General features: G+C 36.7%; 1 protein-coding gene and 1 non-coding gene across 6 annotated transcripts; both read right to left on the bottom strand.

Annotated features, from left to right (window-relative positions):
* Positions 1-25,726: 25,726 nt before the first annotated feature.
* On the bottom strand, positions 25,727-41,451 carry LOC149828785 (putative beta-1,4-xylosyltransferase IRX9H). Of its 5 annotated transcripts, XM_090017724.1 has the most exons (6): positions 41,303-41,450; positions 40,995-41,142; positions 39,751-40,865; positions 27,158-27,407; positions 26,775-26,983; positions 25,727-26,185 (listed from the first exon to the last, which is right to left on the bottom strand). In XM_090017724.1, the coding sequence occupies exons 3-5, from the start codon at positions 40,635-40,637 to the stop codon at positions 26,816-26,818; spliced, it is 1,305 nt and encodes a 434-aa protein (XP_089873850.1). In that variant the 5' UTR covers positions 40,638-40,865; positions 40,995-41,142; positions 41,303-41,450; the 3' UTR covers positions 25,727-26,185; positions 26,775-26,815. The 5 variants fall into 5 exon arrangements, 3 of the variants coding, with proteins under 3 accessions (XP_089873850.1, XP_089873849.1, XP_089873851.1); XR_016434336.1 differs by having other exon boundaries at positions 26,775-27,041; positions 39,751-41,142; positions 41,303-41,451; XR_016434337.1 differs by having other exon boundaries at positions 26,775-27,012; positions 39,751-41,142; positions 41,303-41,451.
* A 21,208-nt stretch (positions 41,452-62,659) lies between these two features.
* On the bottom strand, positions 62,660-62,856 carry LOC149828784 (U2 spliceosomal RNA). Its single transcript, XR_016434485.1, has one exon. It is a non-coding gene; the product is annotated as a U2 spliceosomal RNA (small nuclear RNA).
* Positions 62,857-72,089: the final 9,233 nt, after the last annotated feature.

The following is a 72,089-nucleotide window of genomic DNA, read 5'->3' as shown; positions in this document are numbered from 1 at the left end:
AGGTAAATCTGAGATTTGAATATATATATATATATATATATATATATATATATATATATATATATATATATATATATATATATATATATATATATATATGGGATGAATTTTGGTAATTGGATTCGGATCACGAAATGATCCAAATTGGATATGGATCCTAAGAACTGAAATCTAAATTGATTTTGGTATGTGAATGGATCAATGTACATAGGACTGGATCCAATGTGGATCCAGACTTTAATGAGATAAATTAAAATGGAAGTAATACTAGATATAAGATTTAATATGGATCTTACAAAATATGAAATTATCACATACATAGGATAAATTTTATAAAGCATTGAAATAAATTACCTAAGTATAGGAACATGAATACATGTTAATAAAAGAGAGAGAAAGAATGCACGTTAAAGAGAGGAGGGGGCGTTCTCTCAAGTGGACCCCACTTGAATCAAAGAAAAGAAAAGAAAAGAAAAGGATAAGAAAATGTATTAATAAACCCAAAAACGTTTTGTTTAAAATGGTGGGATGTGATAAATAAAGGGGTTACAATAGCCAACAAAGGTGGGCGGAACAACATCCCCATTCGCTTGAATCGGGGGAAGTTATAAAGCATATAAAAAAACAATAGATAATCAAAGAAGGGGCTTTTGGAGTTTCTTGAAACTCCCACCCACTTCCTCTCTCATTAAGCCATGTGTGAATGGCAGCCTACGCTAACCCCTCCCCACTACCCTAAGGTGACCCTTGGGAATTGAAACCCCCAAGCCAGCACTAACTAACTTCAAAGCAGGTTATATGTTCCCCCTCCCCTCAAGACGGTCGTTAGCTACATCGTGTGTTTGGGGGTCCCAATGAGCGCCATGTATGTAAGCACGTGCAGCTCGTATCCCCATGTTTATCAGCATCAGTTAGTGTCAGAGTCCGGTGCGGTTGCAAAGACTTAAGTACCCTTTCCTCCATTGGTGCCATAAAATGATGATTCTAGAAAAGGAGCGGTTATAAAGACTTAAGTACCCCGAAGATGGTTATTTAAGACCCAGTCCCTGAACTGCATGATTATCTGAGAAAAGAATCCCCCTAAGAAGGCCATGAACATCTCTCTCTCTCTCTTTCTCTCTCTCTCTCTCTCTCTCTCTCTCTCTCTCTTTTTGCCTCTGTGCACATCCAGCAGACGATTCTACACTGCTCCATCAAGCACCGACTGACCTACACACTGACTGTAGCATAGTTTAACTTGATGAGTTGTGGAGCCTAATTCAAAAATTTTGCCCTTACAGGAGGGGGGGTCCGGGGGGTCCCCCCGGCGCGGGTCCTTGTATAAATTCTTTCTATTCTTTCCCTGTTGTAACTGTCAAAAAAGAGCAATAAAGTGTTTTGTTTGATCATGGTGCTTATATGTTTCCTTCGGTTGTTTCTTGCTCGAGGTTTTCGCAACACCCTTTCCCGCGAATTTTCTATTTTTTTTTTTTTTGCTACGCGATTTTCGTAAATCGCTACTTGATTTAGTGATTTTCCAAAAAAAAAATTGCTACGCAATTTTCGTAAATTGCTACTCGATATAGCGATTTACCATTTTTTTTTCGCCACACGGTTTTCGTAAATCGCTACTCGATATAGCGATTTACGAAAATTGCATAGCGATTCACCATTTATTTATTTTTTTCGCTACATGATTTTCGTAAATCGCTACTCAATTTTACGATTTGCCATTTTTTTTTGCGCTACGCAATTTTTGTAAATCGCTACTGTGTGTAAATCATAAATCGTGATGCCAAACATCGCCCCCTTGAGCACAATCTTCGTCGTGATCAGGTTGTAGTCGCCAGCCATCCCGATGGCAGCCTTCAGGTCCGTGAATGGGAAGTCGAAGAGGAAAGTGCCATTCCTGACATTGGCGGGGAGGTGGGTCCTGTCAAAGAGCACGGCGTCAGAGGTCAAGATGAGGACCTCGCAGTGCCAAAACCCGAGGAATGCCTGCCAAGACTTGAGTGTGTGAACGCTCGTGTTGAGCAGCGTCAGGGTGGCCTGGAAGGCATAGCTCTGATCAGAAGTATTGCCAATGTAGGGGTAGACAGATTGTACTTTGAAAGACTCTGTTGTAGGTGTACTAGAGGAAGATTCTATTGTAGGTGTCCCTCGAAGGCGGCAGAGGGGCCGCCGCAGTCGGTTGCCCGCTGGATGAGGGCAGCATTCCTGCCACTGCTAGCAGAAAGAGGACGACGATCACCATTGGATTGCTGACTCTTTGCCTCCCTTAATTTTTTCTCTAGAGATAGAGAGAGAGGGTTTTACAATGTTTCACGGAGAAGGAAGAAGAAGAAGATGACAACGGAAAGTTCAAACGAAAAAGAAAGAGATTGTTTCAGGTTTGTTTTGTTGTTTGGACTTTGAAGAGTTAACATCATCCTCGACTTTCTGAATGAAGGATATTTTTGTCCTTTTTTTAACCATTGTTTCCCTTTTTTTGAATGGAGGACATTTTTGTCATTTTCTCAAACCATCGTTTTATGGCAAGAATAGCAAGAAAGGGTACTTAAGTCTTTCCAACCGCACCAGACTCCGATGCTAATTGATGCCGACACACACATGAATACGAGCCCCATGTGCTTACATATGTGGTGCTCATTGAGACCCCCGAACATGCACTGTAGCAAAGAGTCCGTCTTTGGGGGAGAACACACACCACCCTCCCAACTAACTGTGTATCCTATGCTTTTCACTCTCTATAAAATGCTACTTGAGTCTACATGATTTTTCATACTCTACAATATACCTCTCTCTATATTGTTGTAGCGAGATCATGGTAGTAGTGACGACCGTTAGCCGGGTTCCCAGCCAATCACTAGTGTCTAGTCGGTGAAACATCGATTCGAGGTAGGTACTTTGACTTAAGTATGTGCTTATGAAAAATTGGCTCCATGAAATAGCGATTGTCTATATTGTGAATTTTTTAAAATATTCATTTTAGCCATATTGTGGTTTGATATAGAAAGTTTAGTGTGTTTGACTATGTTCTGTATTATGATGATTTTTTTTTTTAAAGTCTCATTTCACTACAAGAAAAATGTTATTTAGCGACAAAAATTTATGACAGAAATAATCCATCGCAAAGTTGCGATGGATTAGCGAGAGAAAACTATCAGTCCCTAAAATTGCAATTAGTTGCGGAATTTGGGACAAAACAATTCCGTCGCAAATTTGCGATGGATTAGCGACAGAAAAATTTTGTCTCACACTCTGTCACAACTTCGCGACGGATGAGCGACACCATTTTTCTGTCGCTTCTTTTATCGTAAATTTGTGATGGTGTTTGCGATGGAATTTTTTCGTCGCTAAATTTCTTCTAAAACTCTAATGCGAGCCTTTTGCTTTTCCCATTCTGTTTCATCCCGTCGCCCGCCGCCCTGCGTCCGCCGCCCGACACCCGTCACACATCGCTCGTCGCCCTCTCCTTCGCCTCCTCCTTCTTCCCTCACTCCATCTCTCTCGTCGCCGTGTGCCATCGCCGCCAACGACCCCCGAGCACTCTCCCTCTCATCGCCTTTCCCGACCCACCATCATCGGCGAGCACTGCGTTGACACGACAGAGCTCTCACCCTCACCGTCGTTGGCTGCATTCCCAAACAACCTGACTCGTTGACAGCACCTCATGGTGCGACATGGTCCGAACACGATGGGGCTCTCACCCTCTCTGGTGCCCCCTTCCAGGTGACTTGGGTCCAGTCCATCGCTGAAGACGCTTCTACAGACTACAATTCGGAAGGCAAAGCCTACCGATTCTCAAGATGGGCTATTCCTGGTTCGCTCGCCGTTACTAGGGGAATCCTTGTAAGTTTCGTTTCCTCCACTTATTGATATTCTTAAACTCAGCGGGTGGCCTCACCTGACCTGGGGTCGCTAAGCTGAGACAAGAAATCACCTTTAGAGTTCCACCAATATTCTGATGCTTCATGCAAGCTGAGGCAATCCAACGCACACAGAGTGCACGGCTATGGTAATCCACTGCTTGAATAGTTGAATCATGCTGTGAGCCAACATTTCAATCGATGGCACACCCATAAAAAAGGCACCGCAGGCCAATCCTCTGTTTCTACATTTGTACTTTACAGGTGCGTAGCTGAGTTAATTGCGCGATGCTTAATGCTAAACATCGCATGCTGCTAAAAATGTCATGCAAAAAGAAATAAAAAAAATGTAAATACAAAAGCATGCAAATCGGGTTAATACTCATGGTGAGTAAGTGATGCAGGCGCGTCACAGGTTATTTAATTTCTTGGATGCAACATTTTTTTGTTCACACACTCACTTAGTTGTGGATATCTAGGACTGTTTTGCTGGAGTTCGGAGATCATACTGAGCATGATTTGAATGTATGAAAATAGAAGTGCTCTTATTTTTGGAGTTTAAATTTCATGCTAGTCATGGTAGTAATTAGCGGGATATTGGAGTGTGTTTATTGCAGGTACATGTTTGACATTATTGTGGTATGAATGAGTGAATATATTGTTATGTTTGATGTGATTGTATTCATGCTTGTATGAAGTTATTTTCAATTTGATTATGCCTTCCATGTGAAATTGTATCATGAAAACATGCTTCAAATGCATGTATCGTGTTGATGAATGTGATTTCATTATTCTAAATATCCTTATGGTGAGTGTAAATATGATGTGACGGTTTTGCACATAAAAATATTCAGTTATCAATGCATGCATCATAGTTCTTGTGATTGAATGACATCATATATATATATATATATATATATATATATATATATATGTGTGTGTATGTGTGTGTGATATATATATAAAATCATTACATCCACCATCAATGCATAATAAATTAGATATTTTCTTCATCATAGCATTCTTATGATTCTCTTTTAACTGATTATGATAATGTCCGTAGGATAGTTGACAATAAGGTATCGCTTGAATATATGGATGGTGTTGACAGTTTTATTGAATTTGCAATGGCAAGTGTCAGTATAGTGGATTCCACTGGTCGGATCAGGTGCCCCTGCACGATGTGTAAGAACAATCGATTTGTATAACCTCATGGCGTTAAACATCACCTATACAGAAAGGGTTTTGTGAGTGATTATCAGAATTGGACGCTTCATGGTGAAGAATTTTGGAACAATTTTGATTCACGGGTGGATATGGTGTATGATAATCTATATGTGGATTTGATATTTGATGTCGCAGTACCAGAACTGGGTTCTGCTATGGGTCCTAGTGATGTACTAACTTGGGTAGAGGAAGAAGCAGCTAGTAGATTTTATGACTTACTTAGAGATGCTAATGAGCCACTTTAGAATGGTTGTGAGAGTCACACTATTTTGTCTACAGTTCTTCAACTAATGAATTTGAAGTCCGAGTATAATTTGAGTCAATCATGTTTTAACTGTCTGTGTTCTATTGTGAAGAATATGTTGCCCAAAGATGAGAAATTGTCACAAAATTTTTATCATGCGAAAGTTATGGTCAACGCTCTAGGTATGGAGTATCAAAAGATAGATGCGTGTCCAAATCATTGCATGTTGTATTTCAAAGATCAAGAAAATAGAAAATCATGTCCGTCATGTGGCATCCTCGGTTCAAGCCAAAGACAAGAGGCAATGGTAGCACAAGGTCAAAGGAAGTGTCATACAAGTCTCTCTGTTACTTCCCTCTCACCCCTAAATTGCAACAATAAATATCAAGATACATAAATAATAAATTTACTTACCTTGACTTATGAACTTAGACTTTGAGCTTCTCCTTCTTTTGGATCTTTCAAGTCACTAGGAGGGTAAAAAAGAGTTCTTACAAGGCACGCTTTACAACTCTTAAGTAAAGAAAGAAGAAAACACCAAAAATGTGAATGATGAGAAGAACAAGAGAGAGAGAGAGAGAGAGTAGATTAACTCTTAGATGCTTCTCCCTCACCAATTGATGGAGTATTTATAGGGGAGAAGGTAATGATTACATCCAAGATGAGTAGCTTGGATCAAATACAAGGAATAAAGGGTTGAGATTAATTCATCTCATTTCTCAACAATTTTCTCCCAAGCATAACCCTTGACCCTCATATCAGATTATGTTTGAATTTTTCTAATATGGAAACTTATTCAAGCTAAAGATTCTAGCACTTTTACTTTATTTGTTTCACCTATGATATCTTTGGAGATTCATATTGGGTTTTGTGCATCTTACTTGGATTCAAAAAATCCAATATCTAATCATTATGAAAAATTGCCCCCCTCTAGTGTACTTTCATTTAGTTAGATTCAAACTTGTCATTACTACTTAGTTGTCCTTTCTACTTATTTTAACTAATTATTATTTTATTATTTCTTAGATATTCCATTTAACAACCTCATTTTTTGATAATCCCACATTAGATCTTATTTTTCTCAAAATTCCATATTGAGTCTTTAACTTCCCAAAATTCTATTTCAAGGCTATATTTTCCAAAATTCTATTTCAAGGCTATATTTTTCTAAAATTCTATTTCAAGGCTATATTTTCTAAAATTCTATTTCAAGGCTATATTTTTTTAAAATTCTATTTCAAGGTTATACTTTTTCAAAATTCTATTTCAAGGTTATATTTTTTCAAAATTCTATTTTAAGGCTATGTTTTTCCAAAATTCTATTTCAAGGCTATATTTTTTCAAAATTTGATTTCAAGGCTATATTTTTTTAAATTCTATTTCAAGGCTATATTTTTTAAAAATTCTATTTTGAGTCTTTTAGCTTGGTCACAACTTTACATAAATATTGTAATTCACTAAATGAAATCATGGCTTAATGTATAATTCAGAAATAACTAATTATTCTAAATTTAATTAGCCCTACCAACTTAGCAACTTTTAAACTCTATATTTTAGAAATATAAGCAACAGGTAGAATTAGCTGTTATTAAGAATTATACTAAAGTACCTTAAAATTCATGGGTCTTACAATTGTACCTACCAGACTCGATGAGTCTGACTCCTTATATATCAAGCATTCATACGATGAGTAGTTGAGTTGCAAGTGATGACAGGATATAATGGCGGTGCCAAGAACCAAACTTTTCCTGGGGACTTGAGTTAGATTTTACTAAGTCATTTAAACTGGTCATTTTAATTGATATATTAGGACTATTACATTTTAAGTTGAAGTTAGATAATATGCTTGCTTAAATTAATGGTTTGAACTTTGTTTTGTGGAATGTTGGAATATGGATTGTATGATATGTTTCAGATTCAAATTTAATAATTGAAACTGGATTACGAAATTGGACGTAAACCCAACTTCAAGGGATTTGGATTCAGTCTCACGTAGTGCTCAATAACCTATAACCTACCCAAGATTTCTAACCAAAAACCAATTCAAATGTTTTCGCTGAATTTTGTTTTATGTGATGAAAGAAATTCTATCATTGATCGTTTCTTTCTCAAACTTACTTCTAGTGGGCTAATACATGCTTGCACTCAGGTAGGCCCCTAGTGCCTAGTCTGGTTAGGGTAATGCCATAGATAGGATTCTTGTCCTTGGTTGTCTCTTTTCTGGGACTTAGTTTTAGTGGGCTAATACACGCTCATGTTTGAGCTCAGTCGGCCCTCCTAGTGCTTAGTCTGGTTAGAGCAATGGCATCTAATGTAATATCCAAAAAAATTTAATGTGAAATTTGGGGTATTTACCCAAACCCATTGATTCTGGGTTAAATGCCAGTTGGAATGCCCCAGACCCAAAAATTCAGTCTATACCAGAGATAGAGTGGTACAGAATCTAGAGAATCGATCTGAACTAGATTCAGATCTATCAGGACTCTAAAAAATTTGTTTAATGAAAAATGGATCAGGTGTCCTGAAAGGTTCGAACTTTGATCCGAATAACCCGAACCCAAAAGGGTATTTATGAAAGAAAGAAGAGTGGGAGGAGAATTTTGGGAAGAAAGAAGGAAAAAAAGAGTGAAATTTGAAGAGGAGGGACAGATTGGGGTTTTCCCCATGAGGGGACCCCATGCTCAGTGGGGAGCTGCCATATGGCAGCCCCTCTCTCGCTCTTCTCCCTTGGGTCGACACCCGACCCCCCTTCCCTCTTTTTGTCCTCTCTCTTCTCCCTCCCCTCTCTCACCTTTCTTCCTCTTTAGCTGACACCCCACTCGAGCCCTCTTCCACCCATTTGCACGGCCACTCGCTAGACCTCCTCTGATCACTGCCATCTTCCTCCCATAGCTCATCTCTCTCTCTCTCTCTCTCTCTCTCTCTCTCTCTCTCTCTCTCTCTCTCTCTCTCAGGTTGTTTCTCGCACACAATCATCGTCGAACCACCTTTTTCGGCCATCATCACCACCTCCTCTAGCCACCATCACCCCCTCTCTTCTGTAGGTTTGCACCAGGCAGCATGAGGCCACCTCCTTTCATGGCTCACCCCTGTCGGTTCTCCATCTACCCTGTTCCTGCCCAGCAGATGAAAGGAAAAGAAGGGTGGAGAGGAATAAGAGGAAGGCAAAAGAAAAATGTAAGAGGAAGAAGAAGGTGGGAGGGAGTCAGCATCACTACCACCTCTCTCTCTCTCTCTCTCTCTCTCTCTCTCTCTCTCTCTCTCTCTCTCTCTCTCTCTCTCTCTCTCTCGATTTCCACTCTTCCTATGATGTGGTAGCACCGTCATTGCTAGAATAACTGCATTGCCGCCGATGCTGGGCAGCAGCTACTGCCCATGTCATGTCATGCTGTGTGGTCCCCTCTTACGGTGAAGTTGCAGCGTCGCCACTACAGCCCTTGTTGTCGCACGATAGCACCTGCAGGGTGTTATCCACCGTTGTGGAGTTGTCGAGTGGGCCCCATTAATGCTATTGCCGAGGTTTTTTGGCCGCTGCACTCAGCTGGGGTCGTTATGCTTTCTTTTGTATTTATTTTATTTAATATTAATTATTCTTCACGCCTCTCTCTTGTGATGCACCAAGTTGCGGTCATTGTAGCCCTTGAGTTGTCTCCATTGTCACCTTGCTAGCCATGTCAAACGAGGAACGCATTCTCTAGAGGTATAATTTTGGAGCCCCTTATTTAGTTCTTACTTACGCACAAATGCGTAAGTAGACACACATGCACGAAAATGGGGCTAGCCTTGCCTCAATTTTCAATAGTGTTTTAGAACTCAAATTGGGTCCTAACAATGCACAAGTGCATATGGTTAGTTATTGATGTAAAATTTGAGATTTTTTCTTGATAATTAAAATAAATAAATGATGGATTATGGATGCAATTATGGCTATCAATGTGATTTTCTTGATATTCTTAATTTTCTTGATTTTCTTGATTTTGATTAATTATGAACCTTTGTCTCAAGTTATGAAGATTATTTCAAGAATAATTAAAAAAGCTAAAATATATGGACTAAATAAGAAAATAAATTATTTATATATTTTTAGATTATGAATTATGGATTTTGGATTTGGATCTAATCTCATTGGATTGGACCCATAGCGTCGAACACTCTAAACAACATTATTATTATTATTTCGACAAAAATTTTGGCCGATCAGTGGCTCACCTATTAAATCAAATTTAACATTGATGTTCATCATTTCGAAAGCATCAAAATTGACTATCTGCATGCCCAAATTGGTGTTGATTTAAGTGTTTTATCATCGGCCAAAATTCATGCCTAATTATAAGTCAAAAATTAATATTTTTCGATGTCAACTAAATTTTGTTGTCAATCTGTATGCATATGATTAAATCTAAGACAACCACGATGATCTATGTTTCAAGGGCTATCAAATTGACTATTTAAACATCAAATTCTGTTGAGTCTTTGGGTCTGTAAGCCTCTCAAAAGGTTACCATGTAACTAGAGCCCAAGTCAGGGTAAGAAGTCCCCACTTTTCTTTCATAGCTTAAGTAATTTCGAAATTTAATGAATTCGATCCCATAATTTATTTATTTTTATTTTATTAATAAAAAAATTTAATAAATAATAACTTCTTATATTAGAGATGGGACTCTTGTCTAAGCCCATCTATAAATAGAGGCTCTCATGAGATTAATTAACAAGGTTAGTTCTCTCTCTCTCTTTCTTTCTTTCTTTCTTCTTTTTTTTCCTTTTGTTTTTGGTTTCTTCTCTCCTCCAAAACTTCTAGGAGGTCTAAAGCACTCTTGTGCAGCCATTAGACCTGCACTTAGTCATTGGGTAGTGGTGGAATAGGAGTCGGATCATTCATTTTCTTTGTTCTAATTGTAAAAATCTATCGTTGATAGGTAAGATTTACGTAGCCAATGTTTTGTATACAGTTGGAGCATGTATGATTTGATTGTTTTGATTTTCAGCAACTTTGAATATATTCTTGATTTGTTCTTTATGTTTTTATGGTTGAAAAAATTGTTTCTTGGATCGAAAAACCCAAATAATGAGTTTTTCCTAAAAATGATTTTGAGAAACATGTGAAATTAGGGTTTTGTTATTATTTCATATTAGATCTAATCTTAGTATGATTTTTTATGGTGTTATTCATGTATTAACCTATATTAAGTCAAATCAAATAAAAAATAATCAGATTCTAAAGGTTTTATAATCTTAAAAAGGATTTTTATAAAATCATTTTCTGAGAAACCTAAAGCTGTGATGTCTGATAAATTTTTCCCAACCACTTTCGGAAAAAAAACTATAACTCTATGAATACCAACTAGAAAAATCTAAATAAAATTATCACGATCATCTACACATCTTGATCTTGAATTTAGATCTTGTTTCACTCATTTTGAATATGTATTGATGCAAATATGCCTATTTTAATAGAGCCCCAATTTCTTATTCTTTTTACTGGATTATTTTGACCCATTTTTTATAAATATTGTAAATACCTATGAAAAACAACTCTAAATATTTTATAAAAAAATTGAGTGAATTTTAATACCTAATATCAAACTGTGTAAAAAGGGTTTTGTCAAAAACGTTTTGCAAAAATTTTAAGAATACCTTAATTCGATTAAAATCCTATAGATTACAGATTCTGGATCGAAACTCTATCAGAATAGGGTTTTGTAAAATATTTTTAATTATTTATGTATTTATTATTTTTATGAACAGTTTATTGGGTTATATTTGTGAGAGGTACAGGTAACCACGGTAAAAATACCATGAATTTATATAAGCTCGGTTATTTTTTATAGAATTTATAAAAATGGGTCAACAGAGATCCAAAATTTTCTTGAAAACCTATGCTTGTAACATGTTAGGAATTTAGGGGTTTAATATGTTTTTGACTTGTATTGCATATTGTTATTGTTTAATAATCATATTGCATCAAAAATAATGTATTTGACATGTGAGAAGATCTGAATAAAGGTTTATGTAAATTGTATACGTAAGATATGACTCGATTTGCATTGTCTTGCAAATAAATTATCTTAATTGATTCTAAAGGCATACTTAAATGTGATATAAATTGTTTGGACTCGTATGTCTAGTTTGCTTGAGAAATATTTGCGTATAATGTACGCTGAGATGGTCAATAAGATTTTGATGTACCTTTCTTATACAATTATATCTAAGGTGATATATTGATTTATATGGTGAAATAATGTATATATGACTTTCATCCTATGTGCATAACTGGAACTACATAGGAGTTACGTATGTTGAGGTTTAGTTGCTTCGTATTATGAAATGTGCATATTCATGTATGCATGCATAGAACTCATGTTTTGTTTATGCAAGCTTCGAGGTTCAATTTATGAAATACAATGTTCCTTGTGACGATGATATGATGCATAGGATAATATATTTTTGCATAATATGATTTAAATGCCACGTGATATAAAATTATGAATGCATGCAATAAATATTTAAGTTCAATAGTGAACTATGGTTTATGAAACCTTATTTGGTTAAATGTATGATTTTATGATTTTAATATTATATAAAGTGATATATGATGTGATGCGTATTGATTGTATGCTTTGAAGTTAAATTATTTAATCAGAGTGCGCAGTGGAAGCGTGATGAACTATATTTAAGTAGTTCTTTTGTTTTATGCATGTATCAAATTTCGAGGACAAAATTCTTTTTAAGGAGGGTAGGACGTAAAACCCAGGATTTTTTCTTGATAATTAAAATGAATAAATGATGGATTGTTTATGCAATTGTGGCTACCATTGTAACTTCTTGATTTTCTTGATTTCCTTGATTTTCTTGATTTTCTTGATTTTCTTGATTTTCTTGATTTTCTTGATTTTCTTGATTTTCTTGATTTTCTTAATTTTCTTGATTTTCTTAATTTTCTTGATTTTCTTGATTTCGATTAATTATGAACCTTTATCTCAAGTTATAAAGATTATTTCAAGAATAATTGGCTAAAATATGTGGACTAAACAAGAAAATGAATTATTTTTATATTTTTAGAATATAAATTTTGGATTTGGATCTAATCTCATTGGATTGGACCCATAGTGTCGGACCCACCGAACAACATCATTATTGTTTCGACAGAAATTTCAGCCGATTAGTGGCTAACCTATTAAATCTGATTCAACCTTGACGTTCCTTATTTTAAGGGCATCAAAATTTACTATCTACATGCCCAAATTGGTGTTGATTTGAGTGCTTTATTATTGACTAAAATTCATTCCTAATTATAAGTTGAAAATTAATGTTTTTCGACATCAACTAAATTTTGTTGTCAATCCGTATGTGTATTATTAAATGTAAGACAATCATAACGATCTATGTTTTGAGTGTTATCAAATCAACTATTTAAATATCAAATTTTGTTGAGTCTTTAGGTCTGTAGGCCCTCCATGGGTTCAACCTTTCCATATTCCTAAACTTTCGAGACTTTCAATTTGACTAGTCAAAAATCAATTTTATTTTTTTTTTATTTTTTTTATTTCTTTCTTTCTTTCTTTCTTTCTTTCTTTCTTTCCTTTTTCATTGTCACCTTCCACACTCTTCTTCTTGTTCCAGCCTTCCCTTCCTAGAAAGCTCTAGGATGGGACCCCCCCCCCCCCCCCCCCACCACCACCACCACCACCCCCTTCTTAGGAGGCTTCCCTTTGAAATAGCAAGTTTTGACTTTTAAGTTTCATGTTTGATTTTTGAAAACTTTCTTATGCTTTTAAAGTTTGATTTTTATTTTCACTTTTTAAACTTAAAAAGGAGTGCCACATAGGATGTGATGGCCCACCTATGGACTCTTACAAGTTTATTAAATTTAGTTGTGCCACATTTTCCATTCCACTTAATTATTTTCTAATGAAATTAAATTTTGTAATTTGGATTTCAATTCTTTCAAAACTAGAATTTAGGTTTAAGTGAAATAACTCTAAAAAAAATCAAATTACTTTTAAATGTATGTGAATGCTTCTAAACCAAAATTTTGGCTATATTAATTATATATTATTTTCTAACCAACTTTGAATTCTTCATAAATGAATTTCAAAAAGAAAATTTCCACTAGGGCGTGAGTGTATTTCCTACACTCATCATTTTTTTTCTAAGTCTTACACAACCTATGGTATAACACTTAGTACATATTATCATTTTCAATTTATTACATATAAAAGAAATTATAGAAATTTATAAATTTTCTCAAAAAATCATGGGTATTACACTTAAAATCTAGAAAAATCTCTCTCGATAGCTATACTATCTTCTTTGAATAGGATTTAGCTAGTCATTTGGGGAATCAACTTACATGAAATAATAAACCCCCGAATTATCTTAGTTTGTCTCCACGATTTCTTCTTGTGAGTACCCACAGGTAGGTTAATATCAAAACGAACACATGATATTCATACTGCTAATCAAAATGGAAATGATACCTTATATAAATTCATGGATCATTTCGTTGTGTGTGTTACAATGTTGTTGAAGTATGCTTAATACATGTATTAGTTTTGTACAACTATGTGACATCGTTATACCTACCATGCTTTCATGAGTTTGACTCTTTTTATAGGATCTAGATGATGAATAGATAGCTGCTACAAGCGATGGTGTGATGACGCGGTGATGTCTAGAATTCATTCTCTCTATTGTTTGTTCCTGAGCATATTTTGGCGTTTTGTATATGGACTTTTTATATAAAACTATTTTATCTAAATATTTGGTTTGAATCATTATGGGTTGAATGATTGTGTGAAAATGTGAACCCAAATTTGAGACATTTAGAAATTCAATCCATTTGTTGGATATTTTGCCTGTAACCCGGCCAAGGTTTACTAACTTGATCTTTTCAAGCAAATATTTTGTTGTACTATCATTTTAACTCTGAAAAAGAATTAACTGCAAAAATTTAAAATTCTTCCTAAATTTTATAAGTTCAAAATTTTGCGACATTACATGTAAGTATGCATTTGCACGATTGAACAAGCATCTACGTTTATGTTGATTGTTTAATATTATATTCATGTTAATTATTGCAATTATGTTCTTATTTAATTGCGTGCATGTTATTCATATTTATTGCAATTATGTTGTTTTTATTTGATTTTGTGCATGTTATTCATGTTTATTGCAATGATGTTCTTATTAGATTGTGTTCATGTTATTCATGTTTATTACAATAATATTGTTCTTATTCAATTTTGTGCATGTTATTCATGTTTATTGCAATTATGTTATTTTTATTCACAAATAAAGCATGAATTTATTTGTGTTTGCAGAAGTATAATGACTCCTCAAGAAGAAATTTTTTGTGGTGGTGATAATCATTTTTCTACGTAGTTTGATAATGGTACATAAAATAATAGTTCATGATTCTTACATTGGGATAATAATTTTGTCCACAATTGTGTATTTGTTCACCTAAGAAATTGTTTTGACCTTTTACGCATGAAAAAAGAAATATACATAGCCTTATGCAAGGCTCTTCGAATAAGTGAATTATTGCAAGATTCTTGTAACGTAGGTGTTGAAGAATAAGTTGCAATTTTTTTTACACTTCACAATGAGAGAAATAGAGCAATGTAGTATGTGTTTCAAACACTCGAGATAAACAATTAGCAAATATTTTAATCATCAAACAAGACCTCAAATGGCACCAATTCTTGTATATGATACAAGCATGAGAAGTTTTTATCGTGTCCTCATTTTGGGGTCCCTCTATGTACTCAAGTTCCCTTTGTTAACAAAAGTGCCAATCAACACTTAAGACTCTTCAAACTGTGAAATTACATTTGTCAACTGAATTGGAATTTTTCTTCTTCAAAAGAACATTGCTGCGACACAAAGGAATTATGGCATTGTGCCGGTTCTATGCGTTTCGGGCTGACCCAGTCCACTTGAGGGACCGGGTCCAGTCCAGGTTTGCGTTCAACTCGATCTTGTCTTTCTAGAGACGAATACTCTAATCCGGGTGGATCTTGGCAGGGATAAAATTATGGAAAGGTGATAAACCTAGGATCTTTTTCTTGAATACATGTCAAGTTTTGGTTGGCCTCTAATTAGTTGATCAAGAGTGAGCCATATGAGACTGCTAGCCCATGAGCATAACTTCCATCAGGTAATATGCACCATCACTAAATTTTCGTAATAATGCATGTGGACAACACCCCTTTCTCTCTTTTTGTATCCCGCCTGTCTTGTGTCTTGTGTCTTGTGTTTGTTTCCTTTCCATCCTAACGTGCGGTGTAATATCTCCAAATTTTGGTAGCGTTGTACATCACTTGAACATGGCTCAAGCACTCAAAGCTGCTATCCTACAGGGACACATCGTTTTGGCCGCATGTTTCTAGTAACACGCGAGTGGACATACTGATTCGGACATGGACAAGTATAAATATTATTTTAATATATTTTATATTATTTTAAACAAAGTCCTTTTTAATGTTCAAATATTTAAAAATAACTTTTATTGATTAAAATTTTCTTTGCTTCGTATCTTATTTTCAAGAAAATTTTAAGCTTTCAAGTCAAACGCGAGTCAGGTGTCCTCGTATTCACATATCTTCTCATCGTCACAAAGAAGCGAAGGTGATCAGGTTTCATGCACTTGGACAATGTTTGACATTCCATTCATAATACTTTTCATATTTGCTCTAAATGCCACTCTTTTTTTTTTTTTTGGATTTATAACAGGAAGAAACCTTACCCGGCACTAAGACCTGATCGCGCTGATTCAGCCCGCGATACTTATGCCATCGGCGGCAGCGTAAAACTCTGAGGCTAGGACCCCTGCCCCATGAGCCTATGCAAAAATGTCACTCACTCAATTGGAAGAAAATATGAAAGCTGTCCAGAAAAAAAAAAGTAGCAAAGAGAGCTGCACATGCATACGCCGGGTTTGAGCTGAGCTTAGGCTAGCTCAAACTCTGCTCATAAAAGAACTGACCGTTCAATCTTTGGCTCAAACTCAAGCCAAGCTTAAACAACATGTGTCCATGATCAGCTCGGTTCGAGCTGAGCACCTCTACTTCAAAAAGAAAAAAAATTGAAATTAAAGACTTGGAATTTAGACTCAATACTCCAGTGTGAAAGCCCGATGCCTTACCCGATCGGGTGAAACCTCTTTTGTCATATTTAAGGGTGTCAATATGCTAGATCTAGTTTGAATCCAGGTTGGACCGAACTCAGATTTGACTTGAGGTTCTGGTACCGAGTCAAGTTTAAGGTTCAATTAGACCTACCATAAGAGAAACCATACCCCAAGTCCTATAAAGATTACATGAACAAGACCGAAACCATATCTGATAAAACGTTCTTTATCTATTTTATATTGAAAATTTGCAGATCTTAATCAGAACTCAGGTAGATCCCATGTCTGGTATGAAATTTCAAGATCCATACTGGGCTCCATATATTAATTAGACCCTTTGAGTCCAACCTAAATTCTAATTGGACCTTCTCCTTTATCACCAAAGGCTGGCCCTATAAGGTTTGGTATGGGGTCAGGTCCGGGTCAAACTTGACCCATTGACAACCCTAATTATATGTATATTGTCAACAAAATATATACATATACTAATCCTACCAGCATTATTAGCTATATGAACCGAACTTAATTAGGCTAATCCAGCTTAACTGAATTTGATGGTTTCTTGAGCACATTTATATCAATCGAGCTAGCACTGTTGTTCAAGCTTAGCTCATTTATTTTTTCAAACAAGTTCAAGCCGTGACCAAGCTAGCTCGGCACATTTATATCAATCGAGCTTGCGCTGTTGTTCAAGTTTGGCTCATTTATTTTTTTTCGAACGAGTTCGAGCCGTGACCAAGCTAGACCAGCTCATTTATGTGAATCGAGCCTGTGAATCAAGCTTGGCTCATCTATTTTTCGAATGAGTTTGAGCTTATCCCAAGCTAGCTCCGCTCATTGTGCAGCCCTAGGAACAATCTTAAACTTTCTTTCAAAAGGCAAACTAAAATCTTAAAATTAGCTATTTGATGTTGAAAAGAAATGCATATAATAGTTACTTAACAAAAGGAAATGGTATACCTTGACTTTTTAAAAGGAAGGACTGAACAAATTTTCCAATCAGCCAAAAGTAAAGCCTTTTTACTTATACGAAATGTGGCAGCACCCATTCTTCTTTTCACACACACACACACACGACTTGAACAGTATTTGGATTGAGTCTAGTAAAAAGAGAATCCCAAAACCAGCAGAAAAAAAGGATAATTATTTTATAAGTTGCGGTAATCACTTTTCTTTTAACTTTGGTTTGTCTAATCAATTGGGTAAATCCAATTCAAGTAATTTGTTTCTGAAAAAGATCCAAAAGATACGACGATGTCATGATGGATAAAATAGATTGAGCAAATCTGCTTCCTCTATATTTAAAAGTGAGCATCAGGCCAGGTACTCAATGGGTCATTCAATATCCCAACCGAGGTCTAGTTTTGTTTTTGTTTTTATTAAGTCTAGCTGGGGTTAGGCAGACCCTACCAGTAGGGGTGGCAAAATCTGACACGACCCGCCAACCCGCTTCTTAGGCTGGTTCGGGTTTGGCTTAAATGGGTTCATATCGTAAACGGGTCGACCCTCCTAACCCGTTTATTAAATGGGTCGGGTTCGTGTTAGGGGTATGCCAACCCGCCAACCTGGCTGACCCGTTTAATAAACGGGTTAGGCGGGTGGGTCAACCCGTTTACCCAAACCCGACCTGCCAACCTATTTACCCGACTCCGACCCACCCGTCGACCCGCCCGCTAACCCGCCAACCCGTTTACCCGACCCGACCCGTTTATATATTAAACGGGTTAACCGTGTTGTGTCAGGTTACCCGTTTAATAAATGGGTCGGGTTCGTGTTTGCCACAGCCGACCCGTTTAATAAACGGGTTGGGTTCATGTTGAGGTATGCTGACCCACCGACACGACTCGCCAACCCGACCCGATTGCCACCCCTACCTACCAGATATCTCTTAAGCCCCATGTGACAGTGGGATTCTGGGCCTTCAGCTTGGCACAGGACCCCGATTACCACAAGGGATACCACCTAGTTTGGGATGCTTATACAGCACAATATCCAATAAATCTAGGGCCTAACCCAGTCCAAGTATTGAAAGATGGTCCACTTTGAGTGTGCAGCTGAGGGTAATCAGCTACAGCACCACACTCAAAGTGTGCAAGGGTAGCCAGGTACAGCGGCACACTCAAAGTGTACAATGTGATTGTGTCTAATCTGCCTTTGTATTATAAGGGCCTGATTCAGGTAGAAATAAAAGAGTAGAACTGACCCACTCGACCTACTTAATACTCAGGTTTACAAGGTCCTAACAAGACCCACACTAAGTCCAGCATGATAAGAACCTTAGAAGAGCTGGGTCAAGCTTGTCGTGGGTCAGAGACTGGAGCGAGCCCACAAATTAGGTCGGCCCGATGTCCACCCCTATCTGATTCTCTTGAAAAAAAAATCTAAAACAAAATGCACTCGAAATGCTTAATCTATTTTTTTCATGTTTTTACTAGAAAAGCACAGCCATGGTTTCTATCTACCCTACGCCCCACATTTACATTCACAAACATACTCTCACGTGTTGCGCTTCCCAAGATCTCACGCCAGGGACTGAATTACAAGCGCTCTTATTCGTAGTCTCTCAAGTAGCAGCCCGGTGCATGAAGGCCGGCTTGCTGATGCTGCAGATGTGTTGTGCGCGCAGGTGCAGTGTATAAGAATGCCTTGGTCTGGCGCACACAGGCGCAGATCGCTGCGGTGTGGTGCACACAGGAGCACACTGTGGAGAAGTGCGCACGCAGGCACTTGGAAGGAGTGTGGCGCACACAGGCGCGCATTGACAGTGTTGCGCACACGCAGATGCGCAAGAGTTGTGCGGCTGTGCACTACACACACAAACGCGCACTGTCAGGCACACGCAGCTGCTGGCCGAGCTGTGCGGTAATGTGCAGACATGCGATCAAACGCAAGGAGCGCAATTGCCGATAGACTAATGCGGCTTGCCTCTGATGTCATGTTGTTAAGAGAAACTGAATATCAATCACAAGTAAATGCACTCATCTGATGGCTAGAATTAGACGATCAAGAGCATTGAGCCCTTAAATGCATTGAGGCTAAGATCAAATGTGTGCTCGGCTTGCTTTGTCCACGATCCGCAATTGCTAGGATTGAAGGAAGATGCGGCAGCCAGAATCCGGTTAATCGAATAAGACACTTGAGTTTCTTGAAGATCTAAGCTACTCTAGCTAAATCAGTTCACCTAAATGTACTTAAACTAAGAACTAGAACTAATTTTTAAACTAGAGAGAAAAGCGCAAATTTCAGTCCAAACATCTCATAATGAGGATTTACAACTGAATTGCACTATTTATAGTGCTTACATGCTTAGCCGCACTCTAAAATGGGCGGCTCACACTTCAAAACCCATGTAAGACGACCTTTTGCACGTACTTGAGACCGCGTCCACGTTGGACTTCTTCATGCTAGCCGGCATACATGTGCTATAGGGGTGGCAAAACCTGACACGACCCGCCAACCCGCCTCTTAGGCGGGTTCAGGTTGGGCTTAAGCCAACCCGTTTAATAAACGGGTCGACCCGCCTAACCCGTTTATTAAACGGGTCAGGTTCGGGTTGGGGGTATGCCAACCCGCCAACCCGGCTGACCCGTTTAATAAACGGATTAGGCGGGCGGGTCAACCCGTCCGCGAACCCGCCCACCAACCCGACCCGTCAACCCGCCCGCTACCCGCCAACCCGTTTCCCCAACCCAACCCATTTATTAAACGGGTTGGCGGGTCATGTCGGGTTACCCATTTATTAAATGGGTCGGGTTAGTGTTTGCCACAGCCGACCCGTTTAATAAACGGGTCGGGTTCGGGTTGAGGTATGCTGACACGCCAACCCGACCCGATTGCCACCCCTAATGTGCTCCCTGCACGCATGCTGGACTGGGCAGCGTGCATGTGCAGGCTTCTCCTTCACGCGGATCCCGGTTGGCACGTGAGTGCTCATGTCGGTTGCGTGCGGGTAGTCAGATGTGCATCACACATGCATGTGGATGCACAAACACACATACACTAGTCCACAAGGGCTCCACTCATATGGTAGGGACAACTTGTGAATGTCACCAAGTTAACGGGATGTTACAAGTTCGAAACCCACGGGTAGCGCCCTTTGTCGCAAGGTCAAAGCTGAGTGTACTTTGTTGTGAGTACCAACTGGAGGCCAAGAGATGGGTTTTTTTTTTCTTAGATTATCCAAAAAAAAATACACACAATAAGGGACAGGGCAGGAACAAAGAAAAAAGAAAAAGTAAATATACATTCTTCCTCTTAAAACAAAATAAAATAAATAAATAAATTCTGTTTAATGACCGAACATGGGAGGGGAGATGGTAGCAATTAAGAATGATTACCCACTCAACGTGATTGAGAGTTGTAGGCTCATAAATAGGGATGGCAGTGGATCGAGGGACAACGGCGCTCTGCCCTGCCTCGCCCCGTTTGGACTGGAGATGAAGGGCATGAAACAGGGATGGAGGGAGGGATGAAGGTTAAAATCTATCCCCGTGTGGGGATGGAGGCGGGGATGGACTTACGCTTTTCCCCTCCTCGCCCCATCTCCATCCCAATCCCCGCCTAACCCCGCCCTGCCCCATCTCCAATCCTTTAAGGGATGACTATAAACTAAGGGGAAATGGGCTCCGCTTTGCCCCCGTTTGAACCAGGGATGGAGGACATGAAACGGGGATGGAGGCAGGGGTGGAGGTTAAAATCCATCCCGTGCAGGGATGAAGGTTCGGATTTTGAAACGGGGCGGGGGTGGAGATCTTGTCCCCGCCCCGGTTCACTGCCATCCCTACTCATAAAATACTGTGCCAACACAGACGTGAAATTGTGAATAATAAACCGATTAGATACTTCATAAGTTTTTAATTTTCAAGTAATCAGCTGGCGTGGTGGAACTAGGCTTGGACCCAGGACAGTAGCAAATGCATGTGTACATACACTACACTGAACTAACCATTAATTAAAATGCTTTATGGTCCAGCTTCTTTACAGAAGTGCTTTCACTGGCTTATTAATGATGGCAATCAAAGAGCCCCAAGGGGGGGTCCTACACCTGGTTAGGTGGGTTGGCCTAAAAGTGTCCAAATTCAAGGAAGTTGCATTAGGGATGCCAACAGATTGGATCCGGATCAGCTAAATCGGATTAAGATCAAGTCCGAACAGCCAAAAATCTTAAAAGTGGCATACTGGATCTGGTTTATTTGCAGCACTAACTTGCATGTACATAGAAAGGTGGGGTTAGGCAGACCTCTACCAAATATACAACCATACCAATTAGGGTTTGAACTTGCAATGTCCCGCACAAGATGATGTGCACTAACTGCTCCAGACAAGCGAAGACCCGTTGGTTTTATTGCATTTATCAAAAGAGGGCATTTTTTATGCAGCAAGCGGCTGCTGCCACTGATGGCCACCCATCTCAACATTTCTCGACGAGACCACGCCCATCTCGAGAAATGCCAAGATGGGTGGCTATGTGGGCGATGCATGATGCAGCATTCCTGCATAATGTGAACACTAATGAAAATATATAATGCTACTTAAACAGTTCACAGTAAATTGTAGGATCCTTAGTTTGGACCTGGGAAACATTTGCAGCACATCTCACGCATCAATGTGCTGCAGTTATAGTAGCAAACAGAAGGCGAGGTTTTAACAGAACTCGGATCCCCGTGTCTGCATTGGAATGCGGATCACATCGTATTACCGAGCCTTGCCATCCAACCTATAGTTAGGATTAGTTCACATTCTATCCAGACAAAGGCGTAGCTAGGGGGGGGCAGGACTGGGCTGTAGCACAGTCCTGCCTCCAGAAACAGTTAAAAAAAAAAAAATTTAAAAGCCCAGTCCTAGCCCAGCCCTGATTCCATATGAAATAGATTTTTATCCATTTTTGTAGCCCAGCCCAGTCCTAACCCAGCCCTGACTGCAGCAAATAGTTTGATTTGTCCATATGAAATAGATTTTTATTAATAATTGTAGCCATTTCTTATTTTATCTCAAAAAAAAAAAAATCGGGGGCGCTGCCCCCGAACCCCCCACTATCACACAAATAAAATATTTTTTGCTACACCCCTGTTTGCCCACCCCCCCCCCCTCACATGAATCCTAGCTACGCCCCTGTATCCAGATGCAATCGGCTGGACAGCTAGGCTTTGACAACATAATGCATTGCTTCATATGTCATTGGATAGGATCCTTTCTGCTACCCAATAAGGATCTTCCCGTCACAGGTAGGTCGAAGAGAGGCCACATTGCCTGCCACCATAGTGACAAATATAGCGAGATTTATGAAAATCTTGCGATAATATCGCGAAAAATTGCCTGAAAGTTTAAAACGGTAATTTCTTGCTAGATTTTCAAAATATTGTGAGATTTATGAAAAAACATAAATACCGCGATTTAAACACAATATTTACGTTTTAAACGGCTATTTATCATGAAAAATTGTGTATTTTTATTTTTAAATAAATTTTATTAATATTTTCTTATAAAAAATCATTTTTAAATTTATTTTTTTATTGCCGAAAAAAAATGCAAGATTTATGAAATCTTTTCAATTTCTCGCAAGTTTTTGAAAAATGAGAAATTGCCGATAAAAACGTTTGTCACTATGCCTGCCACAGACCCCTACTTGTTTTGAACAAACTGTTGAGTTAATTCTTAGTGATGTCACAAATATCGCCCGTATTTTTAAAATATCATGACATTTTTCAAAGGCCGATATGACACCAAAAAAAGTAACATTTTTAAAGCAATATTTATTTTGAAAATATCATGTTCTAGCCGCAATATTAACATGAGAAAAATATTTGTGTAGTATTTATCTATTTGATTCATATTTATATATCTTATATGTTTTTTTATAAGGGCAATCTGGGGTTAGGCAGACCCTAGGCTACCAGTTATTATTCAACGTACCACTGAGTTTTGAACCTGCAACGTCCCACCACAGGGAGACTTGCACTGACAGCTCCTACCAACCACGCCGAGCCCCGTTGGTATATCTTATATGTTTTTATGTATTTGTACGCACAGAGATCTTCGTGGGGGGAGCCAGATTTTTCAAATATCATGAGATTTTGGCTCATCAAGGTTTTGATGAGAGTGAGATTTCCAACCATTTCCATCGAACGCTTGTTTGTCAAGTCTCAGGAATCAGGAGTTCAGGATGCTAATACAGGTATCAATATGGAATTCGATGTTACAATGTCGCCATTTAGAGGGCGTGTCATGAATAACACGAGTCAGACACTCTATGATACTCTGACACAACACTGACTGTATAAAAGTTATTTTAACAAAATTATGTTTTGTATATTAAAATAGCTTTTTACTTCTTTCAAAAAAAAAATATTAAAATAGCTTTTTATTGATAAAAAATATCCAAAAATCCGTTGGCGCTGTATCGCATTTTTCAAAATATGTTTGAACTCAATGTGCCGAACTCGAGTCGCGTGTCGGGTCATAGCCCTATCTTTGTGGCATAGATGGAATCTTAGGTAGAAGACCTGGCACAATGTCCATGGATGTCATTCCACCAGTGCTAAGGCAAAAGAGGTATAGTCCAGTTATTGCAAGAGCAAGGAATCAAATGTGTTGCTTTCAGTGACTGGCAAAGAATAGACAGGAGGGCTGCAGGGTGCAAGAAGATAAGAATACCAAAATGCATTTCAGATTCTATCGTAAGATCCACAAAAGAATTGGAAAAAAAAATCCGAAAAAAGAAAGGCATTTTCTAATAAATTTTATGTACAAACAACTGTAGCAAAACGCATGCCCAACATCTAATGCTATCAAGAACATACATTGGGTGCATATTTTTCATGTCATATGACTTTCAAAGGGTCCTAGGCTGAGTCCAATGACCCAGTCTGGGCTCCAGATGTCACCTAAGCAACTTTGACTGAGTGTAGCTTTAAACCAAGTTGGCCTGAGCCTGAGTTCTTTTGGCCTGGCTCCATTAGTGGGGCACTCAGGTCTGGACTGGACTTATTGTCGGTTCTCAGTTCAGGAAGCTGCAACCCTCTGCTGGATCCCTCAGAACCCAGGTCCAGGCCGAATTTTCCCACTAATTGCAGCTTCGGACTTGACTCCATGCTCTTCTCACTAAGCCTTTCAGCGCCTGGAGGCTGCACCTCAGTGGACCTAGCTGGTGGCCTTTCAGCGCCTGGAGGCTGCACCTCAGTGGACCTAGCTGGTGGCCTTTCAGCGTCTGCAGGCTCCACATCAGTGGACCTAGCTGGTGGCCTTTCAGTGTCTGGAGGCTGCACATCAGGGGACCTAGCTGGTGGCTCATCCATGCTCTTTGTCAAGCCTGATTCCTCAAGTTTTGCTACCGAATTCACATCTCCATGATGAACCGTATCCATTAAAGATCCAACTTGAGTAGGTGGGGCATGACGATGACCCATGTTATGGTAAATTTCAATGAAATGAAACACAGTCATCACTAAGCCTCTCTCTAGGTAAAGCCTCAAGGGGTACACTACATATGGATAAAAGGAGATTAAGTCATAAATATCCGTAATCAGGATAGCGATTAGCACAAGAAACGAGGCCATCGAGAGGACAATGATAAGTAGGAAAATGCCCACGAGGATGATGACCATGATTGCTATCCAGTGCAGGAAGGCAAGCAGGAGGAGATCCAAGTTGGGGTACATGATGGAAGGAATGAAAAATGAAAAGAGATGAACATCAACATGAATGAAGGAATAAATAGTAAGATCACTGTCGTACATGCTAGATTGTTGTAAAAGAAAAGCATTACTTGGCTCCCTTTCTTCCCTCACTGATATAGAACCCCAAGAGTTCCAATTGCATGAACTTCACGCCATTGCTCCATTGCCAACTGATTCTCTCTCTCAAAATAGCAACCATAAATCTGATTCAGCCAAGTAGAGACCGGAGCCTGCTCATGAGAAATCCATGCCCGAATCCACCTCTTGGAGGAAAGACCCAAATCCGGATCTGAGTTGGGCATTTTGATGTGAAAACGCACCAGGGTGGGATTCTGACAGGGTTACCAAATGTCCAAATCCAACAAAACAGTCAGATCCAAGATGGATTCATTGAGATGCCTTCCATATACCAACATATGCCCAACTCACATTGGTATGGCAAGATCTTCACAAGCAGTGAAAATCCCAAAAAATGTCACAAGATTTTCAGTCTCCGTGTCTAAAACAAAGCAAAATTTGTGGGGACAAATTTAAAGAGATGGTGCAATAATAGAATGCAGATGTTAAGAAAAAAAAATGACGAGACAACAAGATGGAATGATTCAATAGATTTTCTCTTTGACAACCATAAAAAGTACACTAAATTTTCTCAAGAAACAATATTTCATAACATAGCTATTATATCCCAGGATCTTCCAAACAGATCATTTACAATAGTTGGACAATTCAAGAAACGGAGACTAGTTTTGTGTTTGAAGATCCAAAGCAGATATGGATGACAAAACTCGAACTAATTTTACACATGGTAAAGAACAAGAATCTTCTAAATAACAAAATTAAAAATAGAAGAGCAAAATGGAACTCCACGGCCACAATCTTCTGCCCTGGCAGAACAGTAAGTACATGAATGAGAGGGTGATGCTGCTAATGTGCACACCAGTTGTGGTGATGCAGGCAGCAGTGGTGAAAGGTGATCATTTAGTAGAAAGCCAGCAGCTCTCAATGGATCCATGCCCAAGTACATCAAAGGGACCCGCACGCAAAAAAATGAATATTTTACCTGAGAACAAACCACAAACTAAATAAAGTGGCAACTACAACAGAATCAATGTAATTCAACTGAAGAGACAATAAACTTCATGTAAAACAATATATTTTAACACAAATACAAAAAAAGTTTATGCATGCTCGTGTGCTTCACAAACCAAAATGTCAGCCCTTGAAGAACTGCCAAAGAAGTCTGCAAGCATGATGAATAGACATATTGCCAAAGGATTATGCAGTTCTTTACATTATAAAAAACATGCTGGTAACAGATGCCTAAAGGGGACCTCAAGGGTTTTACCAACTGGAGGCCAGCCAATGTGTGGTCAGTGGTGGGGAGTTTCCTTGGCCTAGCCAAAAAAAATATGGAAATCTGATGGCTGAAACAGTTTGGCCCCATTGGACCAAGACCTCAAGTTGAGGATTGTGGATGTAGGTAAGTTGACCCTAGCAAGACACATGATATTATGAAGTTACAAAGAGTAAATTATGCAGCTTAACACATAAGAACATGGATCAGTTCTAAGAAGTTTTGTTGGTAACTGTGAGAACTATATGATATGCAGTGTTCAGTGTTGAATGAAAGAAGCTGGAGCGAGATAAACCTTGTCACCATTGGTACTATCATATGGACGAAAGACAGTTACTATAGAGAAGCAACCATATCCAAATACTTTTGCATGACCCAGCCATGAGGAAAAGAAAGTCCAGGCGCTTCCAAATGTAGATTCCAAGTCATGATTCTTGAACAGCCATCTGGCATGCCTTCCATTTGGCTTTCATCTTCAACTACTTGTTCTATAAATGTAGTTGCCTGCAAGAGTTGCTTTGTTTACACATGCCCTAGCACTTTCCATCAGCATAAGTACAAACTACAAAGATCCTTCAGAAAAATAATTACAACAATTTTGGCAAGACAGGAAGTTGTATATTAGCAGAAAATGCAAAAGAAAAACTTGAGTATTGTATTAGGAGATGTGAAACTCACTTGGAAACCCTCCATGACCGTATCGAGTTGCCTAATGGGTGCAGCAGTAGGACGTTGCCACCTTTTAGGGTCCCACAGTATGGAACTGTTAAAGGCAAAGCCAGACATATCAACATGGAACCTACGAAAGGCCTTTCTTCCTAAACTTGTATGCCACCCAATAACTTGACTTCCATTGCAAACAGGTCCCTCTAATACAGACCTGTTTCCTGATTTCACAAGCATGGCAACAGGCCAAGTTCCAAAACGTCTGCACCCAAGTAAATAGACACATCAAAACTCTCATTAAGAAGGAAAGGAAAAAGAAGAAAAATTCAACTGCTGAAAAACTGTCAACCAGAAGAGATTGCGATAAAGAAACATGAAGTATGATTATCCCATTTAAGTTTACATGATTATCCCATTTAAGTGCAATCTGGAGAGAATTAAAATGTTTTTTGCAAATGTTAACACCAATGTTTAGTTTGTGTATCATAAGATCAAAATGACAATAGCATTTGGACAATAGCATATATTAAGCAAACAACGAATAACCAACTACAAGTACTCCGAAGCTTCAGTATGAAGAAAGATTGAATGGAAAAACGAAGAGGAAACAGTTGGTGATTTCCATAGGTATAATATCCAAGTAATGCTCTGGTCAAAAGATTTTGAAAAAAAACAAAGGGAAACTTCGCAAGCCCTTAGTTCTGTATTGTCCAAAAATGATGACCAACACCAAATATTCAATCAATTATTCTTTTCCATAACTGCAATATTGGATTTTGGTCCTAAAAAAGAAGGCAGACTGGACATGGCCAAATCTCCTGAGCTAAAGAAACATGCATATTACCAAGTTTAACCAATTGCAAGAAATTTTACTGCATGATGGCCAAAGGAAGAATAAGCCAGTTTTAATGGTAACTGAGAAGCAGCTCACTGCCTGTTAGAAATTTGAAATTGGAGACATGTAACAATGACCTCCAGAGGAAAATGTGCCAAATAATTAAGATAATGCCAAAAAATCTAGGCTTATACACATAATTATCAAGTTGTTCCATTTTGACCTCTTTACGTAGCCAATTTTCTATTTTGGCTTCTGAAAGAAGATGGTGCAAATGGCTTTTCTTTCCTTGATGCTCTGGGCAAACAAACTACCTTTTTCTTCTATCTCTTGGGTTTTTGAGAAAGTTGTTCCGTCGGGTGCAAGCAAAAGCAAGCATCTTTAAAGCCAGTGATAGTGATGGCCAAAATAGCCATCCTATTCTGCACATCCATATGAAGAGCATGCTCTATCTTGTGTGACCCTAACACATTGCTTATTTGTTGTATTGCTTTTTTAGAGACTAAGAATGTCATTTTCACAATTCTTTCAGGATTTGCACATCACTAGCACAAACTGATAAACAACCTGCAAAAAGTACTCCTTCCCTTGACTATCAAAGTTAATCGTATTAATCAACTTGGAATGACACGACCAATTACAATCCATACTTGTGCGAGAAAAGGGAAGAAGATAAAATCCAAAGAATCCGCGACTGCTCACCAATCTTCCTCATCAGATTCAGGCACTTCTCCTTCTAAGCAAAAGAGCAAGATTAAAAAAAAATCCATCCATCTGAAGCTCCTCGAATTGTATTTGTTATTGGCGCTTGCCTTTTAACTCAATCATACCAACAAGCTATTTTTTTCTTTTAATTGATAGTGTTGTGATCAGGCTCGTACCATGATCCGACTTTATTAGAAGTTGGTGCCAAGAAAACTTCCAAAGAAGATCTGTTTCCGACACAAGAGTCATGGTCTAATCGAAAAGAAAGACAGACCGGGCACTCCGGCAAGATATAAAAACACCTGATCCAATTCCAAACTCAAACTATGGAGTCATCTTGCACCATATGTACTTCGACTCCCAAAAATGGATAGAATTTTTTTGGGGGGAGCTATTAGTGTGAAATAGGCTATTCTGACGAAATAAAAACATTTAGTCACTGCTTTCTACCAATCTTTCATGGAATGATGATGGAAAGTAGCATCGATGGGATTAACCGTTTCGATAAAATTGGTGGGTTCATCATGAATTAGGTTTGGGTAGCTTGTGGTTTCGGGTTCCCATAGAAAATGTGTTACGAACCCTTTTTTGCTCCAGGTCTGACCTAGAGGATCCGCCTCAACCATGGATTCGCCCTAGTGAGGATCCGATCCAGAGGAGCCGCTCAGCCCTAGGACCCATTCCAAGGAAGCCTAACCAGCCTGGAGTCCTACCCAGGTTGGGACTCTGGTGAGACGCCCCCCTTAGAATCCCATCTAAGGTTGGACTGTGTTTATACGATTACTTTTTTGGCCCTCTTGTAGTCTATAAGTAGAGGTGCCCAGTCTATGTATTTTTTAATGAATTGAGTGGTTTCTCTAAACTTCGTTCTTGCTTCGTATTCTTATTCTTTGAGGGAACGTATTTCTCCCTCGCCTCTTCTTTCACGTCCATCATTGACCTGGAGGGAACCCCTTTTCTCCCTCCCTTGCCGTCGACCCCCCATCCACCTTACGCTTTCCTATGTAGCAGACCAGGAGAGACGACTCTCTCTCCCCCCCAACGCTGCACACAATGAAGTTTATTCAAAAGTTTCACTAAGCTTCGTTCTTGGTTTGTGATCTTATTCTCTGAGAGAACGTATTTCTCCCTCGCCTCTTCTTCCACGTTCATCGTCGATCTGGAGGGAATGTCTTTTCTCCCTCCCTTGTCGTCGACCCCACATGCAACTCGCATTCTTCTGTGTATCCGACTACGAGAGACGGCTCTCTCTCTCCTCCAACGATGCACGCCCCTCCTGCTTGTGGTGCGCGCCTCTCTCTGGAGTCGTGTCTCACGTTCAGCTTACTGGAATTTGTAGGACCGTCCTCAGTGGGAGTTTAACTCCTAACAAAATGCTTCTTCTATTGACAGAACCATGTAGAAGGAACGTGGCAAAATAATCCCATAAGACAAACACAACACCATGTCCCTTAACTTTATAAATTTTTTTTGTGACCTTGATTGTTTATTTTTTATTTATTTGTGTTTTTTCTTTTAAACTTGTCATTGATTACATTATATTTAACTTTTGGATCTAAAATTATTTTTTGTGTTTTTCATAATGATTAAGAATTATTGTTCAGGAATTTGCACTGAAGATGATATTCACGCTTTACTGCTTCGGATTAAGAATTTTGAATGCACACTAAGTGTTAAAATATATGTATCAATATATATATATATATATATATATATATATATATATATATATATATATTTGTGTATTTTTTCTAGAACACCATACTTGATAGGGGTATTATGGTCATTTCACACAGTACCCAATAGGGGTACTTGTTTTTTTCCTCTTTTTTATTTTTATCATTTTTGTATTTATTTTATTTATTTATTTATTTTATTCTTTCTTTAAGCCACTTAAGGGGCCCCACCATTGAGTCGTTGGAGGCTCTCAACGACTCCATGGGAGCCCCCTTTTTGGCACACCTTTTGAGGCCATGTGGACTCCCTTCCTCTCCTTTTCTTCTTGTATAAATAGGGGTGAACCCCTTTGTAATTCTTATGCTTGTGAGCTCTCTCTCTCTTTTTCAATAAAGAGACTTCGATATTTTTGCCTATCTCAAGGCTTGTGTATGTGTTGTCCCTTTGTGGACTTGGTTATTGTCTCTTTTGTTTGTCCATTGTAGGACATTGCAAGTACTTATAGCACTCTTTGTATTTTCGCATATCTCATTACATAGTATCAGAGCCACTCGGTTCTTAGAGGAAGAAGTGTGGTATGTATACTTTTCATCTATTGTCTCCCTTCTCCTCACTTCTTGGTGGCACTAAGGAAGCAAAAATCGATCTATCCTTCAAACTCAATGGAAAGAATTACATGATGTGGGCATCGGCAATGGAGAACAACATCAAAGGCAAGAAACTTTGGGGGTGTATTATGGGTTCCATTCCGGAACCTAAATTGAAGCTCACAAAGATCGAAGGTGGACAAGAAAAGGCGCTTGAGGGAGATGCTCGCCTCAAAGCCATTGAAAATCATCAAAAGGAAGTGGAAGATTGGGAAAGCAATCATGCAAAAATCCTTGCTTGATTCATGAACAACGTCGAACTCAAGGTATGTGCTAATATAACTAAATTTCGTCGGATCAATGAAGCTTGGTTTTTTATGAAGGGTATGTATACCCAAAAGGATCTTGCAAGAGCTTATTTTTTGCAAGAAAAAATTAGAATCACCAAACAAGGTGATTCAAGTATTCAAGACTACTATAGTGCTTTAAACCCAGTATGGGATGAGTTGGCTCTTTTAGAACTAAAATGAGTTGCTATGGAAGATGTCGAACTAAGACAAAAGCAAATGGAACAAGATCGATTGTTCCAATTCTTATTTGGGCTACGTCCCGAATTTGAGCAAGTGAGGTCATCACTTCTCCATAGATCCATTTTTCCTCCTATAGACGATGTTATTGCCGAAATTATCCAAGAAGAAACACGGCTTGGGATGAGTAAGAATGTTGATGAAGTGCTTGCCATTTCCAAACCCGGCAATAATGTAAAAACCTACAAGCCCCCCACTTTGGTAAACAAGGAAACTACAATGAAGAAAATGATTATATGTCATCATTGCTATGAGCCGGGTCATATTAAACCCGCTTGCCCAAAGCCCAATGAAACTTTCAAGCCTAAAGTAGTCTCTCCTGAAGAATCTACCACCAAAGAAGATGAAGGCAAGAATGGTGACCTCAAAGAGACCCTTGGTCAAATATCCATGGCTCTTCAACAAATCATTAAAGCTACTTCCTCCACATTGGGTGTGGTCATTGCATCTACATCATCACCTGGTACGTACTCTTGGATCTTAGACTCCGGAACATCTTTTCATATGACCCCTCATGAAAATGCTTTAATCGATGTTTGCACTAATTCAAAAGGCTCTTGTGTTTCTACGGTCGATGGAACTTTTTTGAAAATTTCTAGCATTGGAACTCTAAACTCCAAAAATTCTCAAAATCTTTTTGTTCCAAAAGTTAGAGTTGTTCCAAAATTAAATTTAAATTTTTTTTGGTCTCCCAAATTGCCGACCATGGATGTGAAATATCTTTCTCATCTAATGGTTGCTTTGTACAGGATCTCCGGTCCGAGAAGCGGATTGGGCAAGGCCATAAGAAGGGGGACCTTTACTATATGGATCATATAAATCTTCCTACAAATCATTTTTGTTCTTATGTCCAAGAGAAAAGTATTGAAACTTGGCATAAAAGGCTTGGTCATCCAAGCTATTCAAAAATGTATTTTTTTTCATTTGAAAACAAATTTTGTAAGGAAAAAGGCATTAATTGCAAAGATTGTATTTTTGAAAAAATGAAGGTTATTCATTTTCCAACTAGAACATTTCTTTCTTCAAGACCCTTTGAATTGGTGCACTCGGATGTTTGGGGTTCATCTCTGGTCATGTTTAAAGGGGGTTACTCTTACTATGTTACTTTCATCGATGACTTTACTCGACATGTTTGGATCTATTTCCTTAGTCATAAATCAGAAGTGTTTTCCTTTTTCAAATAATTTCATATAAAAATTCAAAACCAATTTCAAAGTAATATATCTACTTTGAGAACCGATTCCGGTGATGAATACTTGTCTAATGAATTCCAAAATTATTTAACACAAAATGGAATTTGTCATCAAAAAACATGCCCTAGGACTCCACAACAAAATGAACTAGCGAAAAGAAAGCATAGGCATATTATAGAAATTGCTAGAACATTGCTTGTCTCTAGAAATTCCGAAAAAATTTGGGCCGAAGTCATCCTAACCTCAATATACCTAATCAATAGAATGCCTTCCTCAAAATTATAGAATGCCTCTCCTTATGAAAAACTTTTTAAATTCTCACCCGCTTTCAATCGCCTTCGCATCTTTGGTTGTAAATGCTTTGTTCTCTTGCATAAGAGAGATAAGTTGTCTCTAAAGGCAATTGAATGTATTTTTCTAGGTTATGGGAAAAATCAAAAAGGCTATAGGTGTTTTGATTTCAAAAATGACAAGCTTTATGTTTCAAAAGATATAACTTTCTTAGAGGATGAGAATGGTTTTGAAAAAATGGAATCATCACATGAAATTGATTATATGTTTTTACATGATCTTATTGATGACATAAATGATGATTCTATGGATCATCTTGAAAATATAGAGGACATTTGTGAAGTGTCCAATTTTGATACGTCACCACCAAGTGATGGTACTAATAATGAAAATATTAATGTTTACACCCGAAGAGATCAAGAAAGGCCTATTAGTGCCCTAGACAAATTCTCTCAAATTTCCAAATCTTCAGAAGAGCCCCCCATTAGGCGCTCTTTTAAAGAATCAATACCATCCAATAGGTTTGTATCCTATGAGTCTTTAGCACCCAATTATCGGGCATGTTTAATAACTTTACATTCATATTATGAACTCACTCATTATAATCAAGCTAAAATTCTACCACATTGGGTTGAAGCAATAAAAATAGAATTAGATGCACTAAAAAAGGCTAATACTTGATAAATAGTCAAACTCCCTCCGCATAAAAAACCTATTAGATGTCACTAGGTCTTTAAAGTTAAAACTAAAAGCGATGGTTCCCTAGAAAGATATAAAGTCAGGTTAGTAGCAAAGGGATATTCACAAGAATATGGAATTGATTATGAGGAAACATTCGCTCTTGTAGCCCGAATGACTAGTGTCAGAACTCTAATAGCTGTCACATCAATCAAAAAATGTCTTATATATCAACTCGATGTGAAAAATGCATTTCTAAATGGAAATTTAAATGAAAAAGTATATATGGATCCACCACCCGGAATTAATATTAAACAAGATCAAACCCTTAAGCTTTTAAAAGCCTCGTATGGTCTTAAACAAGCCCCCAAGGCTTGGTACGATCGTTTTAGTGATATCATGGTTAAATTAGGATTTCATTCCTGTAATAATGACAGTGCTCTCTTTGTTAAAAGTGCAGGTACTATTATTGTTATCTTATTATTTTATGTTGATGACATGATTATCACTGAGAATGACCAAATAGTATTGTTGATGTTAAAACCATGTTAAAAATTAATTTTGACATGTCTAATTTAGGATTTCTTAGATATTTTCTTGGCATTGAAGTCGCATATTCTCCTCAAAGATATATTTTGTCACAGATGAAGCTTGTTGCAGATATATGTACTAAGTCTGGCATTTCAGACGATAAAAAGGTAGTGACTCCAGAGGTCTTTAATGCCAAATTAAAGTTGGAGGATGGGGTTCTTCTGGAAGATCCCATACCCTACAGACAGCTCATTAGATCTCTCACTTACCTAACCATCACCAGACCAGACATCGCTCATGTGGTTCACTCTGCAAGCCAATTTCAGCATGCTCTTACAACTGTGCATATGAGCGTCGTGCTCTGAATCATCCGATACATCAAAAACACCATCAATAAAGGGTTATTTTTATCCTCGTCTTCTTCCTTAAATATTCTTGCTTATACTGATGCAGATTGGGGAGGTAACCCTAACGATAAAATCTCAACTACCGGTTTTTGTGTCTTTTTAAGAGATTCCTTAATTGTCTGAAGATGCAAGAAGCAACAGAAAGTCTCGTTGTCTTCTACTGAAGCTGAATATCGGGCTATGGAAACCACAACAATGGAATTATTTTGGCTTCGCAGTCTTCTCAAAGACATGGGGGTTGATATTGCTGGAGCTTCAAAGTTATGCTGTGACAACAAGAGTATCATCTATATTGCAAGCAATCACACTTTCCATGAGCGCATCAAACATATCGAGATGGACTATCATTATGTTCAGGATGAATATTTATAAAGAACAATTACTCTTCCATATGTCATTTCAGAATATCAGTTGGCGGACTTCTTCACTAAATCCCTTCCTGCTCCTCGCTTCATGTTTTTCCTTGGCAAACTTTCCGTCATCTCCCCGTAAAGTTTGACGGGGGTGTTAAAATATATGTATCAATATATATGTATTTTTTCTAGAACACCATAATACCCGATAGGGGTATTATGGTCATTTCACACAATACCCGATAGGGGTACTTGTTTTTTTCCTCTTATTTTTATCATTTTTGTATTTATTTTATTTATTTTTTCTTTTTTTATTCTTTCTTTAAGCCACTTAAGGGGCCCCACCATTGAGTCGTTGGGGGGCTCCCAACGACTCCATGGGAGCCCCCTTTTTGGCACACCTTTTGAGTCCATGTGGCCTCCCTTCCTCTCCTTTTCTTCTTATATGAATAGGGGTGAACCCCTTTGTAACTCTTATGCTTGTGAGCTCTCTCTCTTTTTCAATAAAGAGACTTCTATATTTTTGCCTATCTCAAGGCTTGTGTATGTGTTGTCCCTTTGTGGACTTGGCTATTGTCTCTTTTGTTTATCCTTTGTAGGACATTGCAAGTGCCTATAGCACTCTTTGTATTTCCGTATATCTCATTACAACTAAGATATATATATATATATGCATGAATCCATGCATGTACATATGTATATATTGTACAGCCATGTCTCTCACTCCTAATGATACAAAACTTGCATGTCATACCAAGCATGTTTGTGTCGTGTCCCATACTTGTATACATATTTATGTGACACCGAGATAAACTTTCAAGAGTAGCTATGCAGTTTTAAGATGTGATTGAGATGGATATTTAGAGGACGTGAACATATAACACATCACCTGTTATAACTTTTGTCAGAAGCAGAAGATTGTAAGTGCTTCTTTTCTGTTTTTTCTTTTTTTTTCCTTTTTCAGCTAACAAGGTGGAAAAAAACATTATTAGAAGCCCTAAAGGGTACTCAAGAAACATATAAAAACGTAAAACTTCATAATATGGCAGGAACACTATGCAACAAAGAGAAGCAACTCCATCAAGAGCTGAACACAAGCCTGTTCCAGTGGGATCTTAATTCCCACAAGCAATAAGAGCCTGAAAGCAAATTTCAGGTTGAATTATGACAATCTTTGATAAACATCGCTCCAGATTTCTTGGAATATTTAGTTGTTTTCTTCAACACCAAATGGCTGAAGCTGGGAGAAGCCACCATCTAAGGCTCACAACTTTTAACCCTTAATTTTCTCCATCAGGCAATTCATGGATCACAGAAATTGCCAAATGTTAAGATTTCGATGGTCTCTTAAGGCCAAGCCAGGTAGAAAGCATTTCAAAAGAAAGGTCAATTGCCAAACATAGTATGCACAGGTCAACTACATGAAAAACTTGATATTGATGATTGTCAAGAGTAAAGGCAAAAATTTGGCCATGGGGACAAGAACAATCCCCTTAAATTGCCTTTATAGGAAATGGCCATCGAAAGCTCCTAAAATGACAACTAGCAAATATTGATGGACCAGATGCTCTTTTTATGCCTATCACATCCCATGCAGGAGTAGGCCTGCAAGACTTAGAGAGTTGCAACTCCTAAGCTTGTGTTCCATCAGCACTTTCACACCTTTCTAAAATGTGCTCCACCCATGACCCTTAGTGGCGTGACATTCTTCCATAAAACTTCCAAGTGACTCTCGCACAAGAAGCAAATGTAGATACAAATTCATGGAAGAAGCCTTAAGAGTTCACAAGTGCTTCCAAAGGAGCATAATCCACACTTATGCAGATAAACACAAGCCTTCTAAGAATACATCTAGTGTCTTAACTCTTAACCCAATTTCTTTACATAAGGGAAACACTACAGGTGCATTTGGATAACCTAGGTGGGAATTCTCAAAAGGCCTAAATTTCGCACATTTGGATAAAACATGGAAACATGACACTTGCATCAATTTTTTTAACAATAAAAAACAATATTCAAAGTTATCGCCTATAGAGGTGTCAGAGAATTTTTTTCTTGGGAAATTATAGGTTCCATAGTACCATGTAATTCTCATATCCCAAATCACAAGAAACTCTTATTAATGGGGATTCCTTTTTACCAACAATTTGTCTCTTACCAAATGCACCAAGAGCAAGACGTTATCCCCAAACCAAAGGCGGTTGGATACTAAGACTCATCAGCCAATAATTTGATCACCTTAGACAAGAAGTTATCATCTTTTCATAATTGTTGCGTTGTTGTATAGTTCTAAGCTTCTAATTCTAGACACTCATGCTCCTAGAGATTGTCAGTACTCACCAGCTATGTCACCTTGGTACAAGCATGAGTATAGGGTACAACATGGTTATGAAGGGTATACAACATAGAAATATCTAAAAAAATGGGTGCAAGTTATATAGATGTGCGTGTGTGAAAAACTATGTCACATGGGTGCGGGTGCGACACGGGTGCGGCGCAATTTTAAAAATTTTGGACACGGGGACTCGGCTATATATATATATATATATATATATATATATATATATATATATATATATATATATATATATATATATATATATTTTTAAATATATATATATATATATTTTTAAATATATATATATATATATATATTTAAAAATATATATATATATATATATATCCAGTGTGTGCATATGTCTATATAAATTTTGGACTCGGCTCGTGACTCTTCCAAGTTGTCTCAGATCCTGAACTAACTGAGTTAAAATAGTAGTATAACTGGGTTAGAACCAAACTAGGCTGAGTTTATCATTGACTCAGCCGAGTCTTAGCTACCATGGGAATAAAACATCATCAAGGTATTAATTAAAAGCATTAACTAAAAGCATGTTCTGGTAAATGCATTAAATATCTTTTGCTGAAATTCATAACATTAATTAAAAGCATTAAAAGCTTTTAATTTTTCAAAGCTAGATTTGAAAAAGAGAGAGAGAGAGAGAGAGATCTCGGTGGATGAGAAAGTGTTGCTACTCGTGGATGAGAATTTATTAGCTTTTATAAGAGAGAGAACTTGGTGGATGAAAAGTGTTGGTACTCGTGGATGAGAATTTATTAGCTTTTAAGATTGAGAGAGAGAATTAAATGATAATATTTAAGAATAATTTTTTTTTCTGGGCCTAATGTTTAAGACTCATGCTATATATATATATATATATATATATATATATATATATATATATATATATATATATATATATATATATATATATATTTTTAAAAAATATATAAAAAGATCTTTTTTTTTATTTTTTGTACTAAAAATGGACATTTTTGGACTCGGTCAACATTGACCGAGTCCAAAATTAAGACGGACTCGGCCTGGACTCGTTGACCGAGTCCGACTCGGCGTTGACCGAGTCCAGGCCGCACCCGTGTCCGCACCCGTGTCGGGGCGTGTCGACTCGGGTGCGGCACCTCCCTAGCCGAGTCCGTGTGACATAGGTGAAAAACTACATAATTATGTTACATTTTACAATATTCTATAGATATAAAGTTATAGCTATCAATTGCAAACTGAAAGTGTAAAGCATGCCAAAGGTATACAGTTAACTAAAAAATAATGATCAACAGATATAGAGTTAAAAATAGGCACTTTTGATATCGAGCGTAAGATACAGATTGAATGCCAAGGATAAATGGCTAACCTACCTAATAAAGAGGGGCAGGTGTAAAGATGCTCATTGATAGGTTGATCCAAGACAACTTTTCTTAACTTGTCTAAGTAAAGAAATGAAATGGCATCAGCATATTTAAAATTGAAATAACGGAGCTCTGTTAGTTTCATAGAGAGCTCATCAAGGAGTACTTCTATCTCGAATTGACAGTGCTATGTATGAGGTTTACTATGCTACTATTTCATCAATTTGCTTTTTCCTCAAACGCATATATTAGTCTGAATCAATACATCAACAACAACAAAGTAGTAGCCATAGAGTAGGAGAAATATATTGCAAATCTATACCAAAAAAAATGGCCATAGAGCAAGAAATGATATCATCAAATAAAAGAAATTAAGAGTGTAACACAGATATTTAAAGAATGAATTAATATGAAATGCATGCAGCAATCTCAGGGGTCTCAAATTTTTCCAACTGAGAAGCACATACATGAGTGTCAAATTAAAAGAGAAAACTGTCAATGTAAAGTCCACATTTTAAAGTCCAGAGATATGATTTCCATATGATTAAAAGCAAAATAAGCAAATTCTCTAGCATGGAAATTTTCCCTTCAACAACATGAATAGTTTATCCTAATGCTGGAGATGTTAGATTCCATTGTATGATTGTTCCATTTCTCTGAGCTCTTGCCCAGGTGTGCGTGTGTGCATGTATTTATGAGAGAGAAAGAGAGACATCCAAGCCTCCACAAGGCAGAACAAGACATGACACTTCTGGTGATTACATGTCAATCATAATTGTGAATGTGCAAGTAAAAATATATTAACAGAAATAACTCACATAAAAGAAATAGAAAAGTCAGCTCCTTTCACACAATACTGTTCCTAAGTCAACAACAATCATAAAATAATCGGGGAACCCATATATGATAAGAAAGACATGAATTTAAAATTTATAGGGATTCAGTTCTGGCACAGGCAATTCAGTTGCGTAAGGTGAAACTAGCACTATAATGTCTTACATACAAACACAATATTCAAATCAAATGCTTAGAAAATTTCCGATGATGTTAAGTAATTACCTTATATTCCTCATTTGTTGAAAGAGATCCTTCGAGTATACATTATCATCATCTGAGAAGTACACAATCCCATCTAACCGATGCTTTTCAATGTGATCAAGAGCAACATTTCTCTGGGTAACACCCCTATCCTTTATGTTTGTCAAATTCTTATCAGAAACAAGATGCCTGTACATAACTCCAGATCTCCTCAAAAGGCTAGCAGTTTCAGCAGACTGTAAAGATGTCTCCACTACAATCCAAAGCAAAGGAGGAGGGACAAGTCTTAAAGTGTGAGCCAAACGGTTCAAGTAATATGATTGAAAAGCACGATTATATGTTGGAGTTATAACTATCAGCAACTTCCGATGCTCATCAATGCGGACTGCTTCAGTAATGTTTTCTGCGCTTTCAATTTCTGTCGCTTGTTTCAGTTGCTGCACTGGACCAACAGTGGCATTCAAAGAGAGGGGATTAATTGTTAACTTCTCACTGTGATCAGAATCTCTGCTGGTGTAATTTAAGTCTATTGGAAATCCTCGATGTCTCAACTCAAGATTGGAAAAGAAATCCAATGTGACAAAGGGAGTAAATCCAATTAGAAATCCACAAATAAAACATAATGAAAAATGAAAAAAGGCTCTCTTCCAGCCATGTCCTCTTGATTTTGCCCTCTCCAAGCTCCGATTGGATCTCTGCAAGCAGAAACCAATCACAAACCCCAAAATTCTGGACACAAATGCAAAGCAATTGAGAGAACCAAGAAATGCAGCCAATATCCCCTTAGAAGAAGAATAAGCCTGAGAACTTGACACCTTCTGAGATGGCGACATATGTGAAACTGCTTCCCCATTTTGTGCTGCTCCATCTCGTTGAACCACCGACATCCATCGCCTAACAGATGCCATTTTGATTTGAGGGCATGGAATTATGAACAAATGTTCCCTCTTTGGCAACCAGATTCTCCTTGCTGCAATAACCAAATCCTTCCTGCCACGTTACTCACAAGCACTCATAGATTCATATTCCAATCCAAATACTTTAGGCTTGTCAAAAAGGACCTAAACACCATCACAAATTCGATATGCTTAAACCAAAAGCGATAGATTCTTCGTTCCTGCAAGAAAATCCAACTCCTAAAAGAGAAATCATCTTGGGTTAAGCTTTCTTTTAGCCTACCTGGGCAGCATACACCCTCAACCCCATCCAAACTCCCTCATCAAAAAGATTCACAAAACATTTTTATTCCAATTGCAAAAACTCACCGCCCAGATGGAGACCAACTACAACCCGTCATCAGAAAAACCACTTCCGACCAATTAGAAGCGAACCCCACAAAAGTTTCTTCTCAAAACCACTAAGATCCGTCTTAAACTAGTCCAGCCTTCCACGATTCCCCATACTCCCCCACACCTAACAAACGATACATATACAAAAACGCAATTTCCATCAATAACTAGATCACCATGAATCACCAATCTGAAGAAGCAATGCAAAAATCTAAAATCTGCACTTAACACTAAAATAACACACACACAGAGAGAGACAGAGAGAGTTGTCCTTGGGTGGTTACCGGATGGAACGCGTGATCACCAAGACGGTCATCGGATGTCGTCCGTCCAGAGCCTGCCCGGAAATCCCTCGGCTGTACGGAGGTGAGAGTCCCGTTGTAATAACGAGAGAGAGAGAGGGGGGGGGGAGATTTCTTTCCTCTTTTTTCACTCTCCTGCTGCAGCCTTTGCTAATCTTTTATTGCTCTCAGGGTAAAAAAAAATGGAGTGCCCAGTTATGCTGCAATTTGCCAATTTGCAAAATGTTGGTCCTTTCTCTTCTATTTTTTTTTATTCGGTAACCGTTCCCCGAATCGCATGTCAAGACACTGCGAGGGGTCAAATGTTGCAGCCACCAAATCACCTAACACTCCCCAGTGTCTCTCATCATTGACCTAACCCCCTTCTTTTAACGGATAAGCTTTCACGTCATTTCAAACCTTTTGTTTGGGAGACGGCAGCTGGGGATAGGAAATAAGGAATCCACAGATTTTGTAAAGACAGCAGTTGAACTTTCCACTTGCGTGTTTGAGTCTCTCAATAATCGAGCCACATAATTGTCATCTCTTATGTTAAGTTGCCTGGGTGACGCATTTGAAAAATCAAAACTCCTTGAATAGTTGTTGGCATCTAGTGAGAGGGTAGTTGTGGAGCTAACCGGAGGATTGGAATGGGCAGCCGGAGTAGCAATCGGCATGAACTTTGGTCTCATTCAAGCACTCGGTCTGATAAATTGAGTGGGTTTTGATGAGGTAGAATGACATGTCAATTACCATGATTCCTAGAACACCTTCTTCCCAAACAATTTTAATCTCGATAGTTGTGTCCCCATCTCCTCTCCGTCATCCTCCGACGGTGTGCTCGCAAACAGAGCCAAACAATAAGTGGAATTTAACATATTTGTATGTCAGCTAAAGATGGACCAAAACGGACATTATTACCAATGTTAGAAGAATCCATTTTTGAGTTCAATTGAATCATTTCGAAATGAGTCTATTTGCAAAAAATAAAAAAAATAAAAACAAAGGTTCGTTCAATCCTCATTTCAGGCCCAATGCAGCTGAATCTGCTGATTTTGTTGGGGGGGGGGGGGTCTAAATCAGCCCCTCATCAAATCAATTATTAGGGCGATTTGATTTGATTCAGCCGATCCAGGCTGATTTGATTTGATTTTTATCAACTTTGTTTTTTACTATTCTATTGTAGATTTTGTAAATCAAACCCTAAAAATAAGATCTGTACATTTTGGTGGAAATTATGTATTAGATTATGAATTTATGTTTAAACATGTCTATAAGCTGATAAAAATTAATGACTCTATTGCACCAATGATTTACAACAAAAAAATTCAAGTTCTGCGACCAAATAAGTTGATCCGAGCCATGTTATCTAGCAAAGAACAAAGATTAACAAATTTATAAGATTAGATTAAGCAAAATACACTTGCAACTAGAAGCTTTTAGATAGGTCTAATGGGGTTCATTCCTTAATTAGGACCAGTCACAAATAGCACCAAATTTTTGAAAATCTCATGATATCATCATATGATATTTGACAATGAAATATTAAGATAGTCACCCATTTTCGATATATCATGGCCTTTAAATAGCCGAAAAGGGCACCACTCATTTTGTAGCAGGGGTGTCAACAGGTCAGGTTTGGTTTGGACCTGGATGAGACCAAACTCAGATCTGATTTGAGATGTTGGTAGTGGGTCCGGACCTCGGTTCAATCGGACCTACCATATGATAAATCATACTTAGATTCTATAAGGATTACATGAACCAGACTCCAACAATATCCAGTAAAATAATATGTTTTTATCCTTTTTGCATTGAAATTTGGAGGATCTTAATCCAAATTCGGGTCAGGCCCAGTCTGGTATGAAATTTCATAAACCATACCTACGTCCACATATTAATTGGACCCTTTGAGACCTGGATTTTGATTGGACCTCCTTGTTTTTCACCAACCCTATAGGTTTTGGTACAGGTCGGGTCAGGGTCAATCCTGACCCATTGGCACAGGGGTGATTCATGAACTACTAAGTTGATAGGACATCATGGTACAAAACTCATGGGTGCACATATTTTGCCTGGACACTGAAATTGGCTGTACTCTCTGGTGGGCAATAAGGGCATGAAGTTTTACCTTAATGAGCTCGGTGGGCGATGCATTGTTTCTTCAGTTATAAAAAAATAATAAAAATAAAAAACTGACTTTTTAAACTTGTTATAATCTCATGAAAATAAAAATGGTTAGGCTGGCAAACCAGCCACTTGCAAGTTAGGGTGTCACATACCGCTATATCATAAGTAGAGCAAGTTCAGGCTACACTCAAGGATGCTTTCTAAGACATCTAGATTTAGAAGTTGCACTCAAAAGTTTGAAGTTTGGTTTGTTTAAAGGGCATAGGAGCTTGACATTAGATAAGCGCACTTCCATGCACAAATATAACAAACGAAAAATGATCGTATTGTATGACAAAAATGACATGTTTCCCAAAATACTTCATAATTTTTAAAATATGCTTCATATCCAAATTCATAAATGCTTAACTTCTTTAGGACTTTTTTGCCCTTTGCACGAGCGAACCTCTTGCAATTTGTGTGATATGTTAGTATGCTCTCCTTGTATCACAAATTATCACTAATTAAAATGTAGATTCATAATTTTTTTTGCAGACCTCACGAAGTTCACATAACCAAATTTGTGAACCCCATGTAATTGAAACTTATGTAACTTCGCAAATACCATAATAAATTCACATATATAGTATGACATTCACGAGATACTATGCAAACCTCCTTTCAGTAGTTGATCCTCAAGGAGATCCACAAATATGTGGTGATATGCACAAATTTTTGACATACGAATTTTTGTAAATTTGTATGCTTGTTGAATCATATATAAAGTCATTTTTGTTCATTTTGCTTTTTTTTTCTTTGTTTCTGAAAAGAATTCAAACATTTTTCCTCTAAAACTCTCAACATTTTTTCTTTTACCTTGTGATGATTCTTGTAAAAAAAAATTGTTGTACTTTGATGAGGTTATTAGATAGAAATGTGAGTTTCATACAAACAATATATATGCATATCATTTTTTTCATTCAGAACTTTTTTCTTTTTTTTATAGATATGAGCATTTAATAGTCTCATGTGTATTTGTATTTAGTTGTTGTTGTGGATGTTTTTTGTATTTTTTTTCTGTGTTTTATTTAATATTTGTCACCAGTTTTACTGTTTAGAGTTTATTATGTTTAGGGTTATATTTATTTATTTATTTTTGTTGTAGTTGATTTATGTTTGTTTGTTTGTCCTTAGTTAATATTTGATATTTTTGTGTTGGTGTAATGGGGCTAGGGTTGATTGTGCAATAACATTGAATAGGGGTTTGGTGTTATCATGGATAGTTATATTAATTGAATGTATGAAATATATATAGATGGCATTTTCTCACATACTATTTTCATTAGATGAATGATATATTGTATTGTTAGTTTAGGCATTTATTGATGGCCTCTGAAAGGGTTAAAATATACTACCATAGCATTGATCCGCCTACTTAAAGATCTATAGTGGTCTCCAAAAATAGAAGCTATAAAAAATTTATAGTTTTGATGTCACATAAAATCAGATATGTAGAAGAGATAATTATCCTCCAGTATAGTTGTTCTCCAAAATTAGATGACCAACATATATGAATAAACGTCTTGGATAATGATGATGTAGAATCAATGTTATTTAGTAGTGATATCTATTTAGTTGTTTGCAAAGTTAAAGAAGAAGTTATTATTTCAGAGTTAAATAAGAAGTGGTTGGAAGTGATGTACAAGAAGCAGTTGATGAATAAAATGATAAGAATCTTATAGAGAATATGCATCTATCTCAAGAACCATCTATCCAGCTTAGGCGCGTGAAGGATTTCAGATGATATTAAGCTCAGACAAATAGTGAATGATATTAATACATCAAATATTAAGCTCAGACATGTGGAGGGCATGTTGTTGCCTAAACTGATTAGGGATATAGATATTTGATGTGTAGGCAGTAAAGAACTTTTACAAATAATTAATGTTGTACATGATCAGATGATCACTATAAAGTATGTAGAAGCACATGGGCAAACCAATTTTAGTGATCTTCATCGCAATAATGTAGATGACATACAGCCTTGTACTGTATATGACAAAGCTAGGTAAAAATTGTTGAACATTGTAATTTATGCTTGAGATATAGGTCTGATAATGGATGTTATATTTTTATGGTTAATCTTGAAAGTTGAAAATACAGAATATTGCATGTATAAAAGTGAAGGAAGTGATAGATACAATCAATTTTGATTTAGTTTGTGCAATAAAATAGTCAATTAGTGATAGCAGCGATAACGTAGACAATGGAGAATCAGATGACATCGATGATGGTGTTGACTACACCATGTCTGCTGAGCCAAACTCATAAATGATAGGAGAGGGCTAAGACACTGATCACATGGGGCAAATAATGCTAGGTGAAAATGATGCACAAATGGCACTTGAAAAGTCAAACCATTGGTATGTTGTATAAGCTATATGAGCATTTGTTGGGCAGTACAATTGTTTTATGTTTTTACACCATTGAAATATGTTTGAACATGTTCTCGTTCAATGGATTCTCATTTAATGAAAAGAGATTGAAAATTATCCTATTTGGTTCATTTGATGAAGGTTAATCAAGGATCACTAAGGTACATTCAGACCAGTCAAAAAGATCAGTTTAAGTACTTGTTCTTATTTTTTTACCCATGCATCAATGAGTTTTTTAAAGGATGTCCTCCGGATCTTATGGTAAATGGCATATTCTTAAAAGCGAGTTATATCGACATATTGTTGTCAGCTCATATTTTTTATACTTGTGGTGAGATGTTTTCGATAACATTTGCAGTTGTGGATAAGGAGTGGAATAATTTATAGTCATGATTTTTGGAGCATGTGAAAGAAGAGCTCACTGTCTTTGACGAATATAAAGAGATATTATAGTTTTCAGTTGTTTCAAATAAGTATGAAGGTCTTAAGTATGAAGGTCTAAATTATGTTCTCTCTCATACATAGCTTATATGTTATGTTGGATATTATATAAAGCACTTGAAGAACTTTTTTAAGAAATTTGGTTCACCACTCAGTGCACTTTGGTAGAGTGTAGTTCGAGCATCCATGAGAAAATAATGCACTTATTTTCTTAAAAAAATCTAGGATCAAGACTTTGCCACTTATAATTATGTTGTCATTAATGTGAAACCAGAACATTGTACTGACGACTTTTCAGCAAAAAGATAGTGCTTAATGTCTAATATAGCAAAGAGCTTCAATTTGTGGATTCTTGTCATACGTAACAAGCTCCTAATTCTTCGTATTAAAAGGTTTTGTTTCATGATAAAACTTTTTGAGAAAAGAAAGAATATCGAGCAAAAAATATTAGGCATTATAGTGTCTAATGTCAAAGAAAAGGTCAAGGCACTTAAGAGAAAGACACAACAACTATGTATGCAAGTAGTACATTGTCACCGATATCAATACGAAGCTTGTTGTTGATCTCACATTTAGTGTTGATTTTGAGAAGTAGTTTTGCTCTTGTGAAGAGTGACAGGTTAGCAGGATTCTATGCGAATATGCAATCACATACATTTTGTACAAGGGCAAGCTACCAGAAGATTACTGCAATAAGTTTTTCATAGTTAAATTATATTGAGTTGCATATAATGCATATCCATCTTTTTGATGGCAAATAATGTCTCACACATTGCTTCATCGACTCTTATTATTGTTTATCTACCAAAAGTGGTTTGTAAAGCAATGTCACCTAAGGTGAAGAGATGGAGAATAAAACACAAGAATGTTGTGCAATATAAGTATAGCGTATGTGGTGAGGTTGACCACAATAAGTGAAAGCTCAAATAACAATATGTTTGAGTACATATGCTGTGTAAAATATGTTTTTGTTATGAGTTATTTAATGAATTACTTCTTTGTATTTATCTATATTATTTTTTAATAAACTGCTCTAATGTCTTAGGTCTTCTATTTATATCTTAGGTATTTTGTGATGAATACTTATACATATAAAGAAAAATAAGACAACATAAAGAGAACCAAACCCCCACTCCCACCCCCACCCCCAAGGAAGGTCCCAATTGTGGTGTCTGAGGTATGAATATCCTGAGTCATGTGTATATACAACCAATGGTATTGTGTGTTTATATTTAATTTTAATTGGTGATGAGAACAAGTTAATGAGAAAGAAAAATAAGTGTAACAACTAAACAAGCTGAAAGAGCATGAATTTTATGAAGACACTATATTGGCAAGTGACGTAAGTGTTGAGTTTGCACATTAGTTTGTTTGTTATTTTGTTATATTTGTATATAGACTCATTTAAATCTAATATGAATGTATCACATATTTTGATTATTTAGCATCTAGCAAGTTTTATAGAAAGACTCCAAGCATCCCATAAGCAAGACATGGTAACATGAGCATAATTGTCCATGACCATTTACCTTACCCTGTATTTTTTTGAGTTTCAAAAGCGATGCTTCTGTTATTGTTCTACTGACTAATAAAAACTAACTGATAAACATTAATTGTTCACAACAAATGGTCAAAATTAAAGAGATACAAGAAGGGGCTTGTGGATGCTTGGAGACCAGCAAATTGCAGTATCTTTTCTTTGAATCAAACAAGGTATCCATTTGGAAACTTTAAATACTTACAAAACATAAATTTTCACGTGCATGATCTTAAACTCAATTTATATTATAGATATTAATTCTTGTCAACTGGGGCAACCAACATTGGGTTCTTTCAAAAATGAATATGAATGCAAGGGAGTTCAGGTTATACAATATCACATGGTCAACAACTAATGCAGATAAGAACATGAGAGCACTAATATGATAATATTACTTATTCAATAAGTGCTTAGTGTTCTCTCATACTTAGTAGGTTAATGTTTTGTTGCACGCTCATTTCTTTACAGAGTGGTTTAGCTACGACTGTTACATTGATTGCATGCCATTTCCTATGAAAGGTATTTCTCAACAAAAAAATGAGTAATTACTTTGCATATGTTTGTTAACTCAATTCGTATATATACATATTCTTGACTTGGTATATGATTTTATACGTATGATTATGGTATATTTGTCCTATCGTACATGCATTACTTGAGCTTAAACACAGACTTGAACATTACACGAGTACATATTTATATGTGATATTTTGTTATGCTTTTGGGATATAAGTTATATAGTTAGTTGTTTGCTAATAACCTTTTTTTATAATGATATAACATACTATAAAAAGCATATGATACAATTTTATAAATGCATGAGAGAAAAAATGGCTTTTGATGTACCAAAAAGAAAGTTGAGGAGGAGGCGAAGGGCCAAAAAGGATTACATCAGAACACAAAAGGTTCAAAGGACAAACAAAAGGCAAAAGATGAGGTGACATTGGTCAATAAGGTTTCGAATGACAAGATATTTTAGGGAGTATACATTGATTACTATTGTAAAACAGTGGATATAAATTTGACAGAATTATCAAATATTAGATATAAATTTGATAGGATTGTTTTGTAAATTATAGGTTTAAATTTTAGATCTTCTTTAAATATTTAATGTTTTATAAATTATGTTTTGTAAGTTTTGTATGTTCTTTAAATAGGCTAAAGTTTTGCAAATTTTGTATATTTAACTTGATTCCATGTTTAATGTTTTGTAACAAGGACATGTGCAAAACGTAAAAAAACAGCATATTTAGGAGAAAATTCACATATTTAGGAGAAAATTTGCATGTTTAGGAAAAAATTATATATTTAGGAAGAAATCATATATTTAAAACAAATTTATATATTTAGGAGGAAATCACATATTTATGAGGAAATCACGTATTTAAGAGGAAAATCACATATTTAGGAGGAAAGTCATATTTAGAAGAAAAATTGCATATTCAGAAGGGAAATTGCATATTTAAGAGGAAATCACATATTTTTTGTTACGAAAGTCTCGATTGATCTTATGTTTCGTACAAATTGGTCATTGTTTGTAATACTTTTTTGTAGACTTCCTGATCCTCTCAAATCTTGGTCATTGTTCGCATACCTCCCTATGCAAAGTTATATAATTTTAGTCATAGTGTTCAAAGTTGCATGTAACATTCAAATTTACAATTCAGCAGATACACAATTCACCTATAACATTCAAATTCACCTATAATATTTAAATTTACAATAGACAATTCACCTATAATATTCAATTATACAGTAGATACACAATTCACATGTTATAAGTATTCAAATACAAAACTATATACATTTATTTGCAATTCAAAGTTAAGTTGTTATAGACAATTCAACTTTGGCATACAATTAAACTGTTAAACAAAAATTTCAATTACAACTATATTTATAATTATTTATAAAACATTATTTACTTAATTACAATGATTTACAAAACAATCAAAATCAGTGTCATTGTTGTGGATACATCAAGCGCACTCGTAGTTCTTTGATGACCTTATTATTGTTAGCAATAAGACCAATTTGAGTATGTATAATAGACTCTTTTGCTTGAAGCAAGTCTTTCAACATGTGGTTTTCAGCTAGTGTAAGAGTCAACTTTGCATCCACTCCACTTGCAGACCTTATATATTTCAGACTCTTCGCTCCAAGTTCCTCCTCCTCCTCAATGTCCCTCTTTGTGGAGGGGCTGCTTGCAAACTTCAGGTTATTAGTAGCTACATCATCATCATCGTAGGCATGTACCATGGTTAACAAGTCAATATCTTAGATGCCACCATGCAAGTCTTCAAATTCAGACTGGATCACCATGGGGTAATCCTTCATCCAATCATTCATTGTGCTTGATACGATTATGCTAACTATGCAAGGGTGACAGGGTGGTTGCTAGAGAGACCCAAATTGCCGAACCACTCGACTAGCCATTTGGAACTCAACTTTATTTATTTTGTGTAACCAAATGTCCCTCCTTGCGATATCCTTCGCTTGTATAATCACATCATCATTCTCCTCCTCCTCTGCATCTTCGTAGGGGTACCATTTTACCTACAGAATAAAGTTTCATTCGTGGTTAGTCTTATATCATATTATTTATAAAAATATAAGAAATTATTTCAAGAATACTTACATGTGACATGGTTAGTTTATGCAACAATACAACGTAATGGGTCCTTCCCATGTGAAGACCGAACCCTCTTTGATCATTCTCCTCATCTTCATTACTTCATCGACTTTACATTGCAACACATGAAAATTCAGGGAGACAATTACATCTCAGAAGCCTTTCAATGGATATGTGCTCTTATATCTAAACTTGCGAGGATTAACATGGATTAATACACAGTATAGTATATCAATAATATTAAATAATATTTGAATATAAATTAAAAGTTTAAGTATAATAAAAGAATAAATACATCAACATATCAAAGATGTTTTTTCTTCCATGTCTCATGCTACTCAAACTTGCATATAGGTGTGCAAGTGAGGTTGTTTCACATGCATATTATCGACGTAGTCTAGGTCTTTCAACAATTGAATGTATGATTTATGGATCGACTTCTCACTAGTGTCGATAAATACGCATGTACCAAAAAAGTATAGCAAGAATATTATTACCTCTTTAATCTTATAACCACCCTTCCCTCCAACACACAGTAGCTTTCCCTTCATTCTCCTCACCGTGTTGGAATTATAGTGCTTCCTTGACCATAATAACTTAATCCTTTCATCTTCAACTGCATCCACATTCACTTGTAGATAAATACCTAAAGTGTGCTTGAAATCTCTCCATTGAAGTGCACTCATTGGCTCCCCATGACACTTAAATTCGGTGATTTATGTCATGTCTTCCAATGTGATGGTTATGTTAATATCTCTGAACTAAAATGTGTTGGTTGCTGGATTTTAAAATTGCATAAAGCCTCTAAGTGACTATGGATGATGTTTCATGGTGTAATCTTCAAGAATTTTTTAAAATGCATCTGATTTATTCTGTCATTTGCTTCCTCTTTTAGTTTTAGGAACCACTCATGTGCTTGAAACCAGTACAATTGGTGTATGTGGCTTGTTGGATCCTCTGAATCTTGTCGTTGTGGATCTTGTAGTCACAATTATTTTTGCTAAAATTGATCAAATTAATCATAGAACACACACAGATATAAAATTTTAACAAGTGCAGTGCAAGATTTAAGATTTAATCTAGTTATCCTAAAAACATGTTTCCAACATGCATGACAAACTAATCAATCAAATGAAATATTTAAACCAGTTATCCTAAAAACATGATTCACTGTTGATAAAAAAAATTAAAGAGGAAGAATAACTTACCTAGATTTCACTAAAATTCTTTTAAAAACCTTTAGAAGATGTGGGATGCTCATTTCAAGCCCTGGCCATCCCTTTTCCAAGAAAAGGGTAAAGCAAAGGTAGGTTTTCGAACTCCATAGTTTGAAACACACCATGACGGATTAAGATATGCAATAAAGATGAAGCGTGTATAAATATTTGATGAACTAACTATATGAAATTAAAAGAAATAAGCAAAAAAATTGAACAATACCTTTTTTGAACTTGGGAGTCCATTTTTCTCCTATGGGGGCTTCCCTTTGTCATGAGCAGCACCTCCACGTAGGTTCGGTGGTTCTTGCAATAGCTTTGTCAGCACCTTTGTCTGGGTATGGCAATTTAGGGCTTATGTGAGAAAGGGTGTGAGCACAGGCAAGGATTGGGTACACTTCTTTTTCCAAGGCTAGCATTCAGGTATATGATTTTCATATATTAGTAAAGTTTGTCTTCATATCCAGATCCAATTTGAATATGCACCAGATCCATATTCAATGGGAGTTATTCTTTTATGTCTCATTACCATTTTGGTATGTCAAACATTATAAGCCTATTCATTTTTCAATTTTTAATCTTAAACAATCTATGATGCCATTAAAATTTAGAATTTTTTTTATATCCTTTTTCTAACTCTTTTCAAACACAACAAAAACCTTTTTAAATTCAAACATGCCCTAACCTTGGGCACGCCACATATTTTAAGTAAAAACCATTCAAACCATTTACAACTCAAAGTTACAAAAATAGTTGTATTCATTTCATTAAATGGAATGTCAGAATTTCACAACAAAAAATAACAGTAGACTTTCATATGTAGTCCAGTCCATTCCAAATATATCCATGAGTCTCTGTGTATTGCGTTATATGTCTGCCTACTCTGGTGAGCCTGTAAAATAGTAAGGTAAAGAAGTCTGAGACAATTTAATGTCTCAATATAATCTCGTAGACCCTTATTTGGTCTTTAGTAGACACTATACATAAAGCAAACAGAAAAGACAAATCAACAGGTTACCATTTATTAAACATATAACATTATATCACAAACATGTAATTCAAGCATAACAATTATGCATATCACATTTTGTATATTTTCATTCAATTGCTTTTGAATTATGTGTCATTCTTGCAACCATCACAAATTAAGTGACAATCCTGATTAACTATTAAACACCATTTCTCATGCTACTTGTGTGCTCATGCCCCCTAGGGGGTGTTCATTCAAACATTTCATTTTCATATTTTAACCTCTGAAGGATAAGAAACGTCGACACCAAGGTCTGGGACATGGAATACATGGCATCCCTCTGTCTAGGACATCGTAATTCACTACTAAGACATACAATTGCAGTTTCACCTCTACCTCGAGTATCAGAGTTCAGTTCTCTCTAAGCCGTCGTGGTAGGGGACAAGTTCACATTTGACCCACGACGGGACCGCCAAAGTGAGTCCATGTCAACACATCCCATATGGTTGATGTGGGTGCTTGTTCATATTTGACAAGCTAGCTCATTCACATTTGATGAGCAACATTACCCCATCTTTCATGGTGTAATAATATTTAGTGCAGCTTATAATTAACTTCTCGAGAACATTTTCTCATATACATGTCATTTCTCAGAGTAAATGTGCAATATGCCACATTTAGAATCATATCAACAAATTTCACTTGGGTTAATACCCATAAAATTTATGTTATCCATATCATGCATCATACCACGTTTGCCATACTTGCAAATTTAAAACATGAATAGCAGGAATTTAAAATACTAAACAAGCTTTCATATAAAAAAAATCAATACATCATAACATGCATCTATTACATTCTTTTACAAACTGATCTCTGAACAATTCCATGACCTTAGATTACATGTGTTGTAATAAGTGCAATTTAACAAGAATAACAATAAATTTTCAACACCTAGTAAGCATACATGCATTTATATTGCAGCAAATCATTCAAATTCTAATTTAGTCCTTGGACATTCCCATGAGACTATTTTTCCATAATTAGATTAAAACATGACTGTGTATATGCCATAATTGCAAACATGCACCATAAAATTTCCTTTGAAAAACAAATATGACATAAATGTTGGGACTTCACTATGATGTCTCAGACTTGTGTATATGCATAATTCACTTTTTCATAACCCATGTGAAATATTTTAAAATTTTTATCAAGGCTCATATCCATTAAACAACTGGTTTCAAATGGATTTCACTGAATGTTTGATTTACAATCAGTTTTGGCTTGAATATGTTTTCAAATTTTTAAATAAAAATTTGTTGAGGATGCCCTGCCTTGATCCTAGGACACTAATTTTTACCAAAAAATAATTTGTAATATGTCCTATACAATTTGGATCCTAAGACATGGTTGAATCCATAATCCCAGACTATTTCATAAACATGTGTACCATAGGTCCCATGATCAAAGAATCTTAGGTTTGATCCTCTTGAGTCCATTAGAGTCAAATTGAAGTACCCGTCCATTTCAAATTTGGACATAGCTTCTAGGCCTTCTTCCAAACCATCAAATTCAGATATCTTGGAGCTTCGAATAGTTTCACTTGTGGACTGTTAACTGTCTGAAGACGTAAGTGATCACCTTTTCATGATGCATCAACATGCAACCTAACCTAGTAGCTGAGGCATCATTGTAGACAATGAAGCTTGTCAATCCAAAGGGTAATGTCAATACCTGAGTTGTGGTCAGCTTCTTCTTTAGTTCCTGGAATCCCTCCTCACAATAAGGAGTCTACACGAACTTGGCTCCCTTCCTTAGTAGCTTAGTTATTGGAGCTGCTATCCTTTCAAAATCCTGGATAAATCAACGATAATACCCAACTAATTTCAAGAAACTTCAGATTTTGAGACATTCTTTGGTTGCTCCCACGACAACATTGCCTTTACTTGTTAGGAAAACTGTAAGCAAGAAACAACCAAAAGAAACAATAAACAAGAATGATCACACCAAACACAACAAAGACACAGAGATTTACGTGAAAAAACCTTCTCTCAAATCTGAGAGAGAGTAAAAAACTACGGCCGCCCAAAGGAAAACTTTATTTCTCTTCTTCGACAGTTACAAGAGAAAAAAAAAAGAAAGAATTTATACAAGGCAAGGGTGACAACCCTAACCCTAAACGAATTGGGTCTGATCCATACGAAATCGGGTCTCAAACGTAAGCCCAAAAAAAAATCTGGGAGGCGCGCCCCCCTACGAACTCCCGCCAGGGGCGGTTTGCGATCGTTGCAAAAAAATTTCTTTTTCCCTTTCTTTCTTTCTTTTCTCATTTCAGCCCTTTCTCCCTTTTTGAAGGAGAAAAAGAAAGAAAGAAGAGGGAAGAGAAAGAAAGAAAGAAAAAAAAGAAACTCTTTTGCAAGGTCTCACTTGACCTTTATTTGAAAAGATATTTTGAAATTTAACTCGCCTCTATTTTTGAAAGTTTGTGGGAAGAATGGAGAGACGGGATTCGCTCGTCGGTACGAGGTTCATCCATTCTTGGCGCTTTTACCAGAGGTAATTGAACCAAGGATCGAATAAATGTCTTTTGCCTTGCCTAAATTTGTCTAAATGATTATTCTGAAATCCTAAATGCACATTGAATCATGCATGTGCTTATAAAAATGCAAAGATGTATGCTTTTGAGAAATGCTTTAGGAAATTTGGATTTTTCCAAGTGATTTTGAAATAAGTTTGAAAATATCCTTAAAGAAGGGATTCAAAAAGTTGAACTTGATTTTGGAATTTTGAATTCAAACTTGGATCTGAAAAGAAACTCGAAATTTAAAGATTAAAATGGATCAAAATTTGAATTAAAGAAGGAGGATTTGAAAATAAAATTTTGAAAAGGGTGAAATTTGGAATTTGATGCTAAAATTGAAATTTGGAATTGAAGGATAATTGAAATCTAGTTTTGAATTTGGAATTTAAAATTGAATTTGGGATTTGGATTTGGATTTGAAATTTGAAATTGAAATAGGAATTTGAAGAATGAATATAGGAATTGGGAATTTAGAATTTGAAATAAACTTTGAAGTTGGATTCCAAAATTGAAATTAGGATTTGAAATTGGACTTGGAATTTGAAACCAGAATGGAATTTGAAAGTTGAATTGGACTTTGAAATTGGAATATTGAATTGGTTTTGAAGATTGATTTAGAAATTCAAAGTGAATCTCAAAATTTGATTTGGAATTTCAAGGTGAATTTCAAAACTTTGAGTTGAAGTTAAATTAAAACTCAGGATTTGAAATGGATTTCGAAAATTTGCAATGAAAATAAAGAATTTGAATAAAATTTGAAGTTAAAGTATGAAATTCATAAATGAGAATTGAAAATTAGAAATTTAAAACTGAATGGATTTGAGAATAAAAGAATAAATCTGAATTTATAAATGGAAGTTTAAATGACTTTGAATTTAGGGAATAAAAGCTGAGTTTTTGAAAGTTTATTTCAAAATCACTTTGATTTTTGAAGATAATTTAAAATAATTTAAAAAAGAATGCAATTTTATCCTAAATGATAAATGTTTTGAAATTTATTTAAAGATTAGGCTTTTAAAAGCATATTTCATTTTTTAATAGAATTGAAATGAGATTAAGTCATAATACATTCATGACTATGGTCACAAATATATTATAATATAATCTTTATTTAAATTCTGATAAAGAATAAAATAGATTTTGTGCCTCTGTAGGATTTAATATAAAATTATCTTTTAATATATCTGTGACTATGGCCATAAATATATCTCAAGATAATTTATATCTTAAATTCTGATAGAGGAGGAAAAGAGTTTTTAGAAAAATAATAATAGGAAATCAAGTGTTATTCCATAAAAGGTAAAAATCCTAAGTATTGTTCACATTTTGACTATAGTCATAAATGTCAATCATTTACTTAAAATTATTTATCTCTTATTAGAAAGGTGCATGTGCCATTCGTGTTTCACCATTGTAGATTTTTGAAATAAAAGTAAAATTAAAATGAGATGAAGCAGACAATTATGAGATCTATATGCTCATACATTTTATTCTAAACTGGAAAGTAAAAAAAAAAATCCATTAATATCAACTTATTACAATTTTGAATTAAAATTGAAATATAAAATTCCTAATCTGAGAAAAAGAAATCAGCTTTTTCCACCTTTTTTCTGCAAAAAACTGAGTTAGTACCAAGCCAAAGGCAAAACATAGAAGCAAGTGGAAGATGTCGTGGCATAATCAATATGCATATGGTTATACCTAAACTATAATGGAAAGACTCATACTAATGAAGATATGATACTTAATGTATGCATGAGGTGCATTTTTCTAGGTATAATACATGTACCAAATGAAGAGTGCACATGCATACACTAATAAAAATGTATGTAGAAGAAACTTGTTGAACGGAAAGAAAAATGCCTATGTGAATATACATGCAATGGAGAAATGCATAGGAGGAAGCCTTCATTTTCAATGAGGAGATGTATGAAATGGGACTTATGCAATGTTAATGCTAATAAAGGTAAATACATGAAAGTGTATGTGAGATGATTTGAATGAGTCTAATGAATCCAATGAACAACAGATTATAACACCTAGATGCAGAGGCTATACCTTGCCTAAATGCTTAAATTGTAAAGGACTTGAATGTTGGGTCATGTCAGCAAATTTCACCATACCAGATGAATGTGAATGAGCTTCTGCCTTAAGCAATTACCTTCAGCAGGTTGAGATTAAGTGTGATGCAGTGTTGCATGGGTGCACAGGTTGTGAGCTGGGTGAGTGGGATTTGAAAATGTTGTGGAGAAATGTTGTTATGCATGGGAGAGTGGGGAGTATATAGTGTTCGGTGTTGCTGTAAGTGCAAGAAAATGTAGGGAGTGAAGGCATGTGCATAGCAGTATAAGTGCACTGAAGTGTTGAGAAATGTTCAATGAGAAGGTGTTGTGGGAGGTGCAACAAATGTAAGTGATACTCACAGAGACTGGGTGAGGTGCTATGTGCAGCAATATGCACGTGTAGTAAATGATGTGCTGGAAGTTAAAGTGTAGTAGGTATACAGTGAGGTGTTGTGAGGCTTGAAGTGCAGGTATATAGGGGAAATGTGAGTGATAAGTGCAGCATACAGGTGGAGTGTTGTGTAGGGAATGGTGAAGTGATGTTCACAGAAACTGGGTGAGGTGCAACAGGGGATGTAGTAGTGTAACAGGTAAGTGGACCATGTGCAGGTGATAAAACAAAATGAAAGTGCAGGTGTTAATCTAGCCTAACATGCAAGTATTAACCTAACATAATATGCAATAGGTGAACGCTACTTTGAAATGAACCGAATGTGGGTGATAAGACTGAAGCAATAATGAATGCATATGCTACAGTAGAGATACATTGATTTGTTGTAACCTATCAATGAACTCAGAAGGTGTTTTTGGTTGCAAAACCACAATCCGACCTGCAAGCTCTTTTGCCATTCCCTTCACATGAAATATATATATGAATAGCTGCTTTCTCCTATCTCAATCAGCCCTTTTGAACTAAATTCATATTCGGTGTCAATGACCATCCAGACCTTCACAACTTCTTGGTAATACAGCTGGAAGTGAGAGTTTTAAATAGAATGGAATTTTACCAATTTCTGCAGAACCAACCAACTCAGTCAAGGCACCCAATAGCATACCTACATATAATACTATACCTGAACCTTTTAGGGATGTGGGAAGATGACCACCAAGGCATTCTATATGAATATGTTCTTTCATCAATTGGAATCCAGTTTGATAAGTGGCATACAGATTGACATGATTTGAGTTAGTGCAGATTTTATAATATCTGATCTCACATCTAACAGCTCCATTAACTCTAATTCACTTAATGATAGTGCATCATTGGCAGCCAATACGATTCTTGCTGCAAAAATATGTTCGCTATAGAAGATGGAAGACCTATCTTGCTAATCAGTTTCCCCATCGTCCCATCTGATTTGCTTTGGTCTTGATCTCAAGTTCTCGGCTCTTTACTGTGAGATTATCGAATTTTCTGGAAGGTCTGGTCACTTGTCAAAACAAGCACCTGATAGAAAACTACAGAATTGGATACCCTGAGCGAGGAGTGCTATATTGACAACACTTCAATCATGCAATTATTGAGGGACAACCTTACTCTTTAGGTTTTTGACTTGCTAGAAGAGGGGGTGAAGATGATCTTAAGGCCATGAGCGGCAAAGGTGAACCCGAACATCGACCATCAATGCTTCACTTACCATTGTAACTAGTGGGGTATATGCAACACAACATGGATCCCGCAAGCTCTTAGACAGTTTAACTATCATACGGATCATATGAACCAAATGAACATTAACAAGTAAAGTGTGATGAGATGATGCACAGGGTACATAGCCAATGCAATGTAAAGACGAAACAAACGAGAAAGACAATATATACATCCAACAAATGACAGTAGACGAATCAAATGTTTAGCAGCAAAATGCACGATCATAATATTGGCACATGGAGAGTCCCTCAAGCTCAGGGCTCAAAATGGTTATGACTCCAGGGCAAATGGGAGGGGTTGGATGGATATTGCTGGTAAGTACCAGCCTTCAGAGTCTGGGAATAGGCATTTCTATCATGACAATGAAGGCATAAATGTACTGAATGAACAGAACAAGAGACTAGGGGTTCCTCGATTTGAGAATTGAGCCAGCCTCCCTTTTGGCATCATTTCAGTGGTGGAGGGCTAGAACATTACTCGGAACAGGACTTCAGAAGTTTCTTAATGAAATAGGCATAAAAGTATAGTGAGAATCATTCTGAATGTTACTTTGTTATCAAATCATATAGTGAGGATGGTGTGTGTAAGAAGCGTCACATACCGTCTGGACCATCACTTCAAATAGTATCAAAAGCTTGATGCCGCTTAGTGAGAAAACCAGTGGTTATCTGGCCTCCTCATTGCCCTCTGCAAACGAAAGTGAGCAGGCTAGATAACATGGTAGATCCAGTTGATTTTAATAAAACTCTGGATTATTGACAGCAAAATGAATGGAATGGGAAATGAATGAAATGTGTGATCTAACAAGATGACACAGGTTTGCACCCATGATGATGTTGTTGATGATGGAAATGTTGTGGTGCATCCTATTGAGGTGCGATGAATAGACAAAATAAATGACACAAAATTGAACAGAACAAGTAAAGGTGTACGGTTGAATTTTGATCAGGTGTCGAATCGAATTCAAGGGATTCCAGATCGAAATATGAGCCTCGAATCAACTCTGATTGATTATGATATTTACGATGTTGGATCCGCTTAATGGAAGGCACAATAACTGATAAGAGAAATCTCAATAAAAACCAGATTGATGCAGACTCAATGCGTATGCAATGCCTATGATGAATATTGCACAGATGATGCAAAATTTAGATAGAACACACAAACATATGCCATCGAATTCTGATCAAATGTTGACTCGAATTCGTGGAATTCCCAGATTGAAATATCAGACTTAGATCAATTTTAAGTGATTCTGATATTTACCACAATGGATCCACTTAATGGAAAAGCACCATGAAAATGATAAAGAAGTCTTAATGAAAACAAGGAGAAATGCAAGAACTACTATTGCGTAATGGAAGAGAATATACAGAAAGCAAGTATGATTGAGAAAGTGAGAGGTGAGAGTGGAATGCTATGTAACATGTGGATTATACTGAACAGTATGATGGCAAACATGAATGAACTAAGTGAAGCATCTCAGCATCATTTTAATGTACGCTAACACCAAAATAAATCTTAAGATTACTGAAACAGTAAATAGCAAGATTGATTGGTTGGAAGGTTTTATCAAATCATAACCTCTCTCTTGAATGGGAAGCATGAAACAGGGGATAAAACGATGATAATGCAAACCCCGCATGATGAAGGATGAATCATAATTACGGGCCCAAACCAAATCGGTTACAGGGATTATGCAAGAGCCATAAGCGATGAACAACATATGCGGAAGCAAAATAAGATGAAGCGAAACGATGCTTGAAGCAAAAGAAATAAAAAAAAATGTCGTTGAACAGTTATATAGAGGAAATACAATGTAAATGAAACAGCAAAACACAAAAGAAAATGAAAAACATGTTGGAATGTAAGTATTCCAATGAATATTGCAAGATGTAGATCGATACTGCTATATGCAGATCGATACTACAAGGTTGCTTGCCGTTAAATAGTGAAGAGCAAACCAGAAAACTTGTGGAAAATAGAAAGACAAAAATAAAGGGGGATAATAGGAAAAGAAGAAGAAGAGCGAATGGGGAAGGGAATCGTACCTGAACCGGATTGAGTTCCTTCCTTGAACTGCATGGACTCTTGCTGCAGGTTCAAACTCCTTCACTCGATCAAAAGGGGAGGGATCAGAAGAGAGAAGGAAGAAAAAGGGAGAGGGAGAAGAAGAAGGAGGCAATGGGAGCTTGGAGACGGATGGCCGGGTGAATAGTGGATGATCTTTGATCGACCCCTGTGGGTGTTCTTATAACAGAAGACCGTTGGGGGTTTTTACAAATCGGGTCCTCCATGTTTTGAAATTTTTCAAAATGGTGGTCTTAAAAGGATAGTTTTTCCAAAACGAGAGTAGAGCCCCTTTTCTGAAGGCTTTTCTTTTAAGTTTTTGAAAGAAAACTTAAAAATATGAGGAAAATACGAGGGATTTTTAGCAAATGGGATCCAGATAAGGTTTTTGAAAATGTTTTTGTAAAATATTTGTTTTAAAATTGTAGGATTTTCTGAAATAAACTTTTTGAGAAAATACATGGTTAATTTCAAAAAGTTTCAAAAAAAAATGGATCTGGATCCGGGATTTTGGGAAAATATTGAAGTTTGGATCTCGAAATTTAGGGAATGAAACGAGTGGATCCAAATGGATACTGGATGAACTGTCTGAGCCATTCAGAAAATTTATTTTTGTATTTTTAGATTTTGAATTGAAAATTGGATAATAGGGCTCAGAATTAGATTTGAATCTGAAATTGGAGTCAGATATGAAAAATAAATTTGGATTTTGGATCTTCAACCAGTGAATCCGAGAAATAAATAGAAATTTACAGAATTGCCCTTATGGATATCTCAGAAGGTGAATGCTAGGGGCAAAAGAGGAATTTTTAAAAATTTTGGAAAATTTGGGGTGTTCACACGCCCCCCCCCCCACCCCCTGCCTACTGACCGCGCAGCGGGACCCGCGTCAGGGGGGAAGCCCCCAGACCCCCCTTACTGCAAGGGCAAAAACTCTGAATCAGGCTCCACAACTCATCAATCTCCACCTTGGAGACTGATACAAAAAAAATCCTCCATTTATCTTGTCTTCCCAAACTCTTCTCTGCATCTTTGAAATGGCAGCCCTCCCTCATGCTCAATGAATGGAATTCTTTGGTGGACATCGGGTCACCCCAGCCTAGCTTGACCAAGCCTTGTTATGGCTTGACAAGCCTAACCCGGCCTCAACCTCGCAAAAGACAACCAGACTCTTGTAGGGTTTGAGCTGGGCACAAGACTTATTGGGCTGAGGCGGATCTCGCCGAGCCCTTTCAGTCCAAGTAGTGAATGGGTCAGGTTTAGTTGGACCTCCAGCCTGAATTTCTTATACAGATCATGAAACAAGATCCAATCTATGGATCAGATTCATTCTTATCAGATCAGACTTTGTGTGTTTTAGACTTTTAGTCAATATTTTCAGTAAGTGTGTTGAACAAGTTGTTCCACCAAGTTTCAAATTACTTTCCCATCGAAGTCTAAGAGTTGAAACTATCTCCGGATCATATATCACAATCCTAAAAGTCACATACCAATCCAACACATCTTCATAGGTTTTATCGAATAAATTGTGGAGATCTGATCCACGACCCAGAATAAAATCCAACCGATTTTCACGTCTTCCGTTACTGAAAATGAAACCCAAAGGACCCCACAATCGATAAACTAATAAAATTTTAATATTAAAGACTGGTAGGGGTGCGCCAGGCCCGTGCAGTAGTGCAACGCAAGGGCGACGCTCGAAGGGCCCAGCAGCAAGCTACTGTGGTGGCACCTTCCCCTAAAAGAAATTAATTTAATATCGTGTGGTCACATGGACCACATATCAGATATTAAACTGATAAGAACAGATACTACACTTGATCTTAGCCAAAAGGCCGAGAAAGGTATGAATTTAACATTCCTCTCAACCTCACTTTATACGCCCTTCACCCCTCTCACTCCGATCTCTTCATCGATATGGGACTAAAATCGGAGTCTCATATGAGTCTACCACCTAGCACAAACACCCATGATGATGATAGGTATGTATTGTTTAGACGAGCCCGTATGGGTAACCCTTGCCCGGAACCATGATGTATGCAATTCAAGTTAAACGCAAAGATCAGATGATGGTCATATTGTAGATCCATTTAGCTTGCCAGATCGAGCTGCATTTGATATGTTTTTTCTTTTTTCTTTTGGGCTCATTTTAGGTGTTGCATCATTTTCATGGGGTTAGAGGTGCGGATGGATTGCATTCGGTCGGACATCCGACCCAAATCTAACGTACTTTTCTAAAACATATCTTCAAATAAAAACTCAATGTTGCGTTTGACGGGCAGCCTAGGTTCAAATCCCCATGGGTGTCACCCCCTGTGGAAGCCGAAGCTTGGAGATTATGTGAGTCGAGGGGTAAGCCCTTAGTTTTACACTGGCAGGACAGCGACCGAAAGCATGGCAGGCTGACCCAGCACAGCTAGATCTCCGCGACTGGGGTGGTTTCTCTGAGCAAAAAAAAAAAAAAAAACTGAATGTTCAGTCGATTTGGGTTCAGATTTAAGTGGTACCACTGGGTTGAACCTCCTGGATTTGAATCGACGTTTTATTTGACCTCCATTCAAATCTTAGATTGAATCTTATTCACGTTATTGGTTTTTACTTAATTGCTTGTTTCCATCAGTTTTTCAATACAAGATCCGGTATCACCATATAAAATCAGGTTTTCCCATAGTGACAAATATTCCTAATATTTCAAAAATATAGCAGAGAAAGTAGCCATATTTTGGTGGCCATTTTAAATGGTCAAAATATCACACAATACTTTCAAAATATCATGATATTATCACATAGCAAAATATCATGATTTTGTTGTGATATTTACCGCAAATTAATGGGAAAAGACTGCAGTTTACATATTTTTTTTATAAATATGCAAATTTTTTTTGGTTTATTTTATTTGAACTGTCAGCTGACTGTTGCCTACTAACTGGTCAGTGGGACCCACGCCAGGGGGGATTCCCCGGACCCCCTTTAATTATTACAAGGGCAAAAACTCTGAATCAGGCTCCACAACTCAATGATGTGCCTCAAGAACATGACATAATCCAGTCAGAACTCGTACTTCGAGAACTTGGCATACAACTAGTGATATCTTAGTGTTTTTAGCATGATCCGAAGATAGATCATGTGTTTTTCCTCACTTTCTAAATATACTAGTATGTCATCGATGAATAATATGACAAACCGGTCCAAGAACTCGTAGTGACCATATCTGATCATGAAGGTTGTCTTCTGAACATCATCAGCCCTAATGTGCAACTGATGGTAGCCTGATCTCAAGTCAATCTTTGAGAACACCTTGGTTGACCTCAGTTGATCAAATGAGTCATCAATCCTTGGTAGAGGATACTTGTTTTTTATTATAACTTGGTTCAATATGCAATAGTCAATACACAACCACATTGATACATCCTTCTTTACGAACAGGACTGGTGCACCCCATAGTGACATACTAGGTCTAATGAAACCCTTATACATCAACTTCTTTAGGTCCTTCTTTAGTTTGACCAATTCAATTGGAGTCATGCAGTAAGGCACTTTGGAGACTAGGGCAGTCTCGGGCATCAAGTCGATTGAGAACTCAATCTCCCTCAAAGTTGGTACACCTGAAAAGTCATCGAAGAATACGTCTTCAAACTCTTGAGCTACTTTTAGATCTTCTATCGTTGTCACTTCACCATTCAAGGTTGTTACGCTTGCAAGAAAAACCTAATATCCTTGCTTAATGTACTTTCATACTTTTATTGCAGAGATCATCTTTCCACCCTTGGAGTGATTTACTATGATGAACTCAATCACCGAGTGGTTAGGTCGTTCCAACAGGACCTTACTTCCTTGGCACTTCAAATTGAAAAAGTGTTGGTGCAACCAATCCATCCCATGTATAACATCATAGCTCATCATCTTCAGTAGGATGAGATTGGCAATTTATGTCCTTCAATAGACCCCTCTATACTAGGAATGCATTCAACACAGATTGTGTTCACTCCTAGAGGAGTGACCACCTCAAGGCACACATCTAACTCCCTTGTCGGTAGACTAAAGAGTTTCTTAAAATTCATCAATACAAAAGAATGGAAAGCACCTAAGTCAAACAATACACATGCAAAATGGTCATCTATAGAAATATTACCTTCGATAACTATTTTGCTCGAAACCACTTTCTCTGTAGTGGCTTTATAAACTTGACTGATATTCTGCCTCTGTTGCTGATTTGAATGGGGCTACTGGTGTTATTTTTGAGGCAGTTGCAAGTATTGCTATTGTTGTGGTCACTGCAGATACTACTACTACTGGGGTTATGGATGAAACTATGACATCTTTGGGCACTCCCTAATGAAATGCCCCATATTTTCATAGTGTAGAATGCCCCAATGTCACGAGGGCAAGGATGCCCAGAGTGACTCTCTCAGCATTTTTGGCATACCCATGCAGTGGGTTGATTCTGCCAGTACCCTTCATGCTAAGTACATTGCTTTATATTCAAGGTTGCTTTCCCTTTCCCTTAAAGGACCTCTTATCGTCCTTTCCCGATCTCAACTGTTTAGGATGCTTTTGAGATTTTTTGGTCAGTTCTCAATCCTCCTTATAAGTGGTACATAGCCAACTCAATGGCCTTAGTCATGACTTGAGGACCCCTGGTAAGAACTCGACTCATGAGTTCATCTTTCAGCCCTCGAGCATACTTCATGGCTCGAGCATGCTCCGTAGGATAGGTATTCGGGCAGTAACGCTCTAAATTCCTAAACTTGGTGGTGTAATCCATTAGTGTCATGTTGTCCAGATTTAGGCCACAAATTCTATCTATTTACCTACATACATAGCTAGAATCCAGTAGGTTTCGATGAACCATACCTTATTAACATGAGAATTTAGGGGAAAAGGCTGCAATCTAGCTTACAACACACACAGGACCTGTTGCTGCAGGTTTCACATTCCAAACTCACTAAAAATTCCTCTACAACTGGCCTGACCTCTCATAATTTGATCGATTATGGCCAAAGAGGAAATCACCATCTCCTTGTATTGTCCAAAAGAGGAAGGGAAATACATGAGAGAGGGAGAGATTGAGAAAGTTAGAGGGAGAAAAGAAAAAGAGTTTGGTATTTAAATAAGGGAGGGGTGACTTGCCCCCTAGTGTCGCCCAAGGAGGATAGGGATAGAAGAGAGAGAAAGGAAAAGGCTGGATGGCAGCCTCCCAAGGGTTTCTTTTAGGAAAATTTCTTCTAACCCCCTCTCACTTTCTATATTCTTAAATACTCCCTTGCCTTTTTCTTATATTAACCTTTACCATTTTATTTATTCACTAATGTGTTCTTGGATTGAATTGGTTTGGATTAAGATCTAAATCCAACAAAAGATCCAACCCAAATTTTATTTGGATCAGATTTCTTAGGTTCGAATCACCCCTAGATCCAATGGATCCCTACAAGGTCAAACCCCATGTAATATATTTGTGTTTGCATACCTATGTATTTCATACACGAGCCAAATGTATAATTATCTACAAAGTCAAACCCCATGTAATATATTCATGGTATTGTAACTTCAATTATTGAAGGTTAGAAAATCAAGGGTAATACACAATTAAACTACAAGCTTGTGAACATGTAAGTTCAGATGAGTTTATATCCAAAATTGAGATTTTATCATAAAGTCCAATATGATCCACAGTGAAAAATAGATCTACATGCAAGTTTAAGCAAAACCATGGGTCATAGGATTTGACTGTAGTCCAAATCCATATCCTTAAGCTCCTAATTTAAAAGGATTCATACAACATAGCTAGGATTATACTTTTCTAGATCCATCTTTAGATTTGTTCAATAAGAAGACTTAATAAGGAACTTTCAAAAAATATGCATGCATCAAAACATTCATACTCCCATATAACCAAGTTAAATAAACTTGAATGTCATTATACTATTTTGAAACCACAATAGATCCATATAGTACCAAACAAGGGTTATCCATAAGCATATGCAATAAAGTAATATGCAATCATATAAAATGTTCTTAGATTTTATATGGATCCAACTCACCTATATCATGTATAGATTTCATTCATACCATAACTAGGTTTATGTCCAATAGTGTTTTCTGAATCCAAAAACATTCAATTAGATCTATTCAAATTTATTCGGATCCATACAGGTTCAACCAGATCTTATTTTATTTTGTATGTTCTTATTTAAATGGTGAATGACATGATTTACACTATGTGCACAATACAATTTTTTTTTCTTTTTACAATAAATCTTTGGGTACAACACATATATCTAGATTATGTGGCAATTGAACCACGGTGTACCTGAGGTCAAAACCATTGGAAATGAATTTTTAAAAATTTGAACATTAAAACCTGTTTTTTTGTCTAGAACAGGTATGTTAGTACCAATTCGTCCCTTGAATAGTCAATCAGAACAACTTAAACAGTGTAATAATTTTTTATAACTTTTCAGAACAAAGATTGAATGTCTACAAACAGTACACCAAAACCTAGAGTCAAATATGTTACTAAAAATTTATTAAACATTTTGTACTACATAATCAATGCATAGGTGCATTGATCCATTCTTCTTCTTCACAAACAACACTGGAGCTCCTCACAATGATACATTGGGTCTAATAAACCCTTTGTCCATCAACTTTTGAAGTTGCTTTTTCAACTCTGCCAATTCTGTTGATGCTATCTAGTATAGATCTTTAAAAATCGGAGTCGTTCAAGGCACCAATTCTATGGCAAAATCAATCTGATGCACATGGAGTAAACCTGGTAACTCCTCGGAGAACACATCCAAGAACCAACTTATCACATCCAGATCTTTCAAAGCCGGTACACTCGGCTTTACCAATGAAATACTAGCCAAAAAGGCCTCTCAACCACTCTCAACATAACGTTGAGCCTTCAATGCCGAGATCATCTTCTGAGACTTCACGCTTTTAATGTCTATGTACTCTATAACTGGTTGATTTGGGTGAATAAATCATATCTACCTCTTATGGCATTGCATACAAGCATAGTGTTCGTATAGTCAATCGATGCCGAAAATCATATTGTACTCAATCATATTCAGAATGACCAGTTTGGCAGAAAAGTTGTCCCACTATGAAAACCTCTACCTTAGGCAAATAGTTACGAGGCAAATAGTTACGAGCTATGGTTCTATAACTCAATAGTGTTATAATTTTAAGCACATATCCTAAGATGATAGGGGTTATATCTAGTATACAATCAAATTGGGTAGATATAAAAGAATGGGTTACACTCATGTAAAAAAAACTTGCACTATGACCCGCAACAGTGATAGTACTTTTGATAACATCAACGTCTTGTTGTAGCTCCTTGACAGTTGTAGAATATACTCGCCATGTGACCTTCTTCTTCCCTTGTTGTTGTTGTCCACCAGGTGTTCTGCCTTGTTTATCTTGTGCTACCTTCTTTGGACACTCTTTGATGTAATGTCTCATCTTGCTATAGAAAAGGCAAGCACCTGTCTTATAATGGCACTGACCTGACGCATGGTGCCTCCTACATATCTGGCAGAAAATCAGTCTAGGGTTGCTGATGGGTGTTTCCACTCTGCTGAACTTGTGGCTTTTTGGTCAGCGGTACTCGAGTCTTGCCTCTGAACTATTTGTTGGTGTTGCCTCCATTAGTTCCTTCTTGCTGGAACTTCTTGGGCTGGGTCTTCTTAGAAGACTCCCAGTGCTCCTGCAATAGGTATCATTAGCCCGGAATCCATACAATGTCTTTATTTACAACTTAACTCACAATGTATTTGTTTTTACCTATAACAGTATAGTCATCTTAATGGTCATGTTCCAATTTTGCAGCCTACGAGTGAGGACTCTAGTCCTTAGTCCATCCTGCAGCCCATGAACATACTTTTTGAGCACAAGACTTGTTCATAGTATATGTATGCAGGCAGTACTTCTACAAACGTAGGAACTTCATGGTGTACTCTATCATGCTCATGCCTCTCTGTTGAAGCTTGAGAAACTCATGTTTCTTTCGGTCCCGCACATGATGTGAGAAGTAGGTCTCAAGGAACACATCAGTAAATTGTGCCCATGTCGAAGCCTGCAACTGGGATGGCATGTAAGGACCGCACAAACAATCTCCCACTAGCTTTTAGAGTCATTCTTCAGTCGATACACACCAAATATCACCTTTTGATTCTTCAAAACCTCTAATACCTAAAAGATTTCACCAATTACTCAGATCCATTCTTTCGCTACGTCACTAAAGGTCGTTGGATCCATATCCATGAACCGTTTGTAACTCACATTGTTATCATGGTTCTCGTGATGGTTACCCCTACCATTGTCATTGCCACCATTGTTGGTGAGGTTCTTGCATGTTTCATTAAGGGTGTTGAGGGCTCCCAATAAGAAATCTCTCTATGCAGTCCAACCCTGTGGTTGATGTCCTTCCATCTATAATTCACCCAAACAACCCATTACGACTTTAATTCCTGGATCAATTCTATAGTGTGATGTCCCTATTTTTTTTAGGTGTCCAAACACACTGAAGTAACAATATCATACAAATTCAAACACATTACAGTATAACAATTAAATACTTATGCTGAGATATACTTGCAATGTGATGTCAGACTGTTGAACGGGTATTAAGCCAAGTAAACCAAATATTTTAGACATAAGCGATGATACCAAATCTGTAACGCCAAAAAAGTTTAACCCTAAAATTATTTTTTTTTTAAACCTCTTCTTTTATTGTAAGTAACGAAATACAAAAAAAAAACTTTGTTTGGTTAACAATCTCGAGCAATTATAGGTACACAATAGAACTAATATGTATAATGCATTTAATAAATTAAAATTATCATCTATAAGGTCATAAATAAGAGTTTATACAAATTGAACAACATAATTAAAAAAAATGTCTAAACAAGTCCAAATAGATTTAAACAGATCCAGGACATAAATAGTTGATCCCCTTCGCTCTTTCAAAAAAATCTCGCCATCACTTCAACAAGTCTACTCATCACCTGCATAGTATTAATATAGGAGTCAGACTCCAACTGAGTCCCCAGTAGGTTAATACTAACAATGAATTGCATATGTGACTAAGCATACTTGAAACATGCAGGTAAAGCAGTAATCATGCTACATTTTAATCAAATACATAACATAAATATGGCATCAATCTAAAACATGACCACGCTTAACATTCAACTATTCAGAGTATGGTACAAGCAATTATGTGAAGAGTTTAATAAATGCATGACTCTACTCAAATAACCAAAATAGCCCTGTATGCATGGGTAGCTTCTTATTCTATTTTATCTTTTCCTATTTAATTGATGAATGCCATGATTTGCACTTCATGCACAATACAAATTTTTTTATAATAATTTTTTGGGTACAACACAGATATCTAAATTATGTGGCAATTGGTTGAGGGTGTATATTCAAACAATTTGGTGGCTTTATTAACACATCACTGGCCTTGGATTAGGGGCGATCCAATATCGAGACAGAAACCCATATCTGCTAGATCCCTGATATATCATATTATGTTCAGCTGATGTGCATATCTATCACATTGTGGTTGTAGTGGTAGCCAATATTTCTTATCAATCTAGGGTTGGGGAAGGCCACCTTTTGAGTTATAAAGAAGTCCCCTAGAGCCAATATTAGTACCACTTACTCTCTTCGTGTAAGCTCAATATTAGTATTTTAGTTCTTTATTCATTTATGCCATTTCCATATTTATAACCACATATAGGGTTAAGATCTTCCCACAGGGGCTAGGCATTGCCTTAATTAGGGCAAAACATTAGTCATCAATAGACTTCAGGCTACCTTCTGAGCCTTTTAGTGTATATGTTTTTTTCAAGTCTTACAACACAAGCATTGCATTTTAGCATTTTATGATGGATACCATAAAAGATGTTGTATATAATCATATCATGCAATATATTAAAGCATCATGCACAAGTAATTTTTATGTTGTGCAATTTAGCCACAAACCACACATGCATAATAATCATATAAACCATACATCAAAGCCACAATATTGTTTTATACCATGCTAGGTTAATCTACAGTGCATAAAGAATTAAATTTCAGACAAGGTTCACCTCTAGAATTGTGCCTTGTTGTAGGACCCACTTTTGGTACCCAAACCAACAAGTACATATGAGTTTGAAAATTCATACTACATAGGTAGAATTTTTCCAAAATGAATAATATGCCGAAATTCAGAACTAATAAATTTGACACTTAGAAATATTCAGTAGATACGCATGTGTCTTAGTTAAACACAAGCACAAACATGAGGTCAAAATTATTAAAAATGAATTTTTAGAATTCAGTCACTGAAACCTATTTTTCTGTCCAAAACAGGTTTGTTTGTACCAATTCGTCCCTTGGAAAGTCAATCAAAACAACTTAAACAATGCAATAATTTTTTATAATTTTTTAAAATAAAGATTAACATGTCTACAAATAGTACACCAAAACTTAGAGCCAAATATGCTACTAAAAGTTTATTAAATATTTTATACCACAGATAGTTCATGTTCCTAGACAGAACATAATTCAAGATAGAATTGTTTTTAGGCCAAATTGCCTGATTTTTAATTCACAAAATATAATGAATCATAACATAAAATTTTTATTGCAGATTCTCTATATGTTAGCTAACAATCATAAAAAATTTGGATCTAAACATTACATGTTTGGGCTATGATCTTTCTAACACAGGTCTATTGAGACAAGTTCATTGTCTTGGACAAAATTCTTGTTTTACCTTGCAAAAGTCATAACTCCTTCATCCAAGGTCGGATGAATGTAAGGGTTGGACCACAATTTTCATCTATGCAAGAAAAAGGAAAATTTCAAAATTTTGTAATACTTGAATTTGCAAAAATTGAATTTCATTAACATGGGTCAAAATAAAATTTACAACGAAGAGCATGCTACATACGAACCATATTACGAATCAAAGCATATTTTAAGATCTATCATAAAAATCTTCTAGAAATGAACTTGATAAATTAAAATATCATGTAAACATGCTCAAATGCATCTAAGCATGGTACACATGCAGA

The sequence above is a fragment of the Nuphar pumila genome, chromosome 9 (assembly GCF_984573655.1).
Source record: "Nuphar pumila chromosome 9, dmNupPumi1.hap1.1, whole genome shotgun sequence".
In the NCBI taxonomy this organism is placed as follows: Eukaryota; Viridiplantae; Streptophyta; class Magnoliopsida; order Nymphaeales; family Nymphaeaceae; genus Nuphar; species Nuphar pumila.
Note: the sequence above shows the minus strand (reverse complement) of the source record. Positions and strands in the feature narration are given on the sequence as shown.

What these genes read in the sequence shown, in the direction of transcription:
- LOC149828785 (XM_090017723.1), bottom strand. Translation starts at nt 40,637, where the DNA reads ATGGCATCTGTTAGGCGATGGATGTCGGTGGTTCAACGAGATGGAGCA. An exon ending in CAACAAATGAGGAATATAAG is followed by an intron (nt 27,408 to 39,750) that starts GTAATTACTTAA and finishes ACTTGGGTGCAG; the next exon opens with ACGTTTTGGAACTTGGCCTG. An exon ending in CGGTCATGGAGGGTTTCCAA is followed by an intron (nt 26,984 to 27,157) that starts GTGAGTTTCACA and finishes CAACTCTTGCAG; the next exon opens with GCAACTACATTTATAGAACA.